General features: G+C 34.5%; 1 protein-coding gene across 1 annotated transcript; it reads right to left on the reverse strand.

Annotated features, from left to right (window-relative positions):
• Positions 1-2,774: 2,774 nt before the first annotated feature.
• LOC117328307 (beta-1,4-N-acetylgalactosaminyltransferase bre-4-like) lies at positions 2,775-41,362 on the reverse strand. The gene is made up of 7 exons (XM_033885830.1): positions 40,831-41,362; positions 28,159-28,385; positions 27,358-27,545; positions 25,747-25,869; positions 17,517-17,618; positions 6,723-7,170; positions 2,775-3,712 (listed from the first exon to the last, which is right to left on the reverse strand). Exons 1-6 carry the CDS (start codon positions 41,201-41,203, stop codon positions 7,026-7,028), a joined length of 1,158 nt encoding a protein of 385 aa, XP_033741721.1. The 5' UTR covers positions 41,204-41,362; the 3' UTR covers positions 2,775-3,712; positions 6,723-7,025.
• Between the last annotated feature and the right edge of the window lie 30,727 nt (positions 41,363-72,089).

Genomic DNA, 72,089 nt, shown 5'->3' on the forward strand with positions numbered 1-72,089 from the left:
GTTGTTTGCGCATTTGTCTTTGTTGTTGTTGTTCCCCCTCCCCCCTCCCTCCAAATCTCCATCCTTATTCCAGTCTATTACATTCTTTGCTATTCTATAACGTTTCAATCAAAGATAAAGTCAGTATACTTTAATAACAAATCCAACTACCCCATTTAGTAAATCTAATACATTTTGTATATCGTAATATATTTTCTATACTACCAGGGAGAATGTAATGTTGATGTAAAGTATATATTGTATGTAATGCTTCCCCATATGTATGTCTTGTAAAAAATTAAAATGAATAATAATAATAAAAAAAAGCCATAAAAGTATCTGACGGACACAACGCCTATAATGGTACCTACTAAGACGTTATACAACTGTGTAACGGTACATACTAAGACGTTATACAACTATGTGACGGTACCTACTAAGACATTATACAACTGTGTGACGGTACCTACTAAGACATTATACAACTATGTGACGGTACCTACTAAGACGATATACAACTGTGTGACGGTACCTACTAAGACGTTATACAACTATGTGACGGTACATACTAAGACGTTATACAACTTTGTGACGGTACCTACTAAGACGTTATACAACTGTGTGACGATACCTACTAAGACGTTATACAACTGTGTGACGGTACCTACTAAGACGTTATACAACTGTGTGACGGTACATACTAAGACATTATACAACTATGTGACGGTACCTACTAAGATATTATACAACTGTGTGACGGTACATACTAAGGCGTTATACAACTGTGTGACGGTACCTACTAAGACGTCATACAACTGTGTGACGGTACCTACTAAGACGTTATACAACTGTGTGACGGTACCTACTAAGACGTTATACAACTATGTGACGGTACCTACTAAGACGTTATACAACTGTGTGACGGTACCTACTAAGACGTTATACAACTGTGTGACGGTGCCTACTAAGACATTATACAACTGTGTGACGGTACATACTAAGACATTATACAACTGTGTGACGGTACATACTAAGACATTATACAACTGTGTGACGGTACCTACTAAGACATTATACAACTATGTGACGGTACCTACTAAGACGATATACAACTGTGTGACGGTACCTACTAAGACGTTATACAACTATGTGACGGTACATACTAAGACGTTATACAACTTTGTGACGGTACCTACTAAGACGTTATACAACTGTGTGACGATACCTACTAAGACGTTATACAACTGTGTGACGGTACCTACTAAGACGTTATACAACTGTGTGATGGTACATACTAAGACATTATACAACTATGTGACGGTACCTACTAAGACATTATACAACTGTGTGACGGTACCTACTAAGACGTTATACAACTGTGTGACGGTACATACTAAGACGTTATACAACTATGTGACGGTACCTACTAAGACGTTATACAACTATGTGACGGTACCTACTAAGACATTATACAACTGTGTGACGGTACCTACTAAGACATTATACAACTGTGTGACGGTACCTACTAAGACATTATACAACTGTGTGACGGTACATACTAAGACATTATACAACTGTGTGACGGTACCTACTAAGACGTCATACAACTGTGTGACGGTACCTACTAAGACGTTATACAACTGTGTGACGGTAACATACTAAGACGTTATACAACTATGTGACGGTACCTACAAAGACGTTATACAACTGTGTGACGGTACCTACTGAAACATTATATAACTATGTGACAGTACCTACTAAGACGTGATACAACTGTGTGACGGTACCTACTAAGACATTATACAACTATGTGACGGTACCTACTAAGACGTTATACAACTCTGTGACGGTACCTACAAAGACGTTATACAACTTTGTGACGGTACATACTAAGACGTTATACAACTGTGTGACGGTACCTACTAAGATATTATACAACTGTGTGACGGTACCCACTAAGACGTTATACAACTTTGTGACGGTACCTACTAAGACGTTATACAACTATGTGACGGTACCTACTAAGACATTATACAACTGTGTGACGGTACCTACTAAGACGTTATATAACTGTGTGACGGTACCTACTAAGACGTTATACAACTTTGTGACGGTACCTACTAAGACGTTTTACAACTTTGTGACGGTACCTACTAAGACGTTATACAACTTTGTTACGGTACCTACTAAGACGTTATACAACTCTGTGACGGTACCTACAAAGACGTTATATAACTTTGTGACGGTACATACTAAGACGTTATACAACTGTGTGACGGTACCTACTAAGATATTATACAACTGTGTGACGGTACCTACTAAGACGTTATACAACTGTGTGACAGTACCTACTAAGACGTTATACAACTATGGGACGGTACCTACTAAGACGTTATACAACTGTGTGACGGTACCTACTAAGACGTTGTACAACTTTGTGACGGTACCTACTAAGACGTTATACAAATGTGTGACGGTACCTACTAAGACCTTATACAACTGTGTGACGGTACATACTAAGACGTTATACAACTGTGTGACGGTGCCTACTAAGACATTATACAACTGTGTGACAGTCAAAACGCCAGTAAAGGTAACCCTAACCCTAACCCTAACAGTAACGGTTCCTGTAAATTAAAATAAAATTCGCCATGAAAACCCTGTGACGGCAGAAACTCCTGCATACTGTTTTTGAAATATGTTGTGTTCTTGAAAGGCTATTGAGAATGCAAATTACAGAGTAAATTGACCAAAACAACGCCAGGTGATAGCCAATGATAAAACATGACAAAAATGTAACACGTTTAATTTATTCATTTTTTGTTTTATTATTACTAAAGTTCATTGTTATAACCCTGGTTTTATTGGTTTTACATGTTTCACATTCACATAGTTCCAACCAGTTTACATTATTTATTAATATACATTTGTTCAGCACATAAAAAAAGTTGATCATCATGATGTTGAACAGATGTGTACTTATATTAATCTCATTATTACTTCCTATCTAGCTAGTTATCAGTGTTGACGTCAGTCCCATCACAGACGGAATTGATTAGAATCAATGCATTAACGAAAATACGATAGCATACAATGTAATAATAATATCAAATGAACTAATATTTCCGATAGTATACTAAAATGATCGTCTTCTAAATCAAAGAATGTGTTGTGTAGAACCACCACCAATATATATGGCTGCAATGAATTCATTCTTTGTGCTAAGTAGTATAGGCATGGTATCCAAATTGCCCTTATATGGTATTAGACAGTATCTTTATATGATATTTTAAAGCGCCTTTCCCAGGTGAAATATTTACATTGTTTGATATAACATGTTATTATAAATTTGGCAAGTACAGCTTTAAACAATAAATGAAATTATAGCATTCAGAACCAAGTCAACCAAAGCTTCATGATAATTCATCTGAAAATATCTTACCGAAGCAACAAACCTTCGACATCTACAGTACAACAATTCCCATCTGTTAAACTTACACAATATTTTAATTATGTCTACAGTACAACACAACACCCCCATCCGTTAAACTTACACAATATTTTAATTATGTTGATTCCCGATAGTCACTGCTACAAAGGCACACCGTCAATAGACATCAGAATTCCTAATACAGACGAAATATCCATTATGTAGGTCTTGCTTATCTGTGATTTAAATTTAGCACTCCCATCGCAGGGGTCGATGTGTAGACATGATCCTGCAGTTTTGCACCTGAAAAAATAAACTGGATCTTGACAGAAACAACAATACAGATGTACGTATACCTGGTATAGTAGATAGCAGGTGATACATATGTCTATACCTAGGATACAATATACAGCATTCTACTATTTGATATTTCCGATTTTCAGGTAGATTGACTGCGTGCACAGACTCGAACGCGAACTGTTATTTGTGGGTCGTCTAAAAGGTTTATTGCTCAATAAGGGCCAAGATAAATGATATGTGATTGCGGATACTTTGCAAAGTTTATAACTCTGGTTTGTTTCATGATATATACTAGTTGTCAAAGGAAGTAATCCTCCAATGATCGATTTATATCAATCGTCGGTCCCAACTGTCCTCACCGCCCTTAACTGCATTGAAACCCGTATGATGTACATGTATATATACAATTCAGTTTTATAAACCAAAAGCTTCTTTTGAAATATAATTTAATTGAACCCTTCCTCGTTTGGAATGTAGAAGATGCAATCGGAAACCTAGGCATTTACTGTATATTGTATTATTCCAATTATTCCCGATAAGCAAATATGACCACTTCAAGGCATTATTAGTACATGTATATATCTGACATCTTGTCAAATAAATCAAAGGGCACATAAAAGGACGTTTCTTATTTGTCAAAATTTCCGGCCAATTTTCATGAGAACCAATGAGTTCAATTGATGTGTTACATTGATAATCCAAGAACCTGTGTGGCTGCCCCATTCGATGATCGCAGTTAGCGATAACTGATCACTTGGATACCGGCGGGTATTCCTTAATACGTTTGTTTCTTGACTCTATGTATTCAATGTCCTTGTTATTGAATCGGACGAACACGTATATATCAAGTAAAGGAAATAATACAGATAGTCAATGTGTTTCATTTTCCAACAAACTTATCTAAAACGTAGTTGGCACCCGAGTCCGAGTTCCTGAAAATTGGAAATGCCTATTCGTAACGGGTAAACAAAAGACTGTATACATTTGTAATTAATCTCAATGAACATCATTTTACGATGTGTAAAAGATAAATGACGTGAATTATTATTTGAAATAGGGCATACATCGTTGAACGCTATTTTTGTTTCTTTTCTGTAGCAAGGATTTTTCATTTCTTATCATGTAAACTGTGCTAAACCAATATAAATTTATTGACGGAAGAAACAGCTTTGACTGGTGATGTGAAATCATTGCAACTCAAAAGAATGTTAGGCAGTTAATTATTTTGAATTTGAGTTTTTCTTTTAGCTATTAAAATGATAACAGTAATTGCGAAGAGCGAATAAACAAAAATAAAACAAATCAATGAAAATATTGATGTGTTTGGTCAGAAAATATGCAAGTAGTGAAAGGCATGAAATGAAATATAGGTATAATTTACTGTTTTTGAATTTCTTGATATTGACATCTTTTCCTAACTACGTTTACTGTGTGTTTACCTAAGGCTATCGAAAACTGTTTGTTATGTCAAATATTACGTGATCATTTGACATAATAGGCAGTTTGAGGCTTATATCTTACTTACAATAACCCGTCGTTGTCTTATATCTTACTTACAATAACCCGTCGTTGTCTTATATCTTACTTACAATAACCCGTCGTTGTCTTATATCTTACTTACAATAACCCGTCGTTGTCTTATATCTTACTTACAATAACCCGTCGTTGTCTTATATCTTACTTACAATAACCCGTCGTTGTCTTATATCTTACTTACAATAACCCGTCGTTGTCTTATATCTTACTTACAATAACCCGTCGTTGTCTTATATCTTACTTACAATAACCCGTCGTTGTCTTATATCTTACTTACAATAACCCGTCGTTGTCTTATATCTTACTTACAATAACCCGTCGTTGTCTTATATCTTACTTACAATAACCCGTCGTTGTCTTAATATTGAACAGTTTCAATATATATTGAATATGTGCAACCAACCACGAACGTTATTGATACACTATAGGACAGTTGCATACTTTCAATGTTTTGCACATTAATTCAAGTGCATGCATAATAGGTGTGTGGAATATGCCCCGGTAGAATAAGTCTCATTTGAAAATGTCGTTCGACACAGAATATAGGTTGAAATGGATTAAATTCAAACAATGCAATGGGTTTATTGACGAAAGTGGTTACGGTATACTTCTGGGATGAAAAGTATGAAAAAGATTTCGAAATCACATCTCAAATGTTTTTACCAAAGTCATATCACAGTTATATTTCTAGGAATATTAGAAACTCTCCTAAGAGATATGATACTAAAGTTATGGGAAACTACAAATACAAAATATTATTGCCAAAAAACGAATTCAAAGGAAATGTAATTAATACTTTGTCTCTCAGTATTTATATATATAAATGTCTATATTTCATGTACAATGAGTGTTTCGTGATTCAAACCCTGCTAAAGGAAAATGTACACTGCATGGGAATCACAATGGGAGCAATTATACCGGATATACTTATAACAATGTTGATGTTTAAATTCTGTAACGGTTGATATCTATTTTATATTCTTTGTTTTCTTTTATTCCTTTGTATTCTTATATCTTAACTCATTGAACAGATATAGGTGGCTTATTGAACGGCTACAGGTGCTACTATGATTTCTGCTGGGTATATTACGCGAATAATGCTGGATGACCTCAGAGCTGTGTTTTAAATACAGGTATTTGGCAAGTTGAATGCTTACCATAATGGTATTATTAGGAAAATGCCGAAACATGTATATCGTTGTGTGACATTAAATTGGACAAGTATGTATTTTGAGTAACACTACTCGGTTCTCATTTAACCAGACATAATCTGGATTTTACACGACCTTACCTGAATGTAACTAAGATACATATGATATTACATGGATTTTACTAAGATAAATATGACACTATCTGGATTTTACTTAGATAACTATGACACTATCTGGATTTTACTAAGATCAATATTACATTATCTCGATTGTACTAAGATAAATATGACATTATCTGGGTTTTACTAAGATTAATATGACATTACCTGCATTTTACTAACATTGACATGGCACGTGACGTTGCTGAATCTCTCCCGTCACACATGCTCTGTGATCCCCATAAAGATTCTGTTCATGTTTTGCACTTGTTTGATCGATGCTCAGTTTATAGCATGGCTCTTTCCGAATAAGGAATTTGTGAAAGCTCACTCAATGTTGTCCTCACGATGTTGGTTAGCCTCATTGCATGGGGTTTGTCATAGTTCGCATACTAAGAGCGGTGCTTGAATACAGCAGGCAGTATGAAATATTTACTGCAATGATTGAATACCACTGTAGTCCTGGATGAGCTAGGAGTCGTGTTCCTTCGGAAGGCCAACATCTACCATCATATGCATAAATAGAGGCTTGTCTTTACTGAATACAAGTCGATAAGGCACATTAATCAATCCGTCCATTTGAAACCGTTTGTTCACACTTTTGAGTAATCTTGTTCTGAAATCAGTGATATGCAAGAAATCCATAAAAATGATACACGATATGAAAAATGGCAGTTATAGTTTCTTATAATTATCCCGTAGTAATTTGATATTAAGAAATAATCTGTTATTGCTATTTGTAAGATGTGGTGGATAATCAATCAGAACCCATTTATTAAATTCAAGATATTGTCTATCCCAGAAGCGTCGATTTAAAATGTTATTAACGAACAATTACTCTCAACATGATGTCGTAGTATTTATCTTGTCACATATCCCGACTCACAACCTTTAATACTGGGAGGAAGTTAGATGGCTAGTGATAGTAATTATCTCTATTCCGATTACAAACAGTAACACTTGGGTGAAGGTTGGTAAGTTTGTGATATTATTGGTCGGGTGATATCATTTATTTATATCCGGACTTACAAACCTTAATACCGGGGAGGTGGTTAAGTTAACTTGTGATAGTATTGGTCGGGTGATATTAGTAATCACTATCCTGACTTACACACCTTAATACTGGTTAGGTGGTTAAGTAAGCTTGTGATAGTATTGGTCTGGTGACATTATATATCACTATCCTGACTTACAAACCTTAATACCGGTTAGGTGGTTAAGTAAGCTTGTGATAGTATTGGTCTGGTGACATTATATATCACTATCCTGACTTACAAACCTTTAATATGGGACGGAAGTTAGCTAGCTTGTGGTATTATTGGTCGGGTGATGTTAGTAATCACTATCCTGACTTACAAACCTTAATACCGGGGAGGAAGTTTAGTTATATGTAGCTTGTGATAGTATTGGTCGGGTGACATTATATATCACTATCCTGACTTACAAACCTTAATATCGGGGAGGTGGTTAAGTAAGCTTGTGATAGTATTGGTCTGGTGATGTTAGTAATCACTATCCTGACTTACAAATCTTAATACCGGGGAGGAAGTTAGTTAGCTTGTGACAGTATTGGTCTGGTGACATTATTTATTTCTATCCTGACTTACAAACCTTAATGCCGGGGAGGAAGTTAGCTAGCTTGTGATAGTATTGGTCGGGTGATATTAGTAATCACTATCCTGACTTACACACCTTAATACTGGTTAGGTGGTTAAGTAAGCTTGTGATAGTATTGGTCTGGTGACATTATATATCACTATCCTGACTTACAAACCTTAATACCGGTTAGGTGGTTAAGTAAGCTTGTGATAGTATTGGTCTGGTGACATTATATATCACTATCCTGACTTACAAACCTTTAATATGGGACGGAAGTTAGCTAGCTTGTGGTATTATTGGTCGGGTGATGTTAGTAATCACTATCCTGACTTACAAACCTTAATACCGGGGAGGAAGTTTAGTTATATGTAGCTTGTGATAGTATTGGTCGGGTGACATTATATATCACTATCCTGACTTACAAACCTTAATATCGGGGAGGTGGTTAAGTAAGCTTGTGATAGTATTGGTCTGGTGATGTTAGTAATCACTATCCTGACTTACAAATCTTAATACCGGGGAGGAAGTTAGTTAGCTTGTGACAGTATTGGTCTGGTGACATTATTTATTTCTATCCTGACTTACAAACCTTAATGCCGGGGAGGAAGTTAGCTAGCTTGTGATATTATTGGTCGGGTGATGTTAGTAATCACTATCCTGACTTACAAACCTTAATACCGGGGAGGAAGTTAGTTAGCTTGTGACAGTATTGGTCTGGTGACATTATTTATTTCTATCCTGACTTACAAACCTTAATATCGGGGAGGTGGTTAAGTAAGCTTGTGATAGTATTGGTCGGGTGATGTTAGTAATCACTATCCTGACTTACAAATCTTAATACCGGGGAGGTGGTTAAGTTAACTTGTGATAGTATTGGTCGGGTGACATTATATATCACTATCCTGACTTACAAACCTTAATATCGGGGAGGTGGTTAAGTAAGCTTGTGATAGTATTGGTCGGGTGATGTTAGTAATCACTATCCTGACTTACAAATCTTAATACCGGGGAGGAAGTTAGTTAGCTTGTGACAGTATTGGTCTGGTGACATTATTTATTTCTATCCTGACTTACAAACCTTAATACCGGGGAGGTGGTTAAGTTAGCTTGTGACAGTATTGGTCTGGTGACATTATTTATTTCTATCCTGACTTACAAACCTTAATACCGGGGAGGAAGTTAGTTACCTTGTGATAGTATTGGTCGGGTGACATTATATATCACTATCCTGACTTACAAACCTTAATACCGAGGAGGTGGTTAAGTTAGCTTGTGATAGTATTGATCGGGTGACATTGTTTATTTCTATCCTGATTGCGACCCTTAAAATTTGTTATTTGCTTAATTAGTTTGTGATGGCGTTGACTTGGTTATATTACTTATCTCTATTCTGACTCACAACCATTAATGTAGGGGAGGAGGTTTATTAGATGATGATATTATTTATCTCTTAATACACTTCCTCTTATACAGGGGAAGATGTTTATTAGATGATGACATTATTTATCTCTTAATAAACATCTACTAATACAGGGGAGGAGGTTTCTTAGAATATGATATTATTTATCTCTTAATTAACATCTACTAATACAGGGCGGGGGGGGGGGGAGGTTTCTTAGATGATGATATCATTTATCTCTTAATAAACATCTACTAATACAGGGGAGGAGGTTTCTTAGAATATGATATTATTTATCTCTTAATTAACATCTACTAATACAGGGGAGGAGGTTTCTTAGATGATGATATCATTTATCTCTAATACTCATCTCCTAATCCAGGGGAGGAGTTTATTAGATGATGATATTATTTATCTCTTGATTAACATCTACTAATACAGGGGAGGAGGTTTCTTAGATGATCATATTATTTATCTCTTAATACACTTTCCCTTATACAGGGGAAGATGTTTATTAGATGATGATATTATTTATCTCTTAATAAACATCTACTAATACAGAGGAAGAAGTTTATTAGATGATGATATTATTTATCTCTTAATACACATCTACTAATACAGAGGAAGATGTTTATTAGATGATGATATTATTTATCTCTTAATAAACATCTACTAATACAGAGGAAGAGGTTTCTTAGATGATGATACTATTTATCTCTTAATTAACATCTACTAATACAGAGGAAGAGGTTTATTAGATGATGATATCATTTATCTCTTAATAAACAACTACTAATACAGGGGAGGAGGTTTCTTAGATGATGATATTATTTATCTTTTAATAAACATCTACTAATACAGAGGAAGAGGTTAATTAGATGATGATATCATTTATCTCTTAATAAACATCTACTAATACAGGGGAGGAGGTTTCTTAGAATATGATATCATTTATCTCTTAATAAACATCTACTAATACAGAGAAAGAGGTTTATTAGATGATGATATTATTTATCTCTAATAATCATCCCCTAATACAGGGGGGGGGGGGGGGGGGGGGGGGAGGTTTCTTAGATGATGATACTATTTATCTCTCAATAAACATCTACTCTTACAGGGGAGGAGGTTTATTAGATGATACTATTTATCCCTTAATTAACATCTACTAATACAGGGGAAGAGGTTTATTAGATGATGATACTATTTATCTCCTAATCAAGATCTCTTAATACAGGATTTGCCGATTTGCAAACATTGGTGCTGAAAAGGGGGTAAGATAGCCTGTGAAAGTATTGATCTCAATCACGATTCCTAGCCATTTATGTTCGGAAGTATCTTATTTTGCTGGTCATAGTATTTACCACTATTTCGACTCAACCATTAGTGGTTAGAAGAAGGTTATTTAACTCGTGATAGTATTTATATCTATTCCAACTCAACCATTAGTGGTTAGAAGAAGGTTATTTAACTCGTGATAGTATTTATATCTATTCCAACTCAACCATTAGTGGTTAGAAGAAGGTTATTTAACTCGTGATAGTATTTATATCTATTCCAACTCAACCATTAGTAGTTAGAAGAAGGTTATTTAACTCGTGATAGTATTTATATCTATTCCAACTCAACCATTAGTGGTTAGAAGAAGGTTATTTAACTCGTGATAATATTTATATCTATTCCAACTCAACCATTAGTGGTTAGAAGAAGGTTATTTAACTCGTGATAGTATTTATATCTATTCCAACTCAACCATTAATGTGGTTAACTGGCTCTTGATAGTACTGATCTTGTTACAGTTTTGATCTCTATCCTGACTCAAACAATTGCTGGGGATCACGTTTGTGAGGCAAATTATCTCTATTTCCCGATACTGGGAAGGGTACTTGGTGATGGTTGTCATCTTTATCTCTGTCTTGACCATTAATGTTGGGAAGAGGTTATATAATAGTTAATATAATATTTTTTGTTCTATTTCTATCCGAAGTGACAAATTGTTAAGACTTGGAAGGAGGTAAATTGACTGGTGACAGTATTTATCTCTATCCAGACTCAACCATTATTTTTGGCAAGGAGGTAAGTTGGCTGGTGATAGTATTTATCTTGTGAAAGTATTGATCTTTAACCCGACTCACAGCCATTGGTGAACTCGGAAAGTTAGCTCATGATAATATTGATATTCATTCCGACTTAAACACTTTGTAGGTAGGGCGTGAGATTTGTATACCTGCTACCCAATGGCAAGATGGTAAGAAACGACTAAATATGGGATCTTATCTTTTCTTATTAGCATTTCCTAATGTCTCCCTTGACAATGCCTCACTTTTGGCTTTTAGTTCAGCATTCGCCACTTTGAGGAAAGCTTTGGGCTCTGTCCCCTAGCCAAGATATACCAGAGTCTTGAAAAATGGTAGTCGCTACTCCTGCTTAGGGCTCAGCATTTTGGGAGGACTGGTTTGCCCGTTGTCAGTATAAGGTGACCGAATGGGGAGTCCTGCTTGTTGTCTTCGTCAGTATACTTCAGTGAGGTAGCAATATAAATCAACAAAAGTTCCCGACTATCACAGGGAGATTCGGGTAAGTTTGGGATATATTTTGTATAACGTCCTATTAACAGCCAGGGCCATTTAAAGACGTCCCTTGTTTTGGAGGTGGAGGAAAGCGGGAGTGCCCGGGGAGACATTACTGGCCTAAGGTCAGTACCAGATGAAGTGTCGGGACACTATAACCATCGGCGGCCCCTGTCCCTCACAAGGAGAGCTAACACGAACATACCGCAGCCTCCCAAAGCACATACCCGCACTCACCACACACATGCATATCGTACGAAACCCGACTCAAAACCAATAATGTTGAAAGGGGTTAAGTTGACTGGTGACAGCATTCACAATTTATCTCTATCCCTACTAAAAACCATAAGCGCTTGGGAAGAGGTAAATTGGCTCGTGATAATATTTATTTCTATCAAGACTAATCCATTAATGCTGAGAAGGATGGACACTGGCAGGTAATAGTATCTATCTCTGTCCTGACTCACAGCCAATAATGCTGGGAAGAAATTAAGATAGGATGGCGGTAATGTGACTGGTGATACTATTGATCTCTATCCTGACTCACAACAATAAATGCTAGGAAGACGGTTATGTGACTGGTGATAGTATTGATCTCTATCCTGACTCACAACAATAAATGCTAAGAAGGCGGTTATGTGACTGGTGATAGTATTGGTCTCTATACTGACCCACAACCATAAATGCTAAGAAGGCGATAAGGTGACTGGTGATAGTATTGGTCTCTATACTGACTCACAACCATAAATGCTAAGAAGGCGGTAAGGTGTCTGGTGATAGTATTGGTCTCTATCCTGACTCACAACCATAAATGCTAAGAAGGCGGTAAGGTGTCTGGTGATAGTATTGGTCTCTATCCTGACTCACAACCATAAATGCTAAGAAGGCGATAAGGTGACTGGTGATAGTATTGATCTCTATCCTGAATCAAAACCAATAATGCTGAAAATGAGATTAGTTAGGTAGTTATAGAATTTATTTATATTCCAACTTACAATCATTAGTGATGAGAATGTGGTTAATCAGCTAGTGATAGATACTATCTTTATCCAAACTCGCAATCATGAATACTGGGAATGAAGTAAGGTGCTTGGTGATACAATTGATCCTTATCCAGATTCACAACCATTAATGCTGGAAAGAAGGTGAATTGGCTTGTGATCCTATAATAGTACTGATCCTATGACAGTACTGATCCTGTAATCGTACTGATCCTGTTATAGTACTGATCCTGTAATCGTACTGATCATGTGACAGTACTGATCCTGTAATCGTACTGATCCTGTGTTAGTACTGATCCTTTTATAGCACTGATCCTGTAATCGTACTGATCCTGTGATCCTGTGACAGTACTGATCCTGTAATCGTACTGATCCTGTAATAGTACTGAACCTGTGACAGTACTGATCCTGTGTTAGTTCTGATCCTGTGACAGTACTGATCATGTGTTAGTACTGATCCTGTTATAGTACTGATCCTGTGACAGTACTGATCATGTGATAGTACTGATCCTGTTATAGTACTGATCCTGTGACAGTTCTGATCATGTGATAGTACTGATCCTGTAATCGTACTGATCCTGTGATAGGACTGATCCTGTGACAGTACTGATCCTGTGACAGTACTGATCCTGTCATAGTACTGATCCTGTGACAGTACTGATCCCGTTATAGTACTGATCCTGTTATAGTACTGATCCCGTTATAGTACTGATCCTGTGATAGTACTGATCCTGTGATAGTACTGATCATGTGATAGTACTGATCCTGTTATAGTACTGATCATGTGATAGTATTGATCCTGTGACAGTACTGATCATGTGACAGTATTAATCTCTCCCCCGACTTTCCACTATTAACACTGGGAAGGAGGTGAGATACTCTATTATCTAGTGATAGAATTGATCTCTATCTCGACTCACAACCATTAATGATAATATATATCCCCACTCACAACCAGTTATACTGGGAAGGAGGTAATTTGGCTACTGATAGTATATCGCTCTATCCCAACGCAAAACCAATAATACTGAAAAAGATAGGTTGACTGGTGACATTATTAATGTTTTAACTCTAACCCGACTCACAAGCTTTAATTCTCGGAAGGAGGTAAGTATCTATATTGATCCAGACTCAACCATTGATACTAGGAATTTAATTAGTAAATGTTTCGATTTCTATCCCGATTCGAAACCATTTGTTCTTGAAAAAAAGGTAAGCTGACTGGTAAAAGTATTATTTTCTTTATCTCTATCCAAACTCAAAAGCGCTAATACTGGGAAGGAGGTAAGGTATTTGGTGATAGTATTGATTGCTCTCCCGGCTCGACCACCATGAATGCTGGGAAAGAAGTAAACAGGCTGGTGATAGTATTGATCTTGTGACGGTATTAATCGAGATCCCGTCTCACAACCATTAGTGCAGGGAAGGAGGGGAGTTGGCTGGTGATAACATTGATCTCTATCCCGACTCACAACCATTAGTGCTGGGAAGGAGTTTATTTGCTTAGTGGTAGTATTGATTTCTATCCCGACTCACAAATATTATTGCTTGGAATGAGGTTAGTAAGCTAGTGGAAGCATGTATCTATATCCCGACTTAATACTTAGAAGGAGGTAAGGTACTGGGTATAGGATTGATCTTGTGACAGTATTTATATCCAACACGATACTAAAACATTAATTCTGGGAAGGAGGTAATTTGGCAAATGATAGGTTTTGTCTATATACCGACACAAACCCATTAATGCTTTAAATGAGGTTAGTGAGCAAGAGCAATATTTGTCTCTATACCGACTCACAAGCATTAGTGCTGAGAATGAAATTGGTTAGCTAGTGACATAATGTATCTCTATACCGACAATCATTGATGCTAGGGAGATTTGTTAGGTAGTGATATAATGTATCTCTATACCGACATTGATGCTAGGTAGGTTTGGTAGGTAGTGATATATTGTATCTCTATACCGTCATTGATGCTAGAGAGGTTTGGTAGGTAGTGATATAATGTATCTATATACCGACAATCATTGATGCTAGGGAGGTTTGTTAGGAAGTGATATAATGTATCTCTATACCGACAAGCATTGATGCTAGGGAGGTTTGTTAGGTAGTGATATAATGTATCTCTTTACCGACATTGATGCTAGGTAGGTTTGGTAGGTAGTGATATAATGTATCTCTATACCGACATTGATGCTAGGGAGGTTTGGTAGGTAGTGATATAATGTATCTATATACCGACAATCATTGATGCTAGGGAGATTTGTTAGGTAGTGATATAATGTATCTCTATACCGACATTGATGTTAGGGAGGTTTGTTAGGTAGTGATATAATGTATCTATATACCGACAATCATTGATGCTAGGGAGATTTGTTAGGTAGTGATATAATATATCTCTATACCGACATTGATGTTAGGGAGGTTTGTTAGGTAGTGATATAATGTATCTCTATACTGACATTGATGCTAGGGAGGTTTGTAAGGTAGTGATATAATGTATCTCTATACCGACAGTGATGCTAGGGAGGTTTGATAGGTAGTGATATAATGTATCTCTATACCGACATTGATGCTAGGGAGGTTTGTTAGGTAGTGATATAATGTATCTCTATACCGACATTGATGCTAGGGAGGTTTGTTAGGTAGTGATATAATGTATCTCTATACCGACAAACATTGATGCTAGGGAGTTTTGTTAGGTAGTGATATAATGTATCTCTATACCGACATTGATGCTAGGGAGGTTTGTTAGGTAGTGATATAATGTATCTCTATATCGACATTGATGCTAGGGAGATTTGTAAGGTAGTGATATAATGTATCTCTATACCGACATTGATGCTAGGGAGGTTTGTTAGGTAGTGATATAATGTATCTCTATACCGACAAACATTGATGCTATGGAGGTTTGTAAGGTAGTGATATAATGTATCTCTATACCGACATTGATGTTAGGGAGGTTTGTTAGGTAGTGATATAATGTATCTCTATACCGACAAACATTGATGCTATGGAGGTTTGTTAGGTAGTGATATAATGTATCTCTATACCGACATTGATGCTAGGGAGGTTTGTTAGGTAGTGATATAATGTATCTCTATACCGACATTGATGCTAGGGAGGGTTTGTTAGGTAGTGATATAATGTATCTCTATACCGACAAACATTGATGCTATGGAGGTTTGTTAGGTAGTGATATAATGTATCTCTATACCGACATTGATGCTAGGGAGGTTTGTTAGGTAGTGATATAATGTATCTCTATACCGACAAACATTGATGCTATGGAGGTTTGTTAGGTAGTGATATAATGTATCTCTATACCGACATTGATGCTAGGGAGGTTTGTTAGGTAGTGATATATTGTATCTCTATACCGACAAACATTGATGCTATGGAGGTTTGTTAGGTAGTGATATAATGTGTCTCTATACCGACATTGATGCTAGGTAGGTTTGTAAGGTAGTGACCTAATGTATCTCTATACCGACATTGATGCTAGGGAGGTTTGTAAGGTAGTGATATAATGTATCTCTTTACCGACAAACATTGATGCTAGGGAGTTTTGTTAGGTAGTGATATAATGTATCCATATACCGACATTGATGCTATGGAGGTTTGTTAGGTAGTGACCTAATGTATCTCTATACCGACATTGATGCTAGGGAGGTTTGTTAGGTAGTGATATAATGTATCTCTATACCGACATTGATGCTAGGGAGTTTTGGTAGGTAGTGATATAATGTATCTCTATACCGACATTGATGCTAGGGAGGTTTGTAAGGTAGTGATATAATGTATCTCTATACCGACATTGATGCTAGGGAGGTTTGTTAGGTAGTGATATAATGTATCTCTATACCGACATTGATGCTAGGTAGGTTTGTTAGGTAGTGATATAATGTATCTCTATACCGACATTGATGCTAGGGAGGTTTGTTAGGTAGTGACATAATGTATCTCTATACCGACATTGATGCTAGGGAGGTTTGTTAGGTAGTGATATAATGTATCTCTATACCGACATTGATGCTAGGGAGGTTTGTTAGGTAGTGATATAATGTATCTCTATACCGACAAACATTGATGTTAGGGAGGTTTGTTAGGTAGTGATATAATGTATCTCTATACAGACATTGATGCTAGAGAGGTTTGTTAGGTAGTGATAGTATGTACCTACCGGGAAGTTAGTTTCTTAGCTTGTGATAGTACTTCATCTCGGTATCCTAGTCGTTAATACTTTGAAAGGTTTAGTTAGCTGGGGATATTATACATACAAGTATTCAATATATTTAAAACAACTAGGTGTTTAGCTTGTTATTTTATTTTATAATAAACCCCCTATGCTACCATTCAACAAACATTTTATATGTTGGGAATAACATACCAATTACCTTGAACTCCATGCAGATGGCTCTCGCTTTTCGTGACGTAACATCCGGTATCGAGCTACTACTGCAGATGGACGCATTATACGTAAACCGGAAAGCAAAATTCTTGTAAATAAAAAATGAGATATATATCTGTCATGTAATCAACAATATAGGTAGCTTTCGCCGCGAGAAATTTATGTAAAGCTTGCAATAACGTAGGTTAACATAATTTAGTATCGAATTTTCAAAACGTCATGCATTGGTTTCACTAAAACAAAGCTGAAAAAACCCACGAAACGTTACCAGATCTATAATGCGTGAACCTACCATACCCTAGATGCGTTCTCCTGATATTTTCATACACAAAGGCTTTACGGCCTTTGCCGTCTTTTTTTTTTATTATTCTTGAGCTATATTGATTTTTCTAGAGCCAGACTGAATTTTCAAGTCTCCCTGGTTTCATCAACTATCCTTCACTTTAAGGAGCTCCTGAAATTGAACGTTTTCTTTTAGTTTAGGAATATCCTTCACTTAGCTAATTTCGCGTTTCATAAAATTTTCTTAAATTTAGTCTGTTTTTAAAGTTAAGGAATCCCTTAAATATGTAAGTCCGCTTTCTCCCAGTCTTACTGCCGTTGAACCGTATCTGTGGACGACAAGAGTGCTTCACTACCTGAACGACTTTTGATTGTATTTAATGTTCTGACACAACCAGTAGCCCGCATCCCCCTCATGCTACTGTGGCGATGATTTTTTGTACTTGAAGTAGGTGAAACCCGGATTAAAATGTTGACAATATTGGAAATGAAACTTAAATTCGGCACATGGTTTTGTATAAATGCATGTCCACATGGATTTAAATACGACAAAAATAGGGATTCGGATTATTCAGAGAAACAATGATATCGACAGCATATTATTTTTTTCGTTCGGCAGATCGAGTTCAGATTGCAGGTAGAATTGTCGCTGCTACCCTCGACGTGTTTGTGAACCGTCAGGAACAGGCCCACAGTTTGTATTAGTAATGTCGAAACTAAATGTACTGTAGACGGGCGGGTTCCACATTGAATTACAACAGCAATGCTGGTATTTTCGTAAAAACATTTGTATTTCTTATAACGAAGAAGATCCTAAAGTAAAACAAATACATCATATTCGAACGAAGTACGTATGCCATAAAAGCTAGAAACTAGTCCGTTAAATCATGTACACTTCATGGGAGATATACTTTATCACATACATAACTAAAACTAGTTCGTTATATCATGTACATGTACACTTCATGAGCGATATACTTTATCACATTAAATTCAATTCTTCATAACGGTTATAATTAACATTACGACTTTATAATGCGTACATGTATCACCCTGTTTATGATAAATTACACAATTTATCAACTTAGTGAATATTTATCATTTTTAAATTACGTAACGTATATAGTAACAAAATAAAATGTACATACCCTATCAATCCGATAGGGGTTCTAATGACAATACCAATATTACTATCGTCTACATATTCAATTCATCTAGAGAAAGAAATAGAAACAATATAAATAAGTAAATTCGTTAAATACTATTGAAGACTGGTTCTCACAAAAACGTAATGAGGAACCACGCACAAAATAGTCTAACAAAGAAAGAATAATTTAGCTTTTTCCAATCGACAAGTACATAATTCCGTGAATGTTAGCATATAACTTTAAATAATTTATAATTCTCATTGCACTGTACTTACTTTACGATATTGCTGCACCGAATATTGTAGTCACGTGACAAGACATTAACATGACAATATAATACAGGTGAAATATACTCAGGTGGACATGTGAACTGGAGAAACAGATTTGACGGCTACATGTATCAAAATAGAAATTGAGATACTTGTAATAAAATAATTTAAAAGTACAAAACAATTATTACTGATACTACCACTCTGGTAATATACAGAAAGTATACACTTTATTTACCATGTACTTTATTTACCATGTACTTTATTTATTATAAACTTTATTTATTATATACTTTATTTAGTATAAATTTTATTTACTATGTATTTTATTTACTATATACTTTATTTATTATAAATCTTATTTACTATATATTTTATTTACTATATACTTAATTTATTATAAATCTTATTTATTATATACTTTATTTGATATAAATTTTATTTATTATAAATTTTATTGACTATATATTTTATTTATTATAACTTTATTTACTATATACTTTATTTTCTATGAACGTCATTTACAATATATTTCATTTACTATATCCTTTATTTATTATAAACTTTATTTACTATATACTTTATTTATTATAAATTTTATTTACTATATATTTTATTTATTATAAACTTTATTAACTATATACTTTATTTTCTATAAACGTCATTTACAATATATTTCATTTACTATAACCTTTATTTATTATAAACTTTATTTACTATATACTTTATTTATTATAAATTTTATTTACTATATACTTTATTTATTATAAATTTTATTTACTATGTGCTTTATTTACTATAAACTTATTTTATTATAAACTTTATTTACTATATGCTTTATTTATTATATATTGTATTAACTATATACTTTATTCACTATATACATACATTTTATTTACTCATTGCCACATAACGATCTTTATTAGCATTTGTGTCATCTTGTAATTGAAGTTTCGGTTTACCTCGTGACCAGGACTGTCGTGCTTTTGTATGCTGTTTTAATTAATAATCCCATCCATACGAACTTGGCAAGAATCCCTATGATCACATCTAGCAGGGGTCCGCTAGGCCTAGGTGTTGCTTACACGAAACATGTGATACATGCGTACTCGAAATATTCAAGCCGAAGCGAGGTTGTAGTCATGAATCGAAAGAGCAACAATGTTTTTTTATTTCTAAGGAGAAAAAAAAGCTTCCTAGTATATTAACAACAATCGGTATACACAATAACACGAATATCCTTCCAGAGACAGGACTGTAGTAACAGAGACAGGCCTGTAGTAACAAAGACGGTCCTGTAGTAACAGAGACAGGCCTGTAGTAACAAATAAAGGCATGTAGTAACATATACAGGCCTGTAGCAACAAAAACAGGCCTTTAGTAACATAGAAGGCCTGTAGCAACAAACACAGGCCTGTAGTAACATAGACTGGCATGTAGTCACATAGACTGGCATGTAGTAACAAAGATAGGTCTGTAGTAACAAATACGGTACTGTAGTAACAAAGACAGGCCTACAGTAACAACGACAGGCCTGTAGTAACAGAGACAGGTCTGTAGTAACAAATAAAGGCCTGTAGTAACAGAGACAGGTCTGTAGTAACAGAGACAGGCCTGTAGTAACAAATACAGACCTGTAGTAACAAATACAGGTCTGTAGTAACACAGACAGGCCTGTAGTAACAGAGACAGGCCTGTAGTAACAAATGCAGACCTGTAGTAACATAGACAGGCCTGTAGTAACAAATGCAGGCCTGTAGTAACATAGACAGGCCTGTAGTAACAAATGCAGACCTGTAGTAACATAGACAGGCCTGTAGCAACAGAGACAGGTATGTAGCAACAAATACAGGTCTGTAGTAACAAAGACAGGCCTGTAGTAACAGAGACAGGCCTGTAGTAACATAGACTGGCATGTAGTAACATAGACAGGTCTGTAGTAACACAGACTGGCATGTAGTAACATAGACAGGTCTGTAGTAACATATACAGGCCTGTAGTAACATATACAGGCCTGTAGTAACCTATACAGACCTGTAGTAACATAGACAGGCCTGTAGTAACAAATACAGGTCTGCAGTAACAAAGACAGGCCTGCAGTAACAACGACAGTCCTGTAGTAACATAGACAGGCCTGTAGTAACAGAGACAGGCCTGTAGTAACAAATAAAGGCCTGTAGTAACATAGACAGGCCTGTAGTAACATAGACAGACCTGTAGTAACAGAGACAGGCCTGTAGTAACAGAGACAGGCCTGTAGTAACAAAGACAGGCCTGTAGTAACAAAGACAGGTCTGCAGTAACAAATACAGACCTGTAGTAACAAAGACAGGCCTGTAGTAACATATACAGGCCTGTAGCAACAAATACAGGCCTGTAGTAACAAAGACAGGTCTGTAATAACAGAGACAGGCCTGTAGTAACATAGACAGGCCTGTAGTAACATAGACAGGCCTGTAGTAACAGAGACAGGCCTGTAGTAACAGAGACAGGTCTGCAGTAACAATGACAGGCCTGTAGTAACGGAGACAGGCCTGTAGTAACAGAGACAGGCCTGTAGTAACATATACAGGTCTGCAGTAACAATGACAGGCCTGTAGTAACGGAGACAGGTCTGTAGCAACAGAGACAGGCCTGTAGTAACAAAGACAGGTCTGCAGTAACAAATACAGTCCTGTAGTAACAGAGACAGGCCTGTAGTAACAGAGACAGGCCTGCAGTAACAAATAAAGGCCTGTAGTAACATAGACAGGCCTGTGGTAACAGAGACAGGCCTGTAGTAACAGAGACAGGCCTGTAGTAACAGAGACAGGCCTATAGTAACACAGACAGGTCTGCAGTAACAAATACAGACCTGTAGTAACAAAGACGGTACTGTAGTAACAGAGACAGGCCTGTAGTAACAAAGACAGGTCTGTAGTAACAAAGACAGGCCTGTAGTAACAGAGACTGGCATGTAGTAACATAGACAGGCCTGTGGTAATAGAGACAGGCCTGTAGTAACAGAGACAGGCCTGTAGTAACAGAGACAGGCCTGTAGTAACATAGACAGGCCTGTAGTAACAAAGACAGGCCTGTAGTAACAGAGCAGGCCTGTAGTAACAAAGACAGGCCTGTAGTAACAAATACAGACCTGTAGTAACATAGACAGGTCTGTAGTAACAAAGACAGGCCTGTAGTAACATAGACTGGCATGTAGTAACAGAGACAGGCCTATAGTAACAAATACAGACTTGTAGCAACAAAGACAGACCTGTAGTAACAGAGACAGGCCTGTAGTAACAAAGTTTGCATCTGAAATGAAAAGAAAATCGTACACTTTGATGGTACACCATTCGCTTTTTCGAGTCGATTAGCTGTTTGGCTCTGTATACAGGAGCAGGTACACCTCTCATAAGTAATATGCATTAATAACTATCATCCGATAGGGATTGCTTTCATTTCTTATCATAACATGTCTTATGTATAATTATATATTTCTGCAACTCACATAATTAGTACGTTATTTGACTTATATACACAATACCCAAGATAGAGATTGGTTCAGGGTTTTATTCTCTCGGAAGAAAACCTAAAAGTGAAACGAACAACAATTACGCCATGAAGCAGACCATAACACAAATGACACACACCAGATTGATTTACGCCACTCACTCACATGTAAGTTACGAGGCCTCCCAATGGCGGTATCCAGCTATCCAGTGCCGTTTGCAGGGATACATGACAATACATGCTTCTAGATCTATTCAGGAGCTGTTTTCCTAGGGATGTGTTCTCGCGAGCGCGATCCGATCTAGAGTTCTGGAAAGAGTGGTGTCGGCGTTAGTCGGGATTTAAATTGGCGGGAGAGCCCGTGGGTCGCATGCAGGACGTTTGGTGGTCAGTGAGCCATCGATGTCAGAGGTCATGTCACATATATACATAAATAACATGGACAGCACATATAACAATGACGTAATCACAATACAAATACTAGCCACGGGTACTGTACAATGTACCCGTCCGACCTTTAATAATTTACATTACTTTATATTATGTACGGAAGGTCTGAAACTCTACAGATACTTCAATATTAATTTCTATCTGATGTGTAAACGATAGTTTAATACCAGAGTTTATTTTATCAAAATATGATGTACGGAATGTCCTCATTCACAACAAACATGCTTTGAACTTTTACTGGTTAAGACATTTTTGAAAGTATAACTTGGACAAATTGTTTCAAAACGAATGCATGTACATGATTAGCAATGTTTAGCAATACTTGTATGTTAACACATGTATGTACATATCGTTAGATTATCTTTCTCAATTATGTTGAGAGTCAAAAATAAATAACATTTGATATAGTGACTACTGAAAATTTGATCGAGTACGACATGATAGGCACAACTCAAAATCACTACCTATGATACGAATAATATTGGTATGAGCGTCACATGTTGCATATTTACATATCCCTGCATGTAAAACACATTTCCGCTTAAATATCTTGTGTTTTATTTCAACCAAAGAACACAATTTTCGTTTTGAAAGGAAAAATAAATGTCTGAGAATATAAAAAAATTCCCCACATGTGTTCACTATTTTACTCAAAACTACAAAGTAAAGTTTTAAAAAAGCAACAACACAATATTGTCATTTGACGTTTGGGGAATGCTTCCCGTAGGTTTTGCATTATTTCTAACTTCTTCAAAACAAACAACTTACAATTTACAGCCCTTGTAATTTCTCTCTGACCAAACTTTTCCCACGCGATGTCTCTCGTTATCGTCTCCATGTTGCCTTGACAAAATATTGTCGAGATTTCATGTGCCAACTATTTCCTTTGTTTGATGTGCTTCAGTGGGCACTATCATGAGTCAATATGTCGCAAAAAATTCTCCGTTTGATTACGAGTGCACGCATATTTTCCTGTTCTTTTGGACAGAAGTGCTCCCTTGAGGTCGCTTTCACCGATGAAAAAACGTTAAGTACATTTCTTTCCCTAAGGAGCTCCTTAGTTAAGTAAAGGAACGTTGAGGAAACGCATATGTAAGGAAATCCTAGTTAAGGAATTTTCTAAAGGTTTGAAGAGAAGGAAGTTGATGAAACCTTGCACATGCATCTTACTAGAATTTGACAGTTAGGCTCGTTATCCCTTAAAAGCCTTTACAATCTTGAGGCCATATTGAATATTTGTATTGTTGAAAGCAAATATTCATTTTCTTAACTTATACTTCAATCAATGGGTAAACAGCTGTTCGTGATAGTGCATAAATTTCCCTGCATTGGTCCACAATTAAGGAAATGTTGAAACAACGGATCAACACTCCAATTGGATTCAACTGCTATGGAATACTTTTAGCTTCTATAGACGAAGTTGATCGCCATATAGGCGGGCGAAGCATGGTTTTGAGAAGAATTAATTTCCACAATTGTACACAAATGGCATTTATCGTGGGAAACCAGAGGGTTAGGAAATATTGTGACCAGATTCTTGTGCCTCTCGTCATACTACTTTCCAATATCAGCAGAAGGCCTGATATCACACCGCGATAGTTCAATTAAGGTGATGGATTCGCCTGCTTTCAAACAGAAGTTGAATGTTATCGGACAATTATTTGGTACCATCGATTAATGTATGGGGAGACGTCAGACCTTAACCAAGCTTCGTAACATTTGATTAAAAGTCCCGATCAGGACACACAAACGCTCCACGAAAGGCGTTGCTCACCCGTTACGATGCTAATGGTAATCGTTTCTCTTTTGACGTTATCAGATTTTGAAAAAAAAAATACCCCCATGTAAATTCTTACGGAATTGCTTTTTTGTACTTATTCAATAGTATCAAATGTTTCCTGTCTGTATATCTTAAATCATATATTCTAAAGGGATACGAAAACGCAATATCACGATTTTATAAAATAAAATGTATGAGCAAATTAGCACATTAGGGACCCTTATATACGCAAAGCTGAAAAAATGGCTTTGGTCATACCGAACCCTACTACCACGTGGGTCATCTCCAAAAGCTATTGCATCTTTAACTCCACGGGACATGAATTTCATAAGGCCATTGACTGCCCGTAGATGAATGGAATTTTATTCCTTGTTAACTGCGGTTAATCGAAAATCTGGGTTGCAGTATAATCCCTTCAAACTCCGGCAAAGGGTTATCCTGCTGAAAGATTTTGTTTGCTTTTGTTTAACGTCCTATTAACAGCCAGGGTCATTTAAGGACGTGCCTGGTTTTGGAGGTGGAGGAAAGCCGGAGTACCCGGAGAAAAACCACCGACCTACCGTCATTTGAATTGACAAAACGCATGATTTGTGCAGTAATGGTATGTTGGTATTTTAGGCGCACCGGAAATAGATAAACTGTTATTTGACAGATAATGAATTTTGAATATAAAGGGGTAAGGGCACACAATATCTCCTTATTTGATACGGCTATGTATTTATTCAATACAAGCTATTTAACAATTAAAGAAGTTACGTTTCTTTATCCTTTCAGTACTATTATAACATTTCCTACCTGTAGGCCATGTCGTCATCTTCAGCTCCCCAGCCCCAGTATTCATTAGAATATCCATTTACTAACTGGAAATGTTCTGACGTTATAGCAAGCACTCCACCAACAAGTAGCTCATATTTCAACCTTCAATAGAAATTATACTGCCATTACCAACCTACATCACTTCAAATCTAAACATCGGCTTACATCAATATGACAGACATGAGATTAAGTAATATACTAAGGGCCTGTCGTACTTACGACATGTAGGTATTTTATGTCAGACAACATATTAAATGTTACATGTGTTATACTTACGACATGTAGGTATTTTATGTCAGACATGAGATTAAATGTTACATGTGTAATACTTACGACATGTAGGTATTTTATGTCAGACGTAAGATTAAATGTTACATGTGTTATACTTACGACATGGAGGTATTTTATGTCAGACATGAGATTAAATGTTACATGTGTTATACTTACGACATGGAAGTATTTTATGTCAGACATGAGATTAAATGTTACATGTGTTATACTTACGACATGTAGGTATTTTATGTCAGACATGAGATTAAATGTTACATGTGTTATACTTACGACATGGAAGTATTTTATGTCAGACAACATATTAAATGTTACATGTGTTATACTTACGACATGGAGGTATTTTATGTCAGACATGAGATTAAATGTTACATGTGTTATACTTACGACATGGAGGTATTTTATGTCAGACATGAGATTAAATTTTACATGTGTTATACCTACGACATGTAGGTATTTTATGTCAGACATGAGATTAAATGTTACATGTGTTATACTTACGACATGTAGGTATTTTATGTCAGACATGAGATTAAATGTTACATGTGTCATACTTACGACATGGAGGTATTTTATGTCAGACAACATATTAAATGTTACATGTGTTATACTTACGACATGTAAGTATTTTATGTCAGACATGAGATTAAATGTTACATGTGTTATACTTACGACATGGAGGTATTTTATGTCAGACAACATATTAAATGTTACATGTGTTATACTTACGACATGGAGGTATTTTATGTCAGACATGAGATTAAATGTTACATGTGTCATACTTACGACATGGAGGTATTTTATGTCAGACATGAGATTAAGTAATATACTAAGGGCCTGTCGTACTTACGACATGTAGGTATTTTATGTCAGACAACATATTAAATGTTATATGTGTCATACTTACGACATGGAGGTATTTTGTGTCAGACATGAGATTAAGTAATATACTAAGGGCCTGTCGTACTTACGACATGTAGGTATTTTATGTCAGACAACATATTAAGTGCTACATGTGTTATACTTACGACATGGAGGTATTTTATGTCAGACATGAGATTAAATGTTGCATGTGTTATACTTACGACATGGAGGTATTTTATGTCAGACATGAGATGACATGTATGTAATATATGATAAATAACATGTGATTTAATTTATTTATTTTTTATATTTGTAGCACGTATGACATGAATGTACTATATGATATATTACCTTGGAGTTAATGTTATATTAATAGGTCTTATGACATGGATGTTATATATTATTTATAATCTGTTATTAAATGTTGATGAGTAATACCTGTAATGCATTTCATCAACAGCAACTGAAAGGTGAGTAGGTTGCCATGGACAGGAATAAAGATTTCTATCATTTTCTGGTACTAGATCAACATCATGGAAAATCACACAGTGGAATCGAAAACGTTTCTTTGCTTCAAGAAATGCAGCATTCATCAAGCGCCCTTTGTTGAATGTTGCGTTACCAAACTGCAACAAAACTTATTAATTATGCATACATTGATAGATGTAAGCAACACAATTTAGCATTAACCCCAACTTCTACATTAACATTTACCTGTACCTCACCCTACATTTCAACCATAATAATAACTTTTACTTTAACTTACCCTACACTGTAACTATTGCAATAACAATAACTTTTACTTTAACCCGTCGGAAGCAATCCTGTAAGTCATAACCCGCCCGAAAACGTCAGACCAGTGCGAATCTAAGTCAGACCACAAGGGAATATGTAAATCAGAGTGCAGCCAAATTAGTAAGACCAGAGGGAATATGTAAGTCAGACCGCGGATCACTGACAAATTTTGTAATTCAGACCATACAAGCATAAATGCTTAAATAGTATAGGAACCTGAAGTCAGGATTTGGCATGTTTGACGTCTGTCCATCTTTCTACATTTTAGACGGGTTTATAAGTCATTATTATTTCCTTTTTATGTACAATGTGTGTGCCGTAAAAACGAAGCATACTGAACAGAGTATTTGAACCCTTACCTTCCAAGCCATTCATATTAAACTTGTAGCAGCTTAGACGTTAAACACATGTTCCCCCTCAACTGGTTTCTTTTGTCATACGTACCTGTTCGGCAACTAAAATCCTGAACTCCAATTGCTGACGTTGAAGCATACCAACTAAATTATGTAGAAGTATTGTTAAGTGACGCCAACGATCTCTAAATGGAATTACAATAAGCACACGATGACGAGATATACAGGTGGCTGGTTTCCAGTAGCCGCCAGACTCGACAGCTAGCCTTGATTCTAGTCGACAGGCTGTGTCACAGGTTTGGACGGATATTTCACCAACTGAAAAATGTTTTTTTTTCAATGCAACAAGAAAATTACAGTCTGCAAATAGATAAAATCTAATGATCAGCTCTGGGATTCATGCTGTACACTACGAGGGCTTATTGATAAGTTGTGAGCCTTGTATTGAAGGATTTGAATTTTGCCGGACATATTGTATAATTTTTCAACATAATCCCCATCAGTATCTAGACACTTTTGGCAACGGTGTTTAAGGGCCTCAATGCCACTTTTATAGAACTCTTTTTTCTTCGCTGTTCAGCAAGCCATTCACTTCATGTTAGGGTTAGGATTAGGGTGCCTAGAATAGTTTTTTTTAGTTTCGGAAATAGATGAATGTCTGGTGGAGTAAGATCAGGTGAATGAGGCAGATGCTCAATCAATTTTAAGCCACACTCTTGAATGGCAGCCATGGCAATTTCATTTCAACAAATTTGATGGTATTAGTCAAAAGGATCAAATAACAGCCCAGGCCTATATAAATTCTCTCCTACGGTTGCAATTGGACGTATAGATATAAAATTAGATATATAAATTTACTGTGAAATGAAAAAAATACATGTATAACAAACATTTAAGGGAAGTAACTCAAACATAAACATTCACACATCATTCATACATTTTGATTATATATACATGTATACATAGCATTTGATCATAAACTATTTAATATAAACTATATCTACAAGAATCAGTTATTAACAGGCATTGACCAAAAGTCCATGTGCTTTTATTCACAGATCGTGCCTGTCAATACTCTCGGCGAAAATAATATATATAAATGTAAGATATTATAAATTATCCAAAAAATACTTTCATTGAAAAGTTTTTAACAGACTCTATACTTCACATATACACAACAAACTTAGCATACTCAAATGATGACACATGTGACCAATTGGGATGGAGGGATCTTTAAGGACATGTACACTTATGCATTTGTGAGTTAGAAAATGTAACACAAAATGAATATATAAAATTATTATATTATACTATTTTATATTGTATATACCTTATATCTCATTAAAATATAAGGTATAAGTAATATAATATAGTATAATACAATATTATATAATGTAATATTAATATGATATGATAAAATATAATATTACATCATGGCTCATATATTTAAAGCATATAGAGATTAAAGCGTATCGATTTACCAATGAACAATTGAACATCATTTAATATTTGCATATTTACAAGTTTATCACAGTCAGGGCAACCTTTAAGAAAGTGTTAATATTAGAATTATTATGATTTGCATAACTATATCATGAAGTAAATAAGGAATGTCTAATGCCATTATATCCAGGACATTCACAGAAATAATGTGAAGCAGCAGTTTCGTTTTCAATATCACAGGCACAGGTGGGTGAGTTTAATAAATGACCATTAAATAAATCAAAATTTAAATCGCTACACAAATTTCTAAGCTGACAAATAATGAGACTGGCCTTTCATGGCAATGACAGACTCTTCCACCATAACCCTGACCAGTTTTGTCCATTTTGTAAAAGCCAATTGTCTTGTTTACTATAGACTGCTACCTCGTCGATATAAACTTACCAAATGAGATCAATCCTTTGATACATGGCCCTATTTAGTCAGAAAATAGTAGGCCTGAAAAAAGAATATCCTTCAGTACCTTCTTTAATACGTGGCTCACAACTTATCAATCAGCCCTTGTATCAGTAATATCTATGTCATATAATAGAATTACATTTCAGTTCTAGTTATTTCTATAGTAATTAAAAGGAACTTTTGTCAAAAATATCTTATCTAATAAAAATGATCCAAAGGTCATTGGGTAACAGGTAATCCCTTAACAATCCATCTCCCTTGAAATACATATATCTCATACAATAATACAATCATAATTTAATTTATATAATAATATTTGATTTGAACTTAATTTGTAACTAAATATTCAAAGTTCTAAAATGACAACGAACAATACATACTATTTTTGAAATGTATATTATCTGAATACACATATAAGTATATTCAGAATGCATGCAAATGCTTCATGATAGAAAAAGAAATATTGATATTTACAAGTACTCGTTAACATATAGACTCAAGAAATACGATACAGCTCATGACGTTATCATAACTTCTGGAACTCATGAAGGATCCTATATATTTTTATGTGGAATGCCCATTATTGTATCAATGGTCTCTGAACTAACCAAAATCAAAATTTAGATATTGATTAGGTTATACTTTACTGCCGTAGTTTATGTTAAGGCATGTGTATAAAAATAAAAATGCATGTAAAGTTTACTTTACTTTCTTTCTTTCTTAACCCAGTCACTGATAATAAAGAGTAGGATCGGGGTTGAAGGATAATTCATAAATGTATTCACATTGGGACTAGAGTTAACATCTATTTAGAAAGTAGACTCAATATATCTCTAAACACAAATAAAAAATAAATATTCGTTACCCCTACTTAAATACACTAATGCTATTCGTTTAATGTTCATTCTAGTAAAAGTCCAAAGGACCTGTTACAGGTTACATTGTTTTTTGCCCACGAGCCAATCTAATAATTACCGGATGATATTTGTAGTACTATATGAGACAACCCATTAAATATTTTTAAAAAAATCAAAAGATCACAGGGCCATGTTCCATGACCATTTTAATATCACCCTACATGGGAGTGTAGGAAACTGAAACCGTTACAATATATACTTGCAATACTTGTACAAATCGGTGCTTGAAGTATACGCTGATGTCCAATATCTTGAGTCAATAAGTAATTATCTATGAAATGAGTTCCAATGGCTTCAAAAAGGTAATTGGGGAAACACTGGTTGATTGTTTACAAACTAAGTTCCTGGTCATGTCTGCGTTTTTTGTACCCCGTTTATTATAAATGACAGTGTGACTAGTAACACCACGTAAGCCAGTACAAATTATAGCAGCATTAAGTTGTATGGATTCAAGATGATCGGATTCTGTCTGATTACAAAGGAACCAAAGGAAACAAGCGGGAGAAAATCAACAACACATCGGAGCTATCCCACCAAAGTACATTTTAAGGCAAGCAATATTAGTTCCTGTATGTGATAAATGCACGAATTAGAATCACACCAGCAGTGCTGGCATCACTACTTCTGATACAGAGACCTTTCACTAGAACATCAAACGTCACCTTTCCATTTCTATACCCTAATGGGAAAATCCAGAGAGGAGAAAGAGAGAAGAGACACGCTAAATCTGGTCTTCTAATGCCCTATCAGCATATTATGACACCATTAGATCTTTCTACAGATATATATCACACTATTATACAATCAAAAATAATATCACCTGATTTTCAATAAAAATGCATACCGGTCGCACAAAAAATGGATGGGTGTTTTCAAGAATAGATTATAAAGTTATCCCCCTTGTCGTACAATATCAAATATTCTGTTGTAATATTTATCTCAAAATAATGCCTACAATGGCATTGTATTTGTATACAGCTGTGTAACCACTTGGAAAGCCTCCGACCAGTCGTTTTGACCATGGACTTCTTCATCAACAATGCAATTACATCACTCCTTCTTTTCTACACAATTAAATTATTATCTTACTACCTCTTCTATTCTACACAATAAAATGGTAATAACAATATCCCTTCTTTTCTACAGAATAAAATCGCTCACACTATCCCTTCTTCTTCAAACAATTAAATTAAATCGTAATTACACAATTATTTCTTTTCTGCACATTCACATGGTTTCACACTTTCCCTTCTTTTCTACACATTTAAATGGTAATCACACAATCTCCTCTTTTCTACACATTTAAATGGTAATCACACAATCCCCTCTATTCTACACATTTAAATGGTAATCACACAATCCCCTCTATTCTACACATTTAAATGGTAATCACACAATCCCCTTTTTCTACACATTTAAATGGTAATCACACAATCCCCTCTATTCTACACATTTAAATGGTAATCACACAATCCCCTCTTTTCTACACATTTAAATGGTAATCACACAATCCCTCTATTCTACACATTTAAATGGTAATCACACAATCCCCTCTATTCTACACATTTAAATGATAATCACACAATCCCCTCTTTCTACACATTTAAATGGTAATCACACAATCCCCTCTATTCTACACATTTAAATGGTAATCACACAATCCCCTCTATTCTACACATTTAAATGATAATCACACAATCCCCTCTTTTCTACACATTTAAATGGTAATCACACAATCCCCTCTTTTCTACACATTTAAATGGTAATCACAAAATTCCTTCTTTTCTACACATTTAAATGGTAATCACACAATCCCCTCTTTTCTACACATTTAAATGATAATCACACTACTCCTTCCTTTCCACACAATTAAACGGTTACCTCCTTACTCCATCCTTTCCACACAATTAAACGATTACCTCATTACTCCTTCCTTTCCACACAATTGAACGGTTACCTCACTACTACTTCCTTTCCACACAATTAAACGGTTACCTCCCTACTCCTTCCTTTCCACACAATTAAACGGTTACCTCACTACTCCTTCCTATCACACAATTAAACGGTTACCTCACTACTCCTTCCTTTCCACACAATTAAACGGTTACCTCACTACTACTTCCTTTCCACACAATTAAACAGTTACCTCACTACTCCATCCTTTAATTAAATGGTTACCTCACTACTCCTTCCTTTCCACACAATTAAACGGTTACCTACTTACTCCTTCCTTTCCACACAATTAAACGGTTACCTCCTTACTCCTTCCTTTCCACACAATTAAACGGTTACCTCCTTACTCCTTCCTTTCCACACAATTAAACGGTTACCTCACTACTCCTTCCTTTCCACACAATTAAACGGTTACCTCACTACTCCTTCCTTTCCACACAATTAAACGGTTACCTCACTACTCCATCTTTTCCACACAATTGAACGGTTACCTCACTACTACTTCCTTTCCACACAATTAAACGGTTACCTCCCTACTCCTTCCTTTCCACACAATTAAACGGTTACCTCACTACTCCTTCCTATCACACAATTAAACGGTTACCTCACTACTCCTTCCTTTCCACACAATTAAACGGATACCTCCTTACTCCTTCCTTTAATTAAACGGTTACCTCCTTACTCCTTCCTTTAATTAAACGGTTACCTCACTACTCCTTCCTTTCCACACAATTAAACGGTTACCTCCTTACTCCTTCCTTTCCACACAATTAAACGGTTACCTCACTACTCCTTCCTTTCCACACAATTAAACGGTTACCTCACTACTCCATCCTTTCCACACAATTAAATGGTTACCTCACTACTCCTTCCTTTCCACACAATTAAACGGTTACCTCACTACTCCTTCCTTTCCACACAATTAAACTGTTACCTCACTACTCCTTCCTTTCCACACAATTAAACGGTTACGTCACTACTCCTTCCTTTCCACACAATTAAACTGTTACCTCACTACTCCTTCCTTTCCACACAATTAAACGGTTACCTCACTACTCCTTCCTTTCCACACAATTAAACGGTTACCTCACTACTCCATCCTTAAATTAAACGGTTACCTCACTACTCCTTCCTTTCCACACAATTAAACTGTTACCTCACTACTCCATCCTTTCCACACAATTAAACGGTTACCTCACTACTCCTTCCTTTCCACACAATTAAACGTTTACCTCACTACTCCTTCCTTTCCACACAATTAAACGGTTACCTCACTACTCCTTCCTTTCCACACAATTAAACAGTTACCTCCTTACTCCTTCCTTTCCACACAATTAAACGGTTACCTCACTACTCCTTCCTTTCCACACAATTAAACAGTTACCTCCTTACTCCTTCCTTTCCACACAATTAAACGGTTACCTCACTACTCCTTCCTTTCCACACAATTAAACGGTTACCTCACTACTCCTTCCTTTCCACACAATTAAACGGTTACCTCACCACTCCATCCTTTCCACACAATTCAATGGTTACCACACTACCACTTCCTTTCTATACATTTAATGGTAATCAGACAACCCCTCCATTCTACACAATTAAGATGATATATCGCTACTCCTTCTTTTTTACACAATTAAATGGTTATCATAACAACCTTTCCTTTCAACACAATTACGGGATTATTACACCACCTTTTCTTTATAACACCACTCTTTCCTTTCTTCACAATTGCGTGGTTATAGCAAAATCCCTTCCTTTCTACACAATTAAGGGGTGATTAAACCATCCCTTTCTTTCTACACAATTACGGGTTTATAACACCCCTTCCTTTCTACACAATTAAGGGGTGATAACACCACCCCTTCCTTTCTACACAATTAAGGGGTGATAACAACATCTCTTCATTTCTACACAAATACGGGGTGAAAACACCATCCATTCCTTTTAACACAATTACGGGTTGGTGACACCATCCATTCCTATTTACTTAATTACAGGTTGGTGACACCATCCATTCCTTTTTACACAATTACGGGGTAATTACACATTCCCTTCCTTTTTACAAAGTTACGGATTTATAAAACAATCCCCTTCATTTCTACAATTACGGGATGATTACATAACCCCTTCCTTTCTACAAAACTACGGGGTGATTACGCCACCCCCTCCTTTCTACATAATTACGGGTTTATAACACCCCTTCCTTTCTACATAATTAAGGGTTTATAACACCCCTTCCTTTCTACATAATTAAGGGTTTATAACACCCCTTCCTTTCTATAAAACTACGGGGTGATTACGCCATCCCCTCCTTTCTACATAATTACGGGTTTATAACACCCCTTCCTTTCTACAAAACTACGGGTTTATAACACCATTTCCTTTCTACATAATTACGGGTTTATAACACCCCTTCCTTTCTACATAATTACGGGTTTATAACACCCTTTCCTTTCTACACAATTACGAGTTTATAACACCCCCTCCTTTCTACACAATTACGGGTTTATAACACCCCTTCCTTTCTACATAATTAAGGGTTTATAACACCCTTTCCTTTCTATAAAACTACGAGGTGATTACGCGATCCCCTCCTTTCTACACAACTACTGGGTGATTACGCGATCCCCTCCTTTCTACACAACTACTGGGTGATTACGTGATCCCCTCCTTTCTACACAACTACTGGGTGATTACGCGATCCCCTCCTTTCTACACAACTACGGGGTGATTACACCACCCCTTCCATTCAAAACAATTACGGGCTATTACACCACCTTTATTTTCTACACTATATATGGATAGTTGCACCACCCCTTCTTTCTGCTCAATGATGAGGTTATAACACAGCCCCTTCATTTACATGTATACAAAATTAATGGATTATTCTCCCGCTTGCTTTCCTTTTCAATTATAGGGTTATTACACCACCCATTTATTTTCTGCACAATACTAGTGATATTACACGACACTTTCCTTTCTATACAATTATTACATGAACAAGTATGGCGAAACAAATTGTCTAACCCTATTTACAGTTGTGTGATCGCACAATGTTCCAAAAGCATCGTTCGCACACCGTGCAGACATCGTGCGCACAAATGTGCGATGTGCGATACAAACCGCACAACTGTGCGATACAAACCGCACAGCTAACGATAGGGTTATAAATATTACGGAATAACTAGTTATACGAAAAGATATACGAAAAAAATAAAATTATGATATAAGATGGTCGCTTTTATATATACGTGCTGCATAACAATTGTTTTCATTCATGGAACATGTATGACCTGTTACTTTTTGCCATTTAAGTACCGTCATTTTGTCTCGCAAGTATTCGTGATGTTTTCGACGGCCTGGTGATACATGTACATGTACATGTACCAGAATGGTAGACGGACATCACTACGATTATTTATCTTACTTTATACATAAATTACATATATTATGTATTTTTAAACTCAACAGTAATGTTTCTATTCATAACAAGTTGTTTTATCTGTTGATAAGTTCTACATGTATTAAATAGCCTGTATATAATCTCGCTGAATACACATTTCTTCGACTCGCCAAGGCCTAGTGGTGTCCTCGGCGACGTCCAAGCAAATTATATAAAGTTCTTTAATAATCATTTAGATAACTTATTTAACTATACATCGGTGTTTAGTTTCATTCCTAATAATTATTGCATATATTTCACCAAAAATATGGTAATTAGCTGCCTCGTAAAATGGTAATCGTTGTATATCTTTTACAATCGTTCCACACGTTTGAATAATTAGATTACGCGTTCCTCATTTTATATCGACCACGATACACATCGCACATGTACCGTTCCAATCGCCCATCGTGCGCACATTTTCCTGCACGATCCGTATCGCACAGATATCACATCGTGCGCACATCGCACATCGTGCGTGCGCACATCGCACAGCGTGGAACGTTGTGCGATCACATAACTGTATAAACACAATTTTCTATTGATTTTTTACAGCTCAGAACAGATTTTTCCCTGAATTTTTGCAACAATTTTGTACAAATTGTTTAAATATTTTGGCAGCACGACTGCATTATATTTTCGGATGTAGACCTGTTGGGAAAGGGGATTGGAGCACAGCTTGCCTCATCCATACAGCTTATATGATATGCCTGTTTTGTTTCGTCGGTCTATATCATGCTATGAAAAATTATTTTACAAAGAATAGTATCAACAAATATTTCCAGGTATACATTGTGGTAATTAACAGACATCGCAATGGACATCGAATTCGGATAGTTATGTTTACAGGGCGGAGGGTTTGCACGAATATCGTTATATAAGTCTGTGATTTTAGTCATTGCTTTTCATTGCATCACACTATAATTCAGTATCATTTGAATAATGTTTTCCGACATTGAAGGTGTGTTCTTATCACGTTCTCTAACATCATCAGTAAGTAAACTAAAATATAAGTATTCAGTATAATCGTACCTTGATTGTCCATAGTTACTAACTGTGAAAATAGTCGAGCCAATATTATCATTATGTACTGAAACTGCGAGGGGTAAACGAGCCTTTATCGCACATATTAAGTGGCAATCTTCTTAAATAAAACCATGGTGGATAATAATGTTTTTATTGTTCAAATTAAATAAACCGAGGTGGACACTCGGGCTTTTATTGTCCAAATTATGTTAAACCGTGGATATCCGTACTTTTATTGTCCAAATTAAGATAAACCGTGGTGGATAACCGTTCCTTTTTGTCCAAATTAAAAAAACCGTGGTGGATAACCGTCCTTTTATTGTCCAAATTAAGATAAACCGTCGTTAATAACCGTGCTTTTATTGTCCAAATTAAGTTACACCGTGGTGGATAACCGTTCTTTTTTGTCCAAATTAAATAAACCGTGGTGGATAACCGTCCTTTTATTGTCCAAATTAAGATAAACCGTCGTTAATAACCGTGCTTTTATTGTCCAAATTAAGTTAAACCGTGGTGAATAATCGTGCTTTTATTGTCCAAATTAATTTAAACCGTGGTGGATAACCGTTCTTTTTTGGCCAAATTAAATTAAACCGTGGTGGATAACCGTCCTTTTATTGTCCAAATAAAATCAATCCGTGGTGGATAACCGTTTTTTTTGGTCCAAATTAAGTGAAACCGTGGTGGATAACCGTTCTTTTTTGTCCAAATTAAATTAAACCGTGGTGGATAACCGTCCTTTTATTGTCCAAATAAAATCAATCCGTGGTGGATAACCGTTCTTTTTTGTCCAAATTAAGTGAAACCGTGGTGGATAACCGTCCTTTTATTGTCCAAATAAAATCAATCCGTGGAGGATAACCTTGCCTTTTGAATCAATATTTAGACATCTGTGATAAATAACCCAGCTAAGATCAATATTTATCAGAGTTTTGTTATGGATATTCGGGCTTTTATTAGTAAGTAATCAAACTAAGTTGGATAAGTGTGCCCTTATTATCAATATTTAGTAGAATGACTGTGGATGTTTAGGCCTTTAACAATGTTTAGTAAAACTGTGATGGATACTCGGGCCTTTAGCAATGTTTAGTAAAACTGTGATGGATACTCGGGCCTTTAGCAATGTTTAGTAAAACTATGATGGATACTCGGGCCTTTAGCAATGTTTAGTAAAACTGTGATGGATACTCGGGCCTTCATCAATGTTTAGTAAAACAGTGATGGGTACTTGGGCCTTTAGCAATGATTAGTAAAAATGTGATAAATAATCTTTAATATTAATATTCAGTAAAACTGTGGTGGAAATTCGGGTATTTCTTATCGATATTTAACATATCATTTGTGAATATTCGGGGCTTTACCAGTGTTAAGTTAAACAATAAAGGATAATTGTGCATTAATATTCAATATTTACTTTAAAAACTTTATAGGATAATCATGCTTTATTATCAATATTAAGTAACACTGTGGTGGTTGATCGGGTCTTTGTTATCAATATTAAGTAACACTGTGGTGGTTGATCGGGACTGTGTTATCAATATTAAGTAACACTGTGGTGGTTGATCGGGCCTTTATTATCAATATTAAGTAACACTGTGGTGGATGATCGGGTCTTTATTATCAATGTTAAGTAACACTGTGGTGGAAGATCGGACCTTTATTATCCATGTTAAGTAACACTGTGGTTGATGATCAGACCTTTGTTATCAATATTAAGTAACACTGTGGCGGTTGATCGGACCTTTATTATCAATGTTAAGTAACACTGTGGCGGTTGATCGGACCTTTATTAACAATGTTAAGTAACACTGTGGTGGAAGATCGGGACTTTGTTATCAATATTAAGTAACACTGTGGTGGAAGAACGGACCTTTATTATCAATGTTAAGTAACACTTTGGTTGATGATTGGACCTTTATTATCAATATTTAGTTAGACTGTGGTTGATGAGCGGACCTTTATTATCAATATTAAGTAACACTGTGGTGGATGATCAGGACTTTATTATCAATGTTAAGTAACACTGTGGTGGAAGATCGGGACTTTGTTATCAATATTAAGTAACACTGTGGCGGTTGATCGGACCTTTATTAACAATAGTAAGTAATACTGAGGTGGATGATTGGACCTTTATTATCAATATTAAGTAACACTGTGGTGGATTATCAGGCCTTTGTTATTATGTAATGAAATTGTTGAATATTCGTACTTTTATCAGAATGTAGTAAAACTATAATGCATATCGTGACGTTTTTATCAGTATGTAAAATTTGTTGGATGAATATGCCTTTTATTATCAATATGAAGTAAGAATGCGGCGGTTAATCGCGCCATTACCAATGTTAAGTAGATATGATTGCGATGGATAATCGTGTTTTTATGATCAACATTACGTGAAACTCTGATAAACATAGGCCCTTTATCTATATCTAGTTAAATTTTGATGGATTATCGTGTTTTTATGATCAACATTACGTGAAACTCTGATAAACATAGGCCCTTTATCTATATCTAGTTAAATTTTGATGGATTATCGTGCCTTTATTTTCAACATTAAGGAAAATGTGATGGATTGTTGGGCATTCATTTTTTTTTTATAAATTTGTTAAATCTGCGGTGCATTATAGGGCATTTATTACCAATATATAATAAAGCTGTTATATGCCTGTTATAAGATGAAAGTACATGATGCTTAAATTTTGATATTCACTTTGAACTAAACCTAAGTCAATGCTCCAAATATGTTATTATTAACCTGTGAGAACGAATTATCAATATCCTAAATCAATGAACCAATCAGAAGTATCAAGCGTTTTGTTATAGGCGATATTACGAACTGCTTTTTCTCAAACCAAAGAATGTTTTCTTACTCTTGTTTTTTTTTTACAATATTCTTAATAGTTATTCAGTATTATGCATAACTTGCTTCACTTTACATAAATAAACTAATATAAACTTAATTTAAAAACATGATTCAGTCGTAACAAACAGCTTAAGATGTTACTTTTTTCGGAAGAGAATCTACCCAATTATATGTTAAGTGGACTATCCGTCATAATTACTTCTGCCACAGTACGCATTGAAAAGATATAAAGGAATACGTATTAGATACAATTAATTAATACACATGTGGTACTTGTATTTAACGTCTTTATCAAGTACTAAATACAATTATTAATGCACACGTTCTTTTAAACCGCCTGTTATTAATAGTACCAAATCTGTATTTTCGCGTATTTTCCCCATGTTTTACCGATTGTGAGTTAGAATTATGTTTTTACTATTGTGTTGTTATTCTCACTTTTAACGAGATAATAACATTGTCTTTATATTTTACAAGAACGTTACAATAGTCTATCTAGGGTAGAATAACAGCCAGTCATTAAGCATGTCATTCAATTTATTGCTTTTATTTATTCCAACACGAAATAGTAGAAATGCCGGTTTTATCACATGCTTTCGATTTTATAGATGCACAAAGGACGGCGCTAGACGTATTTACACTGACTTAACAACTTACCTAGCTTGGGGGGAACTCGATCACAGAGCGTCATAGAATCATCCTCACGGACGGTGGGAATTACAGCACTAACATCTCCATTATCGTTTGCAATATTCATGCCATTATTTTGCTCACTTAACATAATAATCACACTTTTTATCCGACGACGAAACACTTCTATTTTGGCAATGTTTTTGTATTTTTTAAAGTTATAATTTCCTATCATTTCATGGTACATTTTCTTCCTCTGAGCGAGCTGTTGATTTTTAGATAAATGATATCCTCTCTGGTCATGTCGATGAACGACAAGAATCTGACATAGAGTGAGAACGATGATAAAGATGAGCAGAGCGAGGAACAGGACGGACGGCAAATCTTTTTTTTGGAACATAACTTAAGTGACGGTGCAATGGTATCCATCTGTTGGATCCTCACTTTGCTGATCATGTTTGGAAGATTTGCACTGAAAGTATTATGTCCCCGTTGTATGAGATTTTTGTTTACATATCACCATATCTGCCTGTGAGCTTCCTTGCAGGTGCACGTAGTCAGCTACTTGCTGTGACAGAGCTTGCTCGCTGCTCCCTGGCTATACCAGTGTTTTATCGAACGTTTCTATATTAGCCCAGCTTCAGTGCCTCTCCACCAATGACTGTCAGTACATCTGCCGTCGCGAAGCAACGCCGTCATAACGTCTATTCCCTACTAGGCGCATGCTTTCTGGACTCGTCTTGCATTAAATGATGCGTGTAGACAGCCTTGGGGTGTTTTAAATGGTCTTCACTATTCAGAGTATTCTACGAAATGAGCCAAAATAAAGGCGCTTACAGCAGACTCATCACTTATTTGAGTTATGACATATATTTACTTACACGAATTGCCCTTAATGGTTATAATCTAAATATATGATATCAAATAGGTTAACAGTAGTAATGTAGTTCCACACAGATGCACTCATTGTATTTGTTAGAGATAGGGTTATGGTTAGGGTTAAATGCTATGTAAAATACAAAAGCGTGTAATAGTTTAAAACTCATAAGCTCTCTATATTTTAACACTTGAAATTTATAGTTCCTCTTCTGGACTGGTAACATCAAGAAATGCTTGTGATTATAATCGTTTTGTAAATGACATTGCATTGGGTGAGTTTTTAATTCAATTAATTATATACATGTATCAATTTCAATTATTAAGTTTTCCAAAACTATCACAGCAATTTAGCACCAAAAATGGTTGACAATATGGTCTCCAAAAATACACGATTGCTTATCAAGTTTGTGGTGGGGGTCTCGAGAGGAAACCTCGCTTGCAACAAGCTGTTTGTCATTAAAACTAAAGTGATTACGTAAAACGCTTACGGCGATAGGCAAAAATCATCCGTTATTCGTGAAAAGAGTTCAGGTGTTTGACAGACCATGTCACCTTGTACGATAATTGATAATAATCAATTGATAATTTTCCTTGACGGTTATTTGGACAGTAAAATCAACCACCACGAGCCACCAAAGCCATCGCTGTACGCTGGGTCAGACGCAGACGCCGGTTTACACACACAAGATTTTCTAGTGAAAAGAAAGAAGAAAGGGACCTTGAAATAACTTTAGGGGAAAAATTATTCGACCGGTTAAGACAAAGATCCAGATTGGACAGATTCCGGTTTAGACACTATCCATTGTTTCTGTAAAAAGGCTAACATCAATTCCAAGTATCAAAGAGTTACCTTACTCAAAAAGAATCAGTTAGCAATGTGTTACCGTCACAAGAATCCAACCCTGAATGTAATATTGCATTCGCAGTAAATTTATGCACCGAAGTAAACTTTCCAGTCTGACTGATTACATAATTTGCTTCATTCGCGTACAAATGCATATAACGAGAATAGCTGGAAAATATACATAGAATATTGTGCATTTAGACGTTATGTCATTATAATGAATCCATACATTCCGAATTATATAACTCAACCTTTCATATTCCACATATCAACCAGAGATTGGATATACTCCCTATTCGATAGATTGATCTTTTATTTTTCTGATACGAGCTCTAAGATAAATTTTGAGAAGATTCCAACATGGTAATGCAGAGTCTTTCACTACCGCTTGCAGCGATAGTTCGATCGATAACAAGCTGAGGGGTCAAGGTCAAATTTTCTAAACTCTTACCGCTTAGTCAGCGTATGGTGAATGCATGCGATCGTAGCTTCTTCTTCTTGTTGTTATTATGTTTACTCCGAGCGGTAGATAATTCAAACAGCTTAGCCAAGTATATATTCTGGGACACTATAACCTATTAGAAGGAAATATATTCCAAGTTCGCCAAGTGAATGGAAACATATTCCCGAAAAATACAGCATAGTACAAGTAAAAAAAAAACAACAACAATGTGTTTGGGCTGAGAGAGACAAAGCTCGGACAATAAAATTAGGTAAAAAGAAATCGATTCCCTTAAACCATAGCCCATTATAAAGGGAACCTTTCCCCGTATACTATAGTCTAATAAAAGGAAATATGTTGCACCATGACACTATATCATAGTAAATGGAAACACATTCCAATTAACCTTATTTTCACACCCTATTATGTGGTAAAAGGACACATATTCCCGGACACTATTACCTAATGAACGGGAAGTTATTTCCCAATACCACTGCTTTGTAAATATGGAATATGGTCGGAAGCACTATGGCCGCGTATAAAGATACATTTTTAGATAACAGGGACTTATAAAGAAAGATGTGATGTATTCCCATGAATAATAACCGAATTTAAGAAAATCTATTTAGGATACCGTTGCCTTGTACGAGCGTAAATTGATTTTTTTCTGGAAATTAGAGTTTAGTAAAAGAAAATGTACTCTCAGGCGCAATATCCTAGTAGAAGGAAGTATATTAGACACTAGATCTTAGAAAAAGGAAATATATCCCCAGACATTGCAGCCTATCTTGAAGAAATAAAAAGATGTTTATTCCATGAAATATAGCTAAGTTAAATGACATATTCCTGGATACTTTAAATTAAAAAAAAAGAAGATAAATAAGTTCAGTATGTATTCCTTGACATTATAGTCTAGTAAAAGATAACCCTAACCCTAAAAAGAAATATTTTCCCGGAAAAATATCTTAGTAACAGGAAACATTTCCGAACACAATAACCTTTTGAATTCAAGTGTATTTCCGGACAATATTGACTAGTACCCTAACCCTAGCCCGGATACCATAGCCTACTAAGTAAGAATATATTCCGAATCCCTATGGAATAGTAAAATGACATGCTTTTCTGGATACTATAGCCATGTAAAAGAAGATGTCCCGTTATGTGGGGTAACAAAGTGGGTTTCTGGGCTATAGGTAACGGAATTGATTTCAGCGGTCCCAGGGTGGTGGGTTGCGAAATGGATTTTACTGGTCGCTGGGTGATGGGTAACGAAGATGAAGTCACCAATCACTTGACGATCATATGTTGCGAAACGGCTGTCACTGATCCTTGTTTGATGGATTTTGAAGTGGGTCTGCCCTGCAGGTAGGAAATAAGAATTTTACCTGCTGTCCCCATTGCATGATCATGATAGCGAATAAATTTGGGATATTTTCTTTTTTAACAACTTGCTTCCTCCTAATATCTCCCTTGATAATACCTCACCTTTACCTTTTAGTTGAGCGTTTGCCCTTCAGGGGAAGTCTTTAGGCTCTCTCTCCTGGTCGAGACATACAAGAGTCGTTAAAATGGAAGTTTCTAAGCAGCTCAGGGTATCTTCGGCAGTAGTTCATTATTCTTTAACGTGATATCAACAGCTAAGGTCATTTAAGGACTGTCTCCAGTTCGTGCAACATACATGCGTGTGGCCAGTGCGTATGAGTGTTCGGGAGGCTGTGAGTATCTTCGGTTTCAGTCTACTTGTGATAGTCCGGAAATTTCGCCAACTTAAAGTGTGATCTCACTGACGCATACTATCGCTGGTCACTGGATTAGGATTAGCATAAGGGTATAAAAAATGACGAAAATGCCCATACCATTGTGCCCGATCCCGCCAAAATAATTATGTCACATATTTATCTCATAGTAATACTCTGTTGATGTTTGAGATAATGGCCAATGTAAAGACGCCATTTGTTGTTAAGCCTTCTGCACTGAAACATCTTAATTTATTAAGATTATTAAACATTTGACTTTGTTATTGAAAAAGCTATGCAATTTGCTATGGATTTTGTTTTCTTTTTTAACAGGTCGTTCTGGATTGATAAGATTCTAATTAGGAAAGTTCAAAATTTGTTTTCCATGTGGAGCGATGCTGAGGTGTTTATAAAAATAAAAACATAATCATATTTAGAACGGGGTAAACCGACATTTTTCAGTACTAAAAATATGAGAAATAGCATGTTATATAACTTTTCAACTGGAATATGACGCATTTAGTTATATTTGAATAAATTTGATTTTTTTTTTATATCGAATTCTGTAGGAGTTTCCATTTGTTAATTTGAGAAGTGTCTTTTTCAGTGTGCATCGTATTAAGTTACCAGGCAAATGTAACAACTTTCAACTGATTTGCCTCAAAAGCTATAGGTGAATGTAAACTACGATAAGGATTGTAAAAGTAAAGACACAGATATCTGTATTACATGAAGTAAATCTCGTTATAGGTATTCACGAAAACATTGTGTTCAACAGATTTATGATAAATAGATAGATTAAGTGAAAACTTTTAGACATGACTTACAAAGCAACATCTTTTTCTCAAAATGTACCAGTGACTGAATATCAACAAAAACGACATGTTTGCTAATGAGTAGAATAACGTAGTATGGTTTGGAATATAGTGATGTGAAACAAAAGCTCCAAACAATTATTATACTGGAAAAAGACCAGAAATAACATGTTAAAATTTGGACTATCGACCCGAAACAGAACAATTCAATAAGGGGAGATAGGAACAAAGCAGCAAGGGAGTATGTCCGGTAAGGGCCATACTCGGCCCCAGGAAATGACAAAAACTAAAGTGTAGCATTAAGCTGAAATGTTTAGTTTAAGTGAGTTGAAAAGCCATCTTTTTTAAGATATAACAATTGTTTTGCTAATAGGTGTGCTATGGTTGAAAAATGTCAGGTAGAAAACTCAGGTTTTGACGGTGGCCGCGACAAAACCATTTTTGATAATAAAAGCACAGCAATATTTTATATCTACTGTATAAATATCGTTTTGTAACATTCATGCGGCCAAGTCGAAAACTGGAAATATCGATGTTAAAATAGTGATGCCTTCATCGCGTCCTTACGGAGAAATAATACTCAAAACGAGTATTGGGACAAACTATCCGGGAAGACTACGATAAGAAATGTCTACACACGTTAATTCTGGCGCTGTGGTAAAACTATGATATCGTAATAATACAATATTGGTCAGTGATATTTTATTATGCACATGTATTATTATAAAATTATAATATTATCAATCCGGATAACCATTTGACCGTTAACTGAGTTATCGTACTGAAATATTCAGTGTCATGTCGAGCGATCGCGGTAAACAAATCATATATCGGCACCTTCACTCCTGAAAGACAATGATGATCATCCCTTTTCTTTGCTGGACATCGTCAACATAAGAACTGGACATGCAAAATATCCAACAGGTAAAAAGATATTGTGTGTTGAAGTTGTAAAGCATAATCACACGAAATCCTGCCTGCCCCTGGACAGACGACAAAACCCAGCACCCTCCCCGAAAAGATCAGCCGATCCAAACCTAATGTATTATGGCTTAAACTAAATATCTTAAGTGTCCCAGTAGTTCAATAGTATATTTTTCAAGCGAAGAAGACGTTCATATTAATCAAGGGAGATGACTCTAATAATCACACTATTCGGCCGCTCGGTACCTTACAGTTTACAGATATATGGAATATATAATTATATATTACAAATATATTTTAGATAAATAACCTGACTGTTTAAATAACCATATAATGGTAGGCCTATAACTCAATAAAACTTTTTCTTTAATGTTGCAACTAAACTAAATTGAAATTTCTCAGATTATTTTAAGTTGGCTATTATCTTGAATCATTATGTTTTTTAAGATGGCATTATTTGAAATATTACTATGGTCTTTAAGTAATTTCATGTGGTGTTTTGATTTCAAAATTCAGGTAGAGAAATGTATATCTAATGAGAAGAATCATCAACAGATTAACAATATTAAAAGATGTAGTTAAAATACAATTTATGTAGTATATATATTTGAAAATAATGAATGCACCCTATTTTGAATGAAAAATATATTTGTTTATCTTTTCTTCTTTCCTTTCTTTCAAACAAAGAAGTACCTTGTCAAGACTGCATGACTCTTTCCTACACTACTTGTTGTCACTAGACTGTCATGACTTGATCATAAAGTAAGGCAGTGTTGCATATCAGAAGTGAATCACAGTGACCCACATTTTTAACTTCGACCTACATAATTCATGATAAAAAAACCCGCCATTCCCTATACCATAACGGCCGTGTTGGCTGAATGATTAAGGTGTCTCAACATTCTACCACTACTTCTCCGCCTGTGGCTGGCGAGTTCGAAATCCACATTGAAGGCAAGTTGGGTACCAGTAGTTGCCATGTGTTGACAGTAGGTCAGTGACTTATCTCTGGGTACTTTGACTTTCCTACATCCAAAACCTGCCACATCCTTAAATGACTGTCTGTTAATAGGAAGGACATATTGAACAAAATCAAGCAAACCGAACAAACAATTTTTTGAATGTTACTCTTTGAATTGTTTTGTACATGCTTTGCAAGATTTTTTTTCAAAATAGACACTTAAGCTTATTACATATTTATGTGTCGTATTAGTATACGTCTTACATATGCATGCAAGTTTGAATTTCAGGTTTGTAAAATGTACATTTAAAAAAAAATCATCATTTGAAAAATCAATTTTGATGATAGCATAAACCTACTAAATTATTGTAGCTTTTTGATACTTTTCATTTTCGCAAACATACAAAGTCTTTTTCATTTGATATGGATAATCTTTTTTTGCATGATACCTCGAATAGGGCCAAAGCAATACAAATGCATTGCCTGTGCTAATCGGACAAACCCCCAAGAAAGACGATGTGTTCATTGTGATAGTTACAAGGATTATCGGAAATACCTTGGACTTTATGTTTGTGGAGACAATGATGTCACATGCCAAAAGTGATTTTTTGAAATATAGCAGGAAGACAGAGAAATCTGAACCCAAGGTTGTAGTTACTTCTAGTTCTGAACCTTGTATCGCTGATTAACAAAGCTAGATATATTGCTATTCGTAATGAAAAATATAGAATTGATTTTGACAATAACAATGCTTTAAATGATTTGGATTATCAAACACTGACTGGCCTTACGAAGGACAATTTCGAAGATGTTTGTTCTCACATAACAAATACTGGATACGGTGTACCACATACCGATCTATTAGAACATGAATTCCTCTCCCCCATGTTAAGTTAAGAACTGCCATGTGAAATAGGCTAATGTCAACTGTTTTCAGTATAGGAAAAAGTAGCATTAGAAGGTCAATTGTGACAGCTAGACAGTTCCTTACAACTAGATTTACTCCAAAATATATTGGTTGTGAACATGTTACTCGTGTTAGGATATCGTACAGAAACATACAAGGCCACTGGCACAGGAACTTTTTGACAGTATGTATGAGAAGCCAGCTTTATTATTTATGGATGGTACATATATTTATATACGAAAAAGCAACGATTTCAGATTCCAAAGACAATCGTTTATTGTGCATTAAAGCCGTCCTCTTGTGAAGCCGATGTTTATTGTAACAACGGCAGGATACATTGTTTCCATACTGGGAACGTATCATGCTAATGCAAAGAACAATGATGCCAACATCGTGAAGCACAACTTAAAGTCCAACATGGAACATATGAAACAATGGCTGGAGGAAGATGATATCCTTGTAGTAGATCGTGGATTTCGGGACTCACTGGACTTCCTTGACAGCCTAGGAATTCAGAGCAAAATGCCAGCATAGCTTGACAAGGGTCAAAAGCAGCATACCACCGAAGAGGTAAATATTAAAGCTGTAAAATTCGTGATGAACAAAATGATATTTATCTGTTGCTATCCAGCTGAGAAATGTTATATGATTTTAAACGAGAACTCTAATTTCAATGCAATATATTCTTTATTTCAATACAAATGCTATTTTTATTTATTAATAACAATAATCAAAGCTTTGTTCAGATGGATAGTTGTCACAGTGTCTAGCCAGGTATTTCCAAATAATAACACTTGAACCCATTAAATTACAGTTTAGGTGGGATATCTGTCTCCATTTTGCATTGACAGTTGAACGCAGTCATGCTCAGATGAAGTTTTATTATTTACTGCAATCTCTATTTTTTATATTATTGTGATAATCTAAAGGTTGGCGTTTTGTTCCAGACTAATTTCTTTAGACTTGTAACAAAAATACGTTGGGTTGTGGAATCTGCGAATGGGAGACTGTAACAGTGGAAATACTTCCAGAACATCGTCCCAAACAGCCAGATACCTGTTATTGGCGATTATGTGCGTCTCATCGCATATCGATATCGAACTCCACTGAGCAGTGGTACCATTGATGCCGACCAACTTGTTAAAAAATCTAACTCTGACTATGTGCAATTATGTAACGAATTCGAATTCGTTACATAATTGCACATGTTCAGGGTTAGATTTGTCGCCATTAATAACTGTGTTTTTCTTGTTTAAAACACGATAGATTACTTGCATTTGATGTTTGCTGTCGTATTTTTGCAATATTAAAACGATTTAGGTCTAACCGCAGTGAAATGCAATTATGTAACGAATTCGAATTCGTTACATAATTGCATTTGACCGCGGTTAAAGTGAAATAGTCTTAATATCGCAGAGAAAACAAAATAAAACATGAAATAAAAGTTATATGTAGTGATTTAACATAAAAATAAACAGTTATTACTGTTAAAAAATCTAACTCTGAACATGTGCAATTATGTAACGAATTGAATTCGTTACATAATTGCAACCCATCAGGGTTAGATTAAAAAATAGTGAAATGAATGTTTATCAACTTGTTTATCAACAAGAAAAAATACTTTCCTCTAACCGCGAACAAATGCAATTATGTAACGAATTCAAACTTTCGTTACATAATTTCAAATCAGTAGGGTTAGGGTTAAATGGTGTATAATTGACACGGATGTGCGAAATTAAACAGGAAAAGCATTAAAAGATGAATATTTCAACTATTAAATGTGTATTTAGGCATTATTTCATCTAACCACCATGATTTGCAATTATGTAACGAAAGTCATTTAGTCTTATTTTCGGAATATTAAGTTGTGCCTTTCTGAGCACGATTCACGTGGTAATTTCCGTTTAATACATTAAAAATAAGCCTTTTGAAATGTTTTCTAATGTTTACTATCCCTCATTTGATTGATTTCTCTCTAACCGCGACGATATGCAATTATGTAACGAATTTGAATGGGTAGTCTGTAACGGGGGGCATTTTTCTAAAAAAAACAAATGCGACGAGATTTTAATGAAACAAGTGTGGAATACCTAAAGCCAATAAAAAGGATGAAAAATATGCAAAAAGCTTTTCGATTACTTGAAAAAGGATAAACTTATAAGCCAATGAAATTATGTAACGAATTCGAAAAAAACATCGGGGTTAGGTGTTAACTGTGAATGTTTTCTTACTTTACGCACGGAATACTTTTGTTTTGTTAAAATGAGTATATCTACAAAAAGAAAATATCGAAAAACAAACATTTGGACCTAACCCCGATAGTTGCAATTTTGTAACGAATTCCTCGTGGGCATATACCTTGGAGAAATTTTCGACGAATTTTTTTTTCTCTCCGTTTTAAAATCTGTTTGCACACGCTAAAATGCACATTCAGAAAAACTATAGCAACTCAAATAAAACACGTTTTTTACCCTAACCACACGCATATGAATTTTCTATCTATTGGCAAATTAACAGATCTAAATAAACAGTTCTTACGTTGAATATCTTGATTAAAATACTTCAGATATTGTGTACATTCAAAATGATGCAAAAAAAATTAACAAACAAATGAAATTTACCAATAAAAAATGAGTTTCAAATTTTATCGTATTTTTAATGATTTTTTTTTCAAATGTAAGAGTTACCTCCCCTTATCACACAAGACCTGTTTTAATTAAATTTCAATTAAGAATAAACTGTTCTACGTACATGAAAATTATTTTATGCATTTGTAAATTATCTTTGCACCAGAATAATCTTAAAATGAAGTGACGAAGTAATAAAACATTTTCATTTCAACAGTTTTTATTGACAGATGGAAAAGTCAATTGGATTGAATAACAGGCTAAAGTCCTATATATATTCTCTCCATAGGTCGAACAAGTTTAACAAATCAATATTCATTATATGATAATTATGATATGTGATATGAAATTTTATAAACATATATACACAAATGATAACAATAACTATATAAGGGGAGGTAACTCATTTGAATGAAATTATAACAAGATAACACAAGAATTTAGAACACATACAACACATCCACTCACACAAAGTACAATAGCTACAAACATAGTCAATGTTTAGTATATACATGCAGTTGAAATTAATTAGTAATAAGAATAACTAACCGTGCACATACAAATTGTTTAATTTAACTACTGTTGAGTGGCTAGACCAAAAGTCCATGTGCAATTACTGCACAGGTCATCACCACCCAAACTGTTTGATGCTTAATATAATAAGGATATGGTCTATAATCGAAATGCATGCACAAGATTTTAACAAATTAATTACAATATAAATAACAAACAAGATCATTGAAAGTAAATTTATTAATACTAAACTAATTTATTTCGCATGTTCAACTGGCTACAGATATCATGGATTAAAAGCTTCAAATAAAATAGATGTCATAATAATCATAATAAACAAATTTATTTATTAATTAATTAGCATGGTCATTGTGAAGTGACTCACTATAAGATAAAGTTTTTGAATCTTTTAGACTTCCCTATAAAATAATGAATGTTATTTAGAATTTGCCTATTTATGAAAACATTACAGATAGGACATCCATATAGGAAAATGTCAATACTAATATGGTTATGATCATGTGTATAATTATTAAGAACTTGAAAAAGGTTATTACGTAGATCATTGTAAAAGCGACATTCAAGGAAAAAGTGAGAAACTGTCTCAAGTGCGTCTGAGCAGTTACAAGCAGGACTGTCTGTGAGGTGGTCATGATGTAAATCAAATTTTAAATCACTGCAATAATTTCTAAGCTGACAAAGAATAATATTGGCCCTTCTTTCCCCTTCAGATTTAAAAATTTTGAAAGAGTCTATATCAGACACTTTATCTTTATCTAGTTTATGTTTAAAGTTTACAAGTGTAGGAGAATCAAAAAGGTTAGCATTAGAATTAATTGTGCGACACATAAGAGGAAAGAAACTGTCATAATAGTTATTAGTTCTGCATAGTGGCGGGTTAAATTGCTTTGTGTGACGGAGAGGATAGTGATTTTGATTGGGAATGTTAGTAAAAGAAGTGAGTACATCTTGTAAATAAGTTGGTGCGTGTCCATGCATTAGTTTGTACATCATGATGTATTTGTGTTTTTCTCGTCTGGCTGCCAGAGATTCCCAACCAAGTTCGGTATACAGTTTATGATGTGAGGTTCCTGATCTGAGTCCTGTGATAATTCTTGCTGCTTCTAACTGTATGGATTCCAAAAGTTCAGATAATTGTTGGGTGCAATTATCCCAGACAATGTCTGCATATTCCAAAATTGGTCTTATAAATGCTGTATAGATTGTAACTAATGTTTTTCTGTTGACTTTAGTTTTTATGTAGCGAAGAATGTTAAGTCTGCTATAAGCTTTTTCATAAATTATCTGAATATGTTGATTCCATGAGGCATCATGTTTGAAAGTTAGTCCTAAATGTGTGTGTGATCTAGTGTCTGTAATTTGACTGTTTTGAAACGTTATTATGGGGTGGTTTGTGTTTTGTTTCCTGGAAAAGATTATAGATTTTGTTTTATTTGGGTTGAATTTATGTCCCATGTGTTTGCCCACTCACTCATAGTATTTAGGTCAGTTGTTAATGATTGTGCTGCTTGTACCGGATCATTATCAATAATAACATATAGGGATGTGTCATCTGCAAAAAGTTTAATATTAGTAGAGATATTTTCTGTGACATCATTAATGTAAAGAAGAAAAAGAAGTGGGCCAAGAACAAATCCTTGGGGTACCCCTGCATTAACAAATTTAAATTGAGAATGGTACCCCTCAGTACAGACTCTTTGCATTCTGTCAGAGAGATAATTCCGGAACCAAGCAAGTAAATTTCCATTAATACCATATTTTTGCAATTTAAACAAGAGACCTTGATACCAAACACGATCACAAGCTTTACATATATCACAAAAAATAAATCTTAGTTCTTTCCCCTGGTCCATATTTTTGACAATTTCATTATATATAAACAATAACTGATTTACAGTTGAATCACCAGGTGTAAAGCCAGACTGATGCTTGGTAATAATAGAGTTTTCCACAAGGTAATTAAAGATATACTTAAAAATTATTTTTTCTAAGATTTTACTAAAACATGAAGTAATTGAAATTGGCCTGTAGTTTAAAACATCACTTGATGAACCAGTTCCTTTATAAATGGCATTAATATTTGCTTGTTTCCAGCTACTAGGTACTGACCCTGATTCTAAAGATTTATTGAATAACAGTGTGAGAGGCAATATTAGTGAGGAATCTAACTTTTTAACAATTTTTGGGATAACACCATCAGGACCTGGTGGTTTGTTTGCATTAAGAATATTAATTTGGTCAAGGACATCTTGTTGAGTGATTTGGATATTAGTCAGTGAGAATGGAGGTGAGTTTATGTTCTGCTGCTTGAGGAAGTTCAAGGTTTGGTGAGGATGAAGATATGTTTGTGAAGTGCTAGTTTAGGATTTCTGCTTTATCTACTGGATGGTGGAAAAATTGATTGTTAGTTTCAAGGGGGGAATAGATGAGGATTTATTAGTGAAATTGGTGATAGATTTAGCTATTTTCCACCATTTGTCTGGAGGGACCCTATTGACATTCAATGAGTTTTCTAACTGTTCAATGTATTTTGATTTTGCTTCACGAATCAGGTCGATAGTTTCATTCCTTAAGTTCCGAAATATTTGCCAATAGTGAGGACTGTTAGTTAATTTAGCTTTTCGGTGAATTCTGTTTCTCTGTCTCATCTTAAGTCTTATAGCATTGTTCATCCATGGTTTATCATTTGGACGTACTGTAATAGTTTTTGTAGGAATAAACTTGTCGACCTGTTCCGTTAAGTAATTAATTATAGTATTATTGAATAATTCAGTGTCTTGATTCGATGATAAATTAACCCAATCAACATTTAAAAGAGCATTATTCATACTTTGAAAGTCTGCTTCATCATATTTGAGAATAGTCTTTTTATAGGCAATATGTTTAAATACATTAAAAGATATTTGGGCATGTACCGATGAATGGTCACTACAAAATGGTGCTGAGACGAACTTTTAATTACATTTCTGTTATTAGAAAGAATAAAATCTATTGATGTTGCACTATCAGGTGTGATTCTGGTGGGCTCATTAATAAAGCTAAATAAATTATGTTTAACAAGAAGTCGTGATAAATGATGCCCAGGAGTTAAATTCAACATGTCTACATTAATATCACCTGTAAGTATAATATCCATAGAAGTATCAATAGCTCTAGTTAGAGTTTCATCTAGTTTATTCCAATAATCAATATTACAATCAGGTCTATATAAACATCCTAGGAGAAATCTATGATTATTAATAAAAACTTCAGACCATAGCAATTCAACATCATCTCTTTCCAAGTCGGCTCTTCTTTTCATTATGAGTGTATTTGTATAGTATACTATAACCCCACCCCCTGGGCCAGTGGTTCTATCTTTCCTAAATGGGTTGGGATTGAATGAATGAAGTTTGATGTCATTGTTATTAATTAAAGGATTAAGATGTGTTTCAGTAAGGCATATTATATCATTATCTTCTAGCTCAGTTTCTATTAATGAAATTTTATTTCTTATAGAACGAACATTGAGATGAACCATATTTAGATTATCTAAAGGACCAGGATTACTTTCAATATCAAAACAAATGTAAAGGATAATAAAATGTGATACTAAAAAGTATGAAAGGTTATCAAAATTTGAATTCAATGCAGATATTAAGCAAGCAAAGCAGTTAAAGTCACTACATTGACCACTGATAGAATGAATATATATGATCGATAATAATATACAAGAGTTTACGATGTACCGATGATCAACAATAACAGTAACAATTTGGATAGAGTTTGATTTACCCATTATCGATCTTCCACCAGTGGACATCATGACAGCACGCGTCGATCATCGGATGGCATAGTACTTTTTGTAATGTGATAAATGAAAACCAGTTGAACATAGCTGTAAAATAATGAGGCGGCACATAACACAAAGATACAAACACACACACACACAAACACACATCACTCACATGGCGAAAAAAAAGCGGAAGTCAATTAACTCATCGAGGTGCTCGGGACGCTTGAATACACCAATCGGGAACCGCCGGCACTTTCCGTGAACGATAGCGAGAGCTCCAACGGCTCCCGATTGCCGAGGACACAGGTCATTGAGAAACATAAGTTTATATTTACAAGCCTAATACGTATTCCAAACACTGCGAAAACAACAAATAGATGGGGAGATCAAAATTACTATTCCACTAAGATATATATGATACATTATATATGCAAAAACAGAATGAAAATTTTATCTGTATAATATAGGATATTGCACATAATAGGTCAGAGTATAGATTTGGGCTGCTGTGTATCAAATACCTGTGAAACGGTCACCTTGATAGATTACTTACTTTTAATAAATCATACCGATCAAAACCAAATTTAGATATTTCATAGTAAGGATAGGAATGGAGCTTGGTATCTTCACACAATTTCGTGAAGTTCACAGAAGGGTAAGATGATGACCAACATTACACGCGTGTACACTTAGGAGTTTGACGGCACGAATAACACGTGTCAAAATATCGTGGGCAAACAAATGACTATAGCTATTTCACAGTGAAGGATGTTTGTTTACATACTGGGATTAATTAAATAAGTATTTATATAATAATCCGAATTTTTATGTTAATAACCGTAGCGACTAAACAGCAACTGTTCTGAATGCGTATTGAAAAAAACTAGATGATCTGACCACACGGGAACATTGTACGATGCTTACTTGCCGAAATATACGCAATTTAATTCCAATCCAAACCGCCTCACAGCTTCAGGTCGCCATCTTTGTTCAAATCAAAGCATCTGTGCGTTTGAAACAGTTAGCACTGCAAAGCTTCTAAATGATATTGTGATTATAAGTTTTAGGATTATCAAATAAAACGAAAAGGAAATTTTAAATCATTTTAATTTTGATTGGTTATGATTTAGGTAAGCGAATTGAAATAATTATTTACAAGGGAGATTTAATTTTCTACTCAATACTGATAACTTTTCTTTTATTTAGATAATCTTTATTTCTTTCATTTCATTTCATTTTAAAGGGAAAATTAGATTCCCCAATATCTTAGTGGGAAATGAATTTGATGACGTAACCGGAAGCGCATGCTTTCAGAACGTGACCCGGAAGATATGTTCACCTGTAAACGACAGAAACAGAAACAGAAACGATAATAAAAACAGAAGATTATCGAATATGACTGGATTTTTTCCGTATTTGTTCAGACACCAATGTGCTAGAATACAACGAAAGGTAACACTTATTTAATGCATAGCTATCGTATCAAATAAAACGAACAGTCATAATCATTGCGAAGTAGCAGTGATTGCTTGCTGAACTAGACCTACTTTCGTTTTACAGTTTATGCACAGGGTCATTGAAATACTTCATCTTCACAACCATTGTCTATATAAATGCTTGTCCGCGACATTGTTCTATGTGGGAATATTTGTAGTTCTGTACAGTACAGTGTATTTTTTTTAATTGACTGGTCTGGTAATTAACTACCCCGACCACAGGCCACGTAACTATATTCCCGTTTTGAACACTTGTCTGTTTACCATACGACTTATAATCTGGCTGTCGCAGGTTATGAGTTATTATAGGTTAAAGAGGCATATCAAGTGTGTCTCAGGCTAATCATGATTCATAGGGTAAACAGAGATATATATCAAAATGCTTCAAGTGTTTACAAAACGAAAAGATTGTGACGAGGCCCTGTGCCCCGACTGACATTGCTTAAGGCACTAAGCACAGGGTGCTTAAGGCACTAAGCACAGGGGTTGGTGTTGATAACACATAGCTCTATTGGGAAAAGTTATTTTGTATTACAAGATAAATTAAATTGATTTCAATGCCTCCACTGTACGTACGGATTGAAGTTGGGACCTCAGGAAAATTACTGTTACAGGCTAGGAGAAGGAGAAAATGTAGCAGCCAGGTTAGGGTTCGAACCTGGGACCCTCCGAACTTAAGACGGACACTCTACCACTGAGTCAAAATAAATGTCTGGTTATTAATACATGTTTTTGGGAGTCTGCAGTGTTCATGTTTGTCTCCTTTTGGTAGTGTGGAACTGTGGATCTGATGCCAACTTTAAGGTTAACTCACTAAAGCGAACCTAAATTGCTGAAGACACCCAGCAAAAGAAAAGAAAAGACACATTACAGTTTATTATCGAACCTCTGTATTTAACCGTCTTTTCTAACCAAAGGTTGATTATTTTGTATTCAACCTTGACAGATTTAGCCTTGCATTTAATTCCCCTCATCCGCCACATAATAGTGTAACTTTTTACTATAAAAAACTTTGAAACTTATGATTGTTTCAGCACTGACCACCTAGTCTTTTCCTTTATTGCCATTTACATTAAGAATATATGTTGCCGAAGAAACATGAAATAACACATTTTTATATAGACTTACTAAGCGCTTGGTATAGTATGCAGATAAAACAACAAGTGATTTGGGGAAATAAATATGTCACATTTAAAGGTAAAGCTCTGTACTACATGAATTGGATTGACTCCGATTTGATATACATAAATGACATTATTGGTGATAATGGCGAAATAGATGATAAGCTTATTTATCAGAAATTAAGATGTAAAAGAAATTGGATCGCTGAAATATCGGCTATAAAGCGTGCTATGCCGCGAATTTGGTTAGATGCACTACGAAAAGAAAAATCAAAGTCAGTTGTACAGATCGGTTGGTTTTGTCTGTACAAAAGAAATAAAAATGGCAATATGCCATTAGTTAAAATAAGTAATCATGATTTGTATGTGATATTACGAGATACAAAAGCGTATTCTTCCCATAACTTTGATAAATGGATAGAATGCTTCAATATCAATGAAACATATAATTACACTTTTAAAAATCTATTTCGTTTTATATTTTTTTTAACAATAGAAAATGAAGAGAAAATATTTCGTTGGAAGTTACTCCATAATATTATTCCAAATGGTGTTTTACTAAAGAGATGGAAAATTAAGTTACATGAAAATTGTGAAATTTGTAAAACGAAGGATGATTATAATCATTATTTTATTGAATGTTGTGGTATTGACCCACTTTGGCATCACGTTAATCAATCGCTAATTAGACTTGGTTATACTATCGATCTAAGGAATTTAAGGTATATAGTTATTGGGTACAAAATTGTTTATACAGCCTATAACGATATCAACAGCCTTTTATCACTTATAAGGTTTGTTATATACAAATGGTATCACCTCAGTGAAACAAGAACTAAATATGTGGATATAGTTAAACTTTTTAAATACGAATTGAGTAGGAAGCTTTATCTTAAGTATTACCAAAAAATGTCATTGTTACACAATTTTGTGTAAAACAGTATTTTAGTGAAGTAAATGAAATATCAGACATGTTCATGTATCAAATATGGAAATTGTTGTATGATATAAAACATAATGAATTGATTAATACGAATAAAAAAAAAGAATAAAAATATCAAGCACAATGATGAGAACAAAAAGAGAATGAAGACATCAGCTAATGCAGAACTTAAAACAATTTATTATGATATGACTAAAAAAAGTTCGAAATTGGTTTATTCCAAGTTGTCAGTATGATTGTAAGAATGTGTACTATATAGAGAATATCAGTCGGTGTGCTCGGCATTGGGTCTACAATGTTTACATTTTTTTACATTATGTCTATAGTCTGTTTCAACTATTTGTGTTACCCTTCTTTCATTTGTATTGTTTATACATATATCGAAGATTGCTCAAAATATGTTTGTACAAGTTTTTTTTGTTTTTGTTTTTGTCTGCATGTGTGCAATGTTTGAAGCCAGAGAGTCGGGTTTTGTCATTATAAGTATGAATAGAATGTTTTCGGTATGGTGGTTTGGTTTCGTGTTCTTGTCTCCGTCTAAATGATGTATATCAATTTGTTGTCCTTGTAAAAGCGAGGTGTACATGTATTATAAAGTGTGTAAGATGAGTTTTTTTGTTATATGCGAATGTGTGTCCATTTAAATGAGTGTAAAACAGAGAAAAACATGTTTAATGGAAAAATATAATTTGTGCAAGCTGAAAGTCGAAAACAAATATATATTCTCAGTTCTGAGTGCAAAAAAAAAAAAAAAAAAATATAGTCAATTTAATCTTTCCCAATTGATATAAATACAGAAAATTTTCCCCGAATAATTTCAGCAAAAAATCTGACATGTTGCACAAATCATCTCAGTACTATGTGCTGCAATTACTATTTACACTTCCAGGGACTTGCCATGAATTTGAACCCATGGTCTACCCATATGTAATACACAATTTCATTAGATACTCTTAAAAAAGACACACACTAATTGGAAAGCTTGTTTGTTTCTACGAACAGGTAAATGGAAATGAGGGTACCCAGTTAATTGGTGGGTAGGATTTTTTTTTTTAAATCTGGCAAATACATTCAGCAAAGGAAAATTTGAAATAGTGAAACAATTCAACACGGGAAAATCTGAAATAGAACAATGTAACAGTTCATTGAACTGTTTAAGCAACAGATATAACCAATGGATGGAAAACCTGGAGATATCTATATTTTAACTGTAATTAATCTACATATACATTGTAAATTTGTATTACTGACAGTTAAACAGGAATCAACTACACAAAGGTAACAAATATTTGCAATTTAGGAAAAAAACTGATTTGGGGGAAATCTTTTTAAGGTTATGATGGGTTAGTAGAAACAAAGCTTTTATTCTATTTGGCCTATCAAGGCTAAGTCATGAAAATATGGTTTTAGAAATAAAACTTTGGTTATTGAAGATGAGATGTTACATACTGGACACAACAGGGAATGACAACAGTAAAAGCAGAAGAAAACATATGTATGTATGGTACTAATGTATGGAATGTTTTTCTCTGTCAATTCTGACAGACTGTAAATTCAACACATTATGAAAATGTAAAATTAAGCTCATTTTACACAAATCACCAGATTGTATTGTCTACATTTTTTAATTTAGTTCATCTCTAGTCTATTTCCACAATATTCTCTGTGGAATTTGTTTTTCTTTGTTATAAATCCTCATTACAACTATTAAAGTCAAATATGTATATATAGATACATTGTATGTAAAAGGATATGATTCTTGACAACTTGACTACAGAGCAGGAATTAAGCTTTCAACATCCAATGCACTCCACCTCATATTGTGTGTTGACATTTTTCTGTGACAATTATAATTAATACACATATTTTTTTAGAATACTGTGTTATATCTCTTGGATCAACTAAACATAAGCATTTCATTCAATTCTGAAATCTGTAATGAAAATATTTACAGAAAATATATAAGTTTGCTTTAATAATACGAAAACAATTTTGTTAAACATTGTATTAATATTGGTGGATCCATCCAAAAACACTGCAATACTTTTTTTTATCAGATTTTATTATTAGATCTGGCAATCTCACCTTCAAACAGGTCAAAGACCCTTGATGAGAATGAGTAGCCAGAGTTTCCTCTGGCCCAAACACCGGAAGTTAGACACATATAAGCTCTCTTGACTTTGGTTTAGGAACACATTCTCAAAAGACAATCATCACATATTAAATTCAGGGCTGGATTTCCACTAACTTTAAGAGTTGTGTCCCTTTATTTTCTTTCCTTTATATATCTTATACAGTTCTAGCTATTCTAGCAGTTTATCATTCATTTTTCCCCATTGTTCTGCACTTCATAATTAATATACATCTGATGATACATATGTATCTGGAAGTGTTCGAAAAATGAAGTTCGATATTTTGTTTAGTCTCATTGACTTCATTTCTCAAATACATCAAGTTCAAAAAATCTTTTTTTTTTAAGTTACATAAGATTCGAAACTTTACAAAGTCATTTCTGTTTCCATGTTTTAATTATGGTTGTTTTACTTTCTATTGTGGGGATAGGGAACTTATACATATCAATCAGATATAACTTTTATATAGTAAGGTTCCCACTTTCTTATTTGTATATTTCTGATTAATTTTTTTTCATAATATCGCTCTAGTTAAAGTCCTTCAAAAGATTCTTTATATTTCTTTCTGTTAAATATTTTTCTTCTCATTTCTATTAGTTCCCAGTTTCCTTTGGGTAAAATATGGTCATATTTAGGTGAATTTTGAGAATTGGTTGTTTTGTAGAATTCCTTTTTGTTTTGCAATACATCACTATTTTGCATGGCTATAATAAATATAGACATGCTCTACCACTTCCTTTTATGTGAATGTTTGAGTTTGCTTAAAACTTCCCATACTGATGGTGTTGGACATCTTGAATTTGCTGATTTGTCAGATCAGCGCATACATGTACTTAATTCAAATTGCATTATATTTATCACATCAATAATTATGTCCTTTTGCTTTTTCATTCTTTAGGTTACACAACAGTTTTCTCCTAGGGGATATACATCTAATTATACCCCCGCAACAAAGTTAGGGGGGTATACTGGAATCAGGTTGTCTGTCCGTCCGTCCGTCTGTCTGTAGACGCATTTTGTCCGGACAACTCCTCCTAAACCGATGGGCCGATTCCAATGAAACTTCACACACATATTAATGATCATGTGTAGATGTGCATGCCACTTTCTTTTATTCAGAATTATGGTTGCTATGGCAACTGGTCACTATAAACAGGTTTTCTGATAAGATCCATAACTTTAAGTTTGTCCGGACAACTCCTCCTAAACCGAGGGGCCGATTTCAATGAAACTTCACACAAATATAGAGGACCATGTGTAGATGAGCATGCCACTTTCTCAAAATTATGGTTGCTATGGCAACTGGTCACTTTATTTCTGGGCTATCTTAGTTGGCCTCTAATTAACAGTTTCAATTCACCATTGACTCGTGTAGATTGCGGGGGTATTAATCAGCCATCCTGTTGACAGTTCTAGTTGTGTCAGTTTATCATAGAAGACATAATTATTCTTTGGTGTGTGAATTTGTTCTTCTGTATGGCCAACTTGGTGATCACAATGTTTTCAAACTTGTTCTGGAGCATTACTTAGCAGGACTAAATGTTTTTAAGAGAATTGAGTTTCTCTCGCAGCACTCTGCATGCTCCCAAGGGGGAGAAATGGGACCAAAAGGGGGATTCTTCCATTTAAATGAACACTTTGTAGTTATGGTCCTTAATCATGAGATGTGGTGCCCTAAAATGAAATGGTCTCTGTCTGTCCGTCTATTTTCAACTCAATCACATGCCGGAAAGTCTACCAAGTTTTTTTTAATGAACCACCTTTTCCTTCAATATAGGGCACGGGCCAAACATGCAAACATTTGAAAATCTTCTACTCAATAACCCAGAGGCCAAGTGACCTGATATAGGGCCTGTAGTATGCTGTGGTAAAGTGATACAAAGTTTGTTAAAATTAATGACCTTGACATACATTCACAGTCACAGAAGTCAAACATGCTAAAATATTGAAACACTTTTTTCTCAATAGCCAAGAGGTCCAGAGAAGCAGGCCATTGATACAGGTCCATAGGGCATATTGTTTGGTTGCTGCACAATACCTTAATTACTCTTTCAGGCCTGCAGGTCAATGGTCAATGTCACTATTTCTATAAATTGAAAATCAGTTGAAGTACAATATATTATGAATTCAGCTGAGCTGATTATGCTTATTAGAAGTTATCAAGTCCTACCTTGTGCCTGCTTTCAATGATAACATATAAGGGCCCGATGGTCAAGATCACTGCTACTAAAGTAAGTATTTGCTTAGAATACTACATGTAGCTTCAGGCTTGAAAGTCAAAGGTTAAAGATAATGTTACTATAAATAGAAATGTTTTTTTTTTAAATAAAAGAAAAATCATGCACATCACTTTTTTGTTGGATTCTATGCACTCAGACTTTGTCCAGTGCTTTATCGCAGAAAGATTTTATTTTCCCCGAATAAAAAAAGATCTTACACAGATTGTGTTATTCTTCAATAAACACAGGTGCTAGATACGGTATTTTTTTTTTTAGATATATAAATACTTAATACCGGTTAGCTTGTTAATCTAATACTTATTTAAATAATATGAGTATACTCATTATGATAAACATTCTCAGCTTATAGGTAGATATGAGTATAAATAAATGCTTATACAAATGAAATAGAATGGAATGTCTTGTTTTTAACGCATTGTAGAATAAACAATTTACACAAATAAATGAATTTGAATGAATCAATGATGTTTCTCTTTGATTTTACATACCTTCGTATCCAATGGAAAAACATTAATCCAGATTTAAAGAAGAAACAAAAGGAATACACTGACGTCCAAAGAAAAGTATAAAAAACCTAACAATTGCCACTGTCACTTATATCCAATAATCATTTATAACTGATAAAAACTTAAAGAGTCTAAAACACGACGAAAATCATGAAAAAGTCCTCCATTTGCTGCTGTTGCTACGAATGTCGTAGATGTTGCTGCTGCGGTTGTTGTTGCTGCTGCTGCTGTGGCTGTTGTTGTTGCTGCTGCTGCTGACGTTGCTGCTGATGCTGCTGTTGTTGTTGTTGTTGCTGCTGTTGCTGCTGTTCCTGTCCAGGAGTCTGTAAAAAGAAAAAATATATGAGATTTGTAATTTTGTATACATATCCCAATTATACATGTTATTGTTGTTATAATTAACTGTTGTTCTGGGCCCAGTTGTTCAAAAGGTGATTAGGCTAATCACATTTTAACACTATTTTTCAAAGCCTGATAAAATAATTTCTGGTTGAACTAGCTTGACAAAACTTTATGAAATTCTGTAATTCTTAATTCTCTTTCAACTGGCATAGTTAAAAGATGATATACTCACGGGTTTTGCAACAAATGAGAAATGAAATTTTCACTAATCAAGTGATTAAGCTAATCACCTTTTGAACAACTGGGCCCTGATTATAATTCAAATGTATCTTTAATTAATGTTGAGTGTACTGGTGCTTTCAATTTTTTGTAAATATTTAAGACGATTGAGATTTTGATTTTTTTTTTATATACACCTAATTATACATGTTGATATTTTTTTTGTTTTTGAGAAAATACTCAGGATGAGTATTTTAATTTCGCATACATGTTCTAATTATACATGTTATAACTGTGTTAATTAATTGTTGTTCTGTGATAATTAATTGTATTTTTTAAAATGTGTTGTGGATGTTTCAAATGATACTCGGGGCGAGATTTTAATATTTGTAAATATCCTAATTATACATGTATTAAGTGTGTTAATTAATTGTTGTTCTGTGATGATTAATTGTATCTTTAATTAATGTTTCACATGTCGTATGTACTGGTGCTTTATTTTTTTGTAAATATCCTAATTATATATGTTATAACTGTGATAATTAACTGTTGATCTGATTATAATTCAAATGTATCTTTAATTAACGTTTCACATGTTGGTGCTCTTTTTTGTGATTTTTTGTTATAATTGTTTTATATCTTTAATAAAATAGAGAAATAAATAGAGAAAAAATACTGTTTTAGTTTTGATTAATAGTTAGTGATTACAAGTTATTGCTGTGAAGAATCTGTGATGATATACCTACCATATGAAGAGGACATGGTAGAATCCTGAATTGAAATTCATTCAATGGTTGCTGTTGATTGTCCTTGTAGATGTATTCCTTCACAATTACATAGATGAATCCGTCTTCACTTTGTACATTGATATCGCTGTAAATTGCTCTAACTGAGTTGAATACTCTTTTGAAAATTTTGTTGACCATTACCTGATGGATATAGATTCAGAATTGCAAATTGGAATCTGTTGAATTGTTGCTGTCGACTTTCCTTGTAATGAAAATAATAATAAAAATATTGTTACTAAATAGGAGTATGGTAGGTACATGCATGTTTACATTTTCATACATAGGGAGTAGGAACATGCATTTGATATAGATGTCATTGTTATATTATTCCATTGATATATATGCATATGATTCAAGTTGTTTGTGAGTTTTTTCCACAATGGTATGCATGTTTAATTCTGTTTACCGATTGTGACTCTATTTTTATTTTCTGATAATGTACAGAAGTATTAGATACAAAGTGAGTCATAATTTACTTATATACAGAATATATATTTAATTTTATATCGCAATACATAGCTGAGTTTAACTATACACTAGACATTTTACAGTACATATAAATAACATGTGTTACATTCATATACATACATCTGCAATAGGGTGTATTGCACTATTTGTGTTTCCTTTTAATCTAACCAGAACTTTATATATGAAAAAAAAAAAAAAAAAAACCCGTTATGTACCGACATGTACATTGATGTGATTAATAGCCCTGTGTACGTACATATATAACGATATTTCAGTTTACATTTAATTACATACTACAAGTATGCACAAGTTTACCATTTATATTATAATATAAATTTTACTAATATTATCGTATTAGCATCAAAGATTATAAAAGGTAAATTATAGATTATTACACAACACATTTGAAGTGTATTATTCAGAATCATCACGATTCATTAAAAGTCACCGTTCATCCTGGGGGAGGGAGTCAAACCTGTTGGTTGCAAAAGAGGTGTCCATACTTTCGGGGACAGTTTTGGGTTTGGCACCACTAGCTGTTGGATTCGTACGTTAATCAGATCGTTGGGCTGCTGATCGGAAGCGCGGTTGGCGAGAATCTCTTTGAGGGGGGTCCGGGTATGATGAAAGCTCACTAAGATGAGTTGCATGGGCCTTGGCTCCATTAGTGTTACGGATGATAACTTTACCATCATTAGTCCATGTACCTGAGATTATTCCTGATGATTTGAGATAGCGGGCTTTACTGAATACCTCGGCCCTCTGTTTAGTGAGAGCTTCATTAATAAACAGCTTATAGCCAGGACGCTGGGGAGGGGGGAGGGGGAAGATCCGGATCCAGTAGACTTATTAGATGAATGGCTGACCAGTAGAGGCGGTGAGTGTTAGTGCTCCAGTTTATTAAGAATTATCTTGGAAAAATCTAAAATAGCAACACTCTCTCTTAAATGAACTTGTAGTCCGTGTAAATTTGGACCTCTCTATTACAAAAGTGGTGTTTTCGTTCGGCTGGATATTGTGTTTTTGGACTTGACATTTCCTATACATATTCGATATTGTACATGTGTGGTATTTTGACACGATGTCATTAGCACGTACAGGTAAAAATGTACCGAGTGACCGAATTCACTCGCCCATGGACATGAGTGGTGAGGCTCCCAACGGGAGTGGTGTTAAGCCTGATTCGGCGCACGAAGAAAATAATCTCACAAAACATTATACGTGCAAAGGCTTTGATGACATAGGGAAATGTTTTGTAAAACTCCACCTTCAAATATCTAATATACAAGAAGAAGTTGGGTGTCTTAAGACAAAAGTGTCCAATTTAGAACAATTCGCCGACCATACTAATGATAGCATAAGGACTATCCATGAACAGACCGTTCCAAACATTGAGGACAAAATCACAACAGTAGACAATGAGAGGGTCAAATTAGATATGTGGGGGAGGAAATGGAATTTGATAATTAGAGGTATCAAGGGTGATTTAAAAGAAACCCCACGAAATACTGAGAAGGCTGTCAGGCAATTTCTTATGAAAACCCTGAAAATGGAGGAAACTTTTTCGAACACCGTTCTCCTCACAGCAGTCCACAGACTCCCGGGAGGGTCCGAGGGATCTCGTAATATCATAATAAGGTTAAGCAGCCTGTTAGATCGGGATGACATCATGAACGCTGCATATAAACTTCCAAAAGGTTCCGGCTTTAGTGTCGTACCTGACCTGCCAAACAGTGTGAGTAAACGGCGATCTTCTTTGCTGGAGAAACGTCGGAGGATGCCCCCCCAGGAGAGAATCAAATACAACCTGGTTTATCTTAAGGATTTCCCATTTGTGGACTTGGTCGAAAAACACCGAAGGTAATCGATCATTGTAAATGTGAAGGAACGTTGTATATTACTAAACCAGTGACTGAACTTGCTTAACTTCTGGTTGTTTTTCCCCCCCCCCCCCCATTAATATATAGTAATTATAAATGATTGTATACATATGAAATGTCTATACTAGTTTAGAATGGGTGTACTGTATGGTAATCAACCACTCTATAGTTTGAAAAATATGTGTTCAGATTTCTCTCTAAGAGTTTATAATAATGTCTTTGTACTACATATATACATATGTGTAAACTTGAATCAAATTTGCTCTTAATTAAAAGACTACTTACACTTTCTTTTAAGAATTGTAATGTGGTCATAAGTACATTCGGACTTGCACATATATGGGTATGTAGTCTAACTTAAAGTACCGATATAATATGTCACATAAAATATGAACATATATTTTTACACTGACTGTCACTATAATTGTTCTTATAATACATTTTGTTATAGCTCAAGCAGATAATTCTAGCGATCTTAAAAAAATTGAATTATAACTTGCTCATTAAGTATATTTACACGAACACACTCCCATAGTGTGACTCGGCTTTTCACCTGTGTACGGGTATGCGACGACGCGCACGTGTTTCATCACATAATACATGGTGTTTATTGTTGACATGTTGTCGTAAGGAATGAAGTTTTCCTATGTGAATTCAGAAATGGAATATTCGTTATTTGTTTTAAATATATCTTATAAAAGTGAGTCTCAAAATAATTCTACATCCTTCGTAATTTCTGAAGTACATTATTGTTAACATCCCTAAGAGTTGGTTCTGTGATCAAAAGATTCATGATTATTATTAACATTAATAATTATAATTAATTCTTAGTTAGTTTTACTACATGCTTGGTGTATATGCTTTACTAGATGTGTTTATAACAGTGTTGAAATAATGTTTGTTCAATTTATTGAAATATTTCCAGTGTTCAAATATACAGTTGAATTCAAATAGTTTAGAAAAAAAATATTAAGCTGTTGATTGTATAATTGATTCCCTTAAAGACAGATTTTATTATCCCACAAGTTACTCTATATATATATAAAATATATTTCCTCATTTGATAGTTCATTTCCTTTTGGCAATTTATTTGAAAATACAAACAAACACATGATTTTCCATACAATGGATGTACTACATACTGTATGTATATAGTTATCAACCACTATATTGATTGAAAAACGTGTTCAGATTTCTCTCTACGAGTTTAAAAATAATGTCTTTGTACTGCACATAATTCTTGAAAAATCAAATTTGCTCTTAATTCAGAGACTACTTACACTTTCTTTTAAGAATTATAAGGTGGTCATAAGTACATTCGGACTTACACATATATGGGTATGTAGTCTAATTTAAAGTACCGATATAATATGTCACATAAAATATGAACATATATTTTTACACTGACTGTCACTATAATTGTTATTATAATACATTTTGTTATAGCTCAAGCAGATAATTCTAGCGATCTTAAAAAAATTGAATTATAACTTGCTCATTAAGTATATTTACACGAACACACTCCCATAGTGTGACTCGGCTTTTCACCTGTGTACGGGTATGCGACGACGCGCACGTGTTTCATCACATAATACATGGTGTTTATTGTTGACATGTTGTCGTAAGGAATGAAGTTTTCCTATTTGAATTCAGAAATGGAATATTCGTTATTTGTTTTAAATATATCTTATAAAAGTGAGTCTCAAAATAATTCTACATCCTTCGTAATTTCTGAAGTACATTATTGTTAACATCCCTAAGAGTTGGTTCTGTGATCAAAAGATTCATGATTATTATTAACATTAATAATTATAATTAATTCTTAGTTAGTTTTACTACATGCTTGGTGTATATGCTTTACTAGATGTGTTTATAACAGTGTTGAAATAATGTTTGTTCAATTTATTGAAATATTTCCAGTGTTCAAATATACAGTTGAATTCAAATAGTTTAGAAAAAAAAATATTAAGCTGTTGATTGTATAAGTGATTCCCTTAAAGACAGATTGTATTATCCCACAAGTTACTCTATATATATATAAAATATATTTCCTCATTTGATAGTTCATTTCCTTTTGGCAATTTATTTGAAAATACAAACAAACACATGATTTTCCATACAATGGATGTACTACATACTGTATGTATATAGTTATCAACCACTATATTGATTGAAAAACGTGTTCAGATTTCTCTCTACGAGTTTAAAAATAATGTCTTTGTACTGCACATAATTCTTGAAAAATCAAATTTGCTCTTAATTCAGAGACTACTTACACTTTCTTTTAAGAATTATAAGGTGGTCATAAGTACATTCGGACTTACACATATATGGGTATGTAGTCTAATTTAAAGTACAGATATAATATGTCACATAAAGTACGAACATCTAATTTTACCCTGATGAATAGACTGTCACTATAATTTGTTATTCTAGTACATTTTGTTATAGCTCATGCAAATAACTCTAAGTATCCGATTTTTTTTTTTTTTTTTTTTTAAATTATAACTTCCTCATTAAAATATCTTTACACGAGCACGCTCCCATAGTGTGACTCGGCTTTTTCACCTGTGTACGGGTATGCGATAACGCGCACATGTGTCGGTTTATTGTTGACATGTTGTCAGTGGATTGATTGTAATGAATGAAGTTTTCCTTTGTGAATTTAGAAATGGAATATTCGTTGTTTGTTTTAAATGTCACATAGAAGTGAGTGTCAAAATAATTCCACACCCTACGTTATTTAGTAATATTCAAATAGTTTTAGAAAAAATAATCAAGCCGTTGATTGTGTAAGTGATTCACCTTAAGACAGTTTTTAGTATCGCACAAATAATTACTCTATCTGGCCTTTCAGCGTAAACATGAGAACTACAGTAACTGTATCTCATCTCTGACTCGAAATCTGAAAGAATTGTGTATATTGTGCATTTGTACATCTTCATGGAAGTATATCTAATCGTTTTGTAGTTCATTTCCTTTTGGGAATTTATTAGAAAATGCAAAAAAACACATGACTTTCCATATTTTTCTATCCTTTTTGTTGTTTTTATAGCTCTTTTTCCCTCTGTTCTCTTGACATGTATTTGTTGGAGCATAAATTCACCGGTCATTTTTTATTTATTTAATTTTTTTCTTATTTGGTTACATTTGATGAATTCTCATCACTCGTCTCAATAATTGCTAAAACCTACTTTACATTATAGTGTTTAAGCACTGCTGTATATACAACATTTACTTTCAGTTTTGTTCTATTGTATGTGAGATGTGTGTAAGTACTCTGATGCGTGACAGTAAACTATATTATAGCTATTTACTACCCATATTGCCTTATAAAAACCACTTGTTTGTACCAACTCAAAACCTTTCTTTATTGATACTATATGTAGCAATATTGTTTTTAAATTACTATTAATGATGTCGGAAAATACTAACTCTGATCTAGATCCCTCATCATGCAATATGAATCAACGAAATTGTTATGATGATTTATCAATCGTACATTTAAATGTAAGATCTCTTCGGAACAAGGTTGATCTTATTAATACTGAATTCTCTAATCATGATATTATATGCCTTACTGAAACTCACTTGAATGATGAAATAGATGATTCTGATTTACACATTGCATCACATCCTAACATATACCGTAAAGACAGACTAACACAGCATGGTGGTGGCATTATGATATATTCTAAAAATAACCTGCTAATAACTCATAGAACTGATCTTGAAACTGAAGACATAGAGCTTATTATCATAGAAGTTAGCACTTCCAGCAAAAAATTACTTCTCTGCTGCCTGTATAGACCTCCTAATGCAAGAATAGATTATTGGAATAAACTTGATAATATCTTGGATAATCTGTCCAACACCAATCTTAATATCATTATTACAGGTGACATAAATGTTGACTTTATAAAAATGAAATCTAATGCGCACCTTGCGAGATTAATTACTAAATATCAATTAAATAACTTAGTACAATCACCAACACGCATTACTAACACCTCTGCTACCTTAATTGATGTATTTATTACTAATAATGTAAATATTTTTACTTCAACACAGGTACTTTCTCCTCTTTGCAGTGATCACTGCCCCATTCTCGCTAACATTTGCTTCAAAACATTGAAAACTAAGTCATACAAAAAAACTACATTTAAATTCAGGGAAGCGAATTGGGAAGCAATTAATCAGGAGATAAGTAATAATGATTGGGATTCTATAATTAACAATACTAATAATATAAATGAAATTTATTCCATCATCACTAACAAACTAAACTCTGCTGTTAATTCCTATATACCTCACAAGACAATTCATATACATCCTAATGACAAGCCATGGATGACTGGTGAAATTCGTCATAAATTAAGAACAAAAAATAGACTACATAGAATAGCTAAAGATAAAAGCAGGGAACAAGATTGGGAAAGATTTAGAACTTGTCGAAATGATACCATTTCAATTATTCGACAAGCTAAAAGTAATTATCTTAAGAAACTTCAGAACTGTCTAGCTGACAAATCAACACATCCAAGAAAATGGTGGCAGATAGCAAAATCTATAGGTAAAATAACTAACACCAGTACTAATTCTAAACCTTTGAAATGTAATAATAAAATCTTTATCCACCCTCAAGATAAAGCCGAAGCACTAAATTCCTATTTTACTTCAATTGCATCCGATATTACTGATACTGAC

Source organism: Pecten maximus, chromosome 5 (genome assembly GCF_902652985.1).
Source record: "Pecten maximus chromosome 5, xPecMax1.1, whole genome shotgun sequence".
In the NCBI taxonomy this organism is placed as follows: Eukaryota; Metazoa; Mollusca; class Bivalvia; order Pectinida; family Pectinidae; genus Pecten; species Pecten maximus.

Coding starts and splice junctions, on each gene's coding strand:
- LOC117328307 (XM_033885830.1), bottom strand. CDS start 41,203: ATGTTCCAAAAAAAAGATTTGCCGTCCGTCCTGTTCCTCGCTCTGCTC. Junction 27,546..28,158: donor GGATTTTAGTTGCCGAACAG/GTACGTATGACA, acceptor GTTTTGTTGCAG/TTTGGTAACGCAACATTCAA. Junction 25,870..27,357: donor GTTGATGAAATGCATTACAG/GTATTACTCATC, acceptor TTTCTATTGAAG/GTTGAAATATGAGCTACTTG.